Genomic DNA, 72,089 nt, shown 5'->3' with positions numbered 1-72,089 from the left:
CATGGAGCCTGTAGTATTCAATCTCGCCGCAATGTCTATGTTTCATCATCACTGTGAGGCTGCAATTGTTCAAGTAAACGGGTTGTGGTGCAATCGAAAAGAAGCCACCAAAATTCCAGGAGCGATTATATACGTTAGCCTCTCGAGGAGAAATTGGCATGGATCTTCAATCGCGACGCAATTCCTATTTTTCAATGTCGCTGTGAGGCAGCAATTGTTCCCATAAACGGGTTGTTGTGCATCGGGTTCAAGCTAGTATATTACCAGGAGATATTCTATCCGGAGATGGTAGCCACATTAGTCTCTCGGTGAGAAGTCTCCATGCTGCCTGTAGTATACAATCTCGAGGCAATTTTCATGATTAATCGTGACTGTGAGGCTGCAGTTGTTCCAATAAACGGGTTGTTGTTCCAATAAACGGGTTGTGGTGCATGGGAAACAAGCCACCATTATACCAAGAGAGATTCTATCCGGAGACGGTTGCCACATTAGCCTCTCGAGGAGAAATTGGCATGGGGGTTTTAGTATTCAATCTCGACGGAATCTCTACGTTTCATCGACACGGTGAGGATGCAATTGTTCCAGTAAACTGTTTGTGGTGCATCGGAAACATGCCACTAAAATACCGGGGGAGATTCTATAAGGAGGCCGTAGCCATATTAGTCTCTCGATGAGAAGTCGGCATGGAGGCTAAAGAATGGAATCTTAAACAATTTATATGTTTCTTCGTAACTGTGAAACTGCACTTGTTCCAGTAAACGGGATGTGGTGCATCGGAAACAAGGGAAATATTTCCAGGAGAGATTCTATCTGCAGACGGAAGCCACTTTAGTCTCTCAGAGAGAAATCGACGTGGAGCATGTAGTATACAATCTCACGCTATTTTGATGTTTCGCCGTCACTGTGAGGCTGCAATACTTCCAGCAAACAGATGGTGGTGCATCGGAAACAAGCCAGTATTATAACAGGAGAGATTCAATCCGGAGATGGTAGCCACGTTAGTCTCTAGGAGAGAAGTCGCCATGGAGCCTGTAGTAATCAGTCTCGAAGCAATTTCTATTTATCATCGTCACTGTGAGGCTGCAATTGTTCCAGTAAATGGATTGTGGTGCTACGGGAACTAGCCACTATAATACCAGGAGAGATTTTACGCGGGGACTGTAGTCACACAAGTCTCTCGGACGGATGTCAGCACGGAGCTTGTAATAATCAATCTCGAAGCAACGTATATTTTTCATCGTCACTGTGAAGCTGCAATAGTCCCAGTCAACGGGTTGAGGTGAATCAGAAACAATCCACAATAAGACCAGGAGAGATTCTATCCGTAGACGGTAGCCACGTTAGGCTCTCGGAGAGAAGTCGGCGTGGAGCCAGTAGTGTTCAACCTCGACGCAATTCCTATGTTCCATCGCCACTGTGAGTCTGCAATTGTTCCTGTAAACTGGTAGTGATGCATGGGAAACAAGCCACTATTGTACCAGGAGGTTTCTATCCGGAAACGGTAGCCACGTTAGTCTGTCTCACAGAAGTCGTAATGGAGTCTGCAGTACTCAATCTCGACGCAATTCCTATGTTTCATCGTCACTGTGAGGCTGCAATTGTACCAGTAGACGGGTTCTTCTGCAGCGGAAGCAAACCGCATAATTCCCGGAGAGATTCTATCTGGAGACGGTAGCCAATTCAGCCTCTCGGACAGAAGTCTGTATTGACCCTGTCGTAATCAATCTCGAAGCGATTTCTATTTTTCATCGTCACTGTGAGGCTACAATGTTCCATTTAACGAGTTGTGGTGCATCGGAAACAAGCCAAAATAATAACAGGAGAGATTCTATACGGACGCGGTAGCCACGTTAGCCTCTCGGAGAGAAGTCGGAATGGAGCCTGTAGTGTTCAATCTCGACGCAGTTCCTATATTCCATCGTCACTGTGATTCTGCAATTGTTCCAGTAAATTGGTTGTAATGCTTCGGAAAAAAGCTACTATTGTACCAGGATGATTCCTTCAGAAAACTGTAGCCACGTTAGTCTCTCTGAGAGAAGTCGTCATGTAGTCTGTAGTATTCGATCTCGACGCAATTTCTGTGTTTCGTCGTGATTGTGAGACTGCAATTGTTCCAGTAATCGGATTTTTCTGCATCGGAAACAAGGAAAATAGTTCCAGCTTCTATCTGGAGACGTTAGCCACGTTAGTCTCTCAGAGAGAAATCGGCGTCGAGCCTTTAGTATTGAATCCCGACGTAATTTCTATGTTTCAAAGTCACTGTGAGGCAGCCAAACGTCCAGTAAACTGATGGGTTGAGTAGGAAACAAGATAGTTTTATAACATTAGATATTCAATCCGGAGATGGTAGCCACGTTTGTCTCTCGGAGAGAAGTTGGCATGGACCCTCGAAACGATTTCTACTTTTCACACTCACTGTGAGGCAGCAATTGTTCCAGTTAACGGGTTGTGGTGCATCAGAATCATGCCACAATAATACCAGGAGAGATTCTATACGGAGGCGGTAGCCACGTTTGTCTCTCGGAGAGAGGTTAGCATGGAGCCTGCAGTATTCAATATCGAGGCAATTTCTATCTTTCGTCGTCACAGTGAGGCTCCAGTTGTTCCATTGAACGGGTTGTGGTGCATCAGAAACCAGCCAGTACTATAACAGGAGAGATTCCATCCGGATTTGGTAGCCACATTAGTCTCTTGGAGAGAATTGGCATGGAGCCTGTAGTATTCAATTTCGTCGCAATTTCTATGTTTCGTCGTCACTGTCAGGCTGGAATTGTTCCAGTAAACGGGTTGTGGTGCATCGGAAACAAACCACAGTAGTACCACGGGAGATTCTATCCCGAGACGGTGGCGACGTTAGTCTCTCGGAGAGAAGTCTACATGGAGCCTGTGTTATTCAATCTCGACGCAATTTCTATGTATAATCTTCACTGTGAGTCACAAATTGTTGCAGTAAAAGGGTTGAGGTGCATCGAAAACATCCCACGATTATTGCAGGATAGGTTCTATTCCAAGACCGAAGCCTCATTCGTCTCTCGCAGAGATGTCTTCATGGAGCCTGTAGGATTCTATCTCGACGCAATTTTGGTGCTGCATAGTTACTGTGAAGTTGCAAGGGTCACACTAAATGGGTGGTGGTGTATCGCAGGGGTGTTCCATCCGTCGACCTTAGCCACGTTAACGTCTCGGAGAGAAGACGGCATGTAGGCTTTTGGATTCAATCTCGACGTAAATTTTATGTTTCATAGTCACTGTGAGGCTGCAATTGATCCAGTAAATGGATTGTGGTGCAACTTGAACAAGACACTATAATACCAGGAGGGATTTTACGCGTATACTGTAGCCACATAAGTCTCCCAGACAGAAGTCAGCATGGAGCTAGTAATAATCAACCTCGAAGCAATGTATATTTTTCATCGTCACTGTGAAGCTGCAGTAGTTCCAGTCAACGGGTTGCGTTGAATCAGAAACAATCCACAAAAATACCAGTAGAGATTCTATCCGTAGACGGTAGCCACGTTAGTCTCTTGGAGAGAACTTGCCATGGAGCCTTTATTTCTCAATCTCGACGCAATTTCTATGTTTCATGGTCACGGTAACGCTGCATTTGTTCCAGTAAACTGGTTGAGGTTCCCGGAAACAAGCCACTATTGTACCAGGAAAGATTTTATCCGGGGATGGTAGCCACGTTAGTCTCTCGCAGAGAAGTGTGCATGGAGCCAGAAGAATACAATTTCGACGCAGTTTCTATGTTTCATCGACACTGTGAGACCGCCATACTTTCAGTAAACTGGTTGTGGTGCATCGGATACAAGCCACTATAATTGCAGGCGAGATAGTATCCGGAGACGGTAGCCACGATAGCCTCTCGGGGAGAAGTCGTATTGGAGCCTGTAGTATTTAATCTCGTCGCAATTACTATGTTTCATCGTCACTGTGAGGCAGCAATTGTGCCAGTAAACGGGTTGTGGTGCATCGATAACAACCTACTATAATTGAAGGGGAAGCTCTATTCCGAGACCGAAGCCTCATTCGTCTCTCGGAGAGATGTCTTCATGGAGCCTGTAGGATTCTATTACGACAAATTTCCGTGCTTCGTAGTCAATGTGAAGTTGCAAGGGTCACACTAAATGGATGGTGGTGCATCGGTAACAAGCTACCATAATCCCAGGGGATGTAACAGCTGCCAACCTTAGCCACATTAACCTCCCAGAGAGAAGTCGGCATGGATTCAATATGAACGGCAATCCTATGTTTCATCGTCTCTGTGAGGCGTAAATTGTTCCAGTAAACGGATTGTGCTGCTTCCGCAGCAACCAACAGTAATTGCACGAGAGGCTCTATTCCGAGACCGTAGCCTCATTCCTCCGTCGGGGATATGTCGGCAGGAAGCCTGTAGTATTCTATCTCGACGCATTTTTCTATGATTCATCGTCACTGCGAGACAGCAATTGTTCCAATAAACGGGTTGTGTTTCATCGGGAATAAGCCACTAATATACTCAGAGAGATTCTAACCGGAGACGGTAGCCACGTTAGTTTCTAGGAGAGAAATCTGCATGGAGCCTGTAGTATTCAGTCCAGACACAATATCATTGTTTCATCGGCACCGTGAGGCTGCAATACTTCCAGTAAACTGGTTGTGTTGCATCGCAAACAAGCCACTAATATACACAGAGACATTCTATCCGGACACGGTAGCCACGGTAGTCTCTAGGAGAGAAGTCGCCATGGAGCCTGTAGTAATCAGTCTCGAAGCAATTTCTGTTTATCATCGTCACTGTGAGGCTGCAATTGTTCCAGTAAATGGATTGTCGTGCAACGAGAACTAGCCACTATAATATCAGGAGAGATTCTACGCGGGGACTGTAGTCACATAAGTCTCTCGGAGGGATGTCAGCACGGAGCTTGAAATAATCAATCTCGAAGCAACGTATATTTTTCATCGACTCTGTGAAGCTGCAGTAGTTCCAGTCAACGGGTTGTGTTGAATCGGAAACAATCCACAGTAATACCAGGAGAGATTCTACCCGTAGACGGTAGCCACGTTAGGCTCTCGGAGGGAAGTCGGCGTGGAGCCAGTAGTGTTCAACCTCGACGCAATTCCTATGTTCCACCGTCACTGTGAGTCCGCAATTGTTCCTGTAAACTGGTAGTGATGCACGGGAAACAAGCCACCATTGTACCAGGAGGTTTCTATCCGGAAACGGTAGCCACGTTAGTCTGTCTCACAAAAGTCGTAATGGAGTCTGCAGTACTCAATTTCGACGCAAATTTCTATGTTTCATCGTCACTGTGAGGCTGCAATTCTACCACTAAACGGGTCCTTCTACACCGGAATCAAACCACATACTTACAGGAGAGATTCTATCTGGAGACGGTAGCCAATTCAGCCTCTCGGACAGAAGTCTGCATTGACCCTGTAGTAATCAATCTCGAAGCGATTTCTACTTTTCATCGTCACTGTGAGGCTACAGTGTTCCGTTTAAAGAGTTGTGGTGCATCTGAAACAAGCCAAAATAATACCAGGAGAGATTCTATACGGAAGCGGTAGCCACGTTAGCCTCTCGGAGAGAAGTCGGAATGGAGCCTGTAGTGTTCAATCTCGACGCAGTTCCTATATTCCATCGTCACTGTGATTCTGCGGTTGTTCCAGTAAACTGGTTGTAATGCATGGGAAGAAAGCCACTATTGAACCAGGATGATTCCTTCAGGAAACGATAGCGACGTTAGTCTCTCTGAGAGGAGTCGTCATGTAGTCTGTAGTATTCAATCTCGACGCAATATCTGTGTTTCGTCGTGACTGTGAGGCTGCAATTGTTCCAGTAAACGGGTTGTTCTGCATCGGAAACAAGGGAAATAATTCCAGGAGAGCTACTATCTGGAGACGTAAGCCACGTTATTCTCTCAGAGAGAAATCGGCGTCGAGCCTTTAGTATTCAATCCCGACGTAAGTTCTATGTTTCAAAGTCACTGTGAGGCAGCCAAACGTCCAGTAAACTGATGGGTTGAGTAGGAAACAAGATAGTTTTATAACATTAGTTATTCAATCCGGAGATGGTAGCCACGTTTGTCTCTCGGAGAGAAGTTGACATGGACCCTGTAGTAATCATTCTCGAAACGATTTCTACTTTTGATACTCACTGTGAGGCAGCAATTGTTCCTGTTAACGGGTTGTGGTGCATCGAAATCATGCCACAATTATACCAGGAGAGATTCTATACGGAGGCGGTAGCCACGTTTGTCTCTCGGAGAGAGGATAACATGGAGCCTGCAGTATTCAATCTCGAGGCAATTTCTATCTTTCGTCGTCACAGTGAGGCTCCAGTTGTTCCAGTAAACTGGTTGTCGTGCATCGGAAACCAGCCAGTATTATAACAGGAGAGATTCCATCCGGATTTGGTAGCCACATTAGTCTCTTGGAGAGAAGTTGGCATGGAGCCTTTATTACTCAATCTCGACGGAATTTCTATGTCTCATGGCCACGGTAACGCTGCATTTTTACAGTAAACTGGTTGAGGCTCACCGGAAACAAGCCACTATTGTACCAGGAACGATTCTATCCGGGGATGGTAGCCACGTTAGTCTCTCGCAGAGAAGTGTGCATGGAGCCAGAAAAATACAATTTCGACGCAGTTTCTATGTTTCATCGACACTGTGAGACCGCAATACTTTCAGTAAACTGGTTGTGGTCCATCGGATACAAGCCACTATAATTCCAGGCGAGATTGTATCCGGAGACGGTAGCCACGATGGCCTCTCGGGGAGAAGTCGGATTGGAGCCTGTAGTATTCAATCTCGTCGCAATTTCTATGTTTCATCGTCACTGTGAGGCAGCAATTGTTCCAGTTAACATGTTGTGGGGCATCGATAACAACCTACTATAATTGAAGGTTAAGTTCTATTCCGAGACCGAAGCCTCATTCGTCTCTCGGAGAGATGTCTTCATGGAGCCTGTAGGAATCTTTTACGACGCAATTTCGGTGCTTCGTAGTCAATGTGAAGTTGCAAGGGTCACACTAAATGGATGACGGTGCATCGGTAACAAGCTACCATAATCCCATGGTGTGTAACATCTGTCAACCTTAGCCACATTAACCTCCTAGATAGAAGTCGCCATGGATTCAGTATGAACTACATTCCTATGTTTCATCGTCTCTGTGAGGCATAAATTGTTCCAGTAAACGGACTGTGCTGCTTCGGCAACAACCAACAGTAATTGCACGAGAGGCCCTATTCCGAGACCCTAGCATCGTTCGTCCGTCGGGGATATGTCGGCATGAGGCCTGTAGTATTCTATCTCGACGCATTTTTCTATGATTCATCGTCACTGCGAGGCAGCAATTGTTCCAGTAAACGGGTTGTGTTTCATCGGGAATAAGCCACTAATATACACAGAGAGATTCTATCCGGAGACGGTAGCCACGTTAGTTTCTAGGAGAGAAGTCTGCATGGAGCCTGTAGTATTCTACCTCGACGCAATTTCTATGTGGCATCGTCACTGTGAAGCTGCAATTGTTTCAATAAAAGGGTTGTGGTGGGTCGGAGACTAGCCACTATAATATCAGGAGAGATTCTATCCAGAGACGATGGCCACGTCAGTCTCTCGGAACGAAGTCGACATGGAGCCTGTAGTATTCAAGCGAGACGCAATATCTATGTTTCATCGGCACTGTGGGCTGCAATACTTCCAGTAACCTGTTTGTGGTGCATCGCAAACAAGCCACTATAATACCACGAGAGATTCTATAGGGAGAGTGTAGTCACGTTAGTCTCTCGGAGGTAAGTTGGCATGGAGCCTGTATTATCGTCACAGTGAGGCTGCAATACTTACAGTGAATGGGTAGTGGTGCATCGTAAACTAACCACTATTAATCAGGAGAGATTCCATCCAGAGACTACAGCCACGTCAGTCTCTCGGAACGAAGTCTTGATGGAGCCTGTAGTATTTAATCCAGACGCAATATCTATGTTTCATCGGCACCGTGAGGGTGCAATACTTCCAGTGAACTGGTTGTGTTGCATCGCAAACAAGCCACTAATATACACAGAGACATTCTATCCTGACACGGTAGCCGGCCGAAGTGGCCGTGCGGTTAAAGGCGCTGCAGTCTGGAACCGCAAGACCGCTACGGTCGCAGGTTCGAATCCTGCCTCGGGCATGGATGTTTGTGATGTCCTTAGGTTAGTTAGGTTTAACTAGTTCTAAGTTCTAGGGGACTAATGACCTCAGCAGTTGAGTCCCATAGTGCTCAGAGCCATTTGAACCATTTTTTTTGAACCTGACACGGTAGCCACGTTAGTTTCTAGGAGAGAAGTCGCCATGGAGCCTGTAGTATTCTAGCTCGACGCAATTTTTTATGTTTCATCGTCACTGTGAGGGTACAACTCTTCCAGTAAACCGTTTTTGGTGCATCGGAAACCATCCACTATAATACCAGCAGAGGTTTCGTCTTCAGACCGTAGCCACGTTTCACTTTCGAAGAGAAGTCGTCATTGAGCCTGTAGGAATCATTCTTGAATCGATATCTACTTTTCATACTCACTGTGAGGCAACAATTGTTCCACTTACAGGGTTGTGCTGCATCGGAATCAAGCCACAATAATATCAGGAGGGAATCTATACGGAGGCGGTAGCCACGTTTGTCTCTCCGAGAGAGTTTGGCATGGAGCTTGTAGTTTTCAATCTCGACATTATTTCTATGTTTCATCGTCACAGTGAGGCTGCAATTGTTCCAGTAAACGGGTTGTGGTATATCGGAAACAAGAAAGTATTATAACAGGAGAGATTCAATCCGGAGATGATAGCCACGTTAGTCTCTTGGAGAGAGATTGGAATGGAGCCTGTGGTACTCGATCTCGACGCAATTTCTATGTTTCATCGTGACTGTGAGACTAGAATTGTTCCAGTAAACGGTTGTGGTGCATCGGAAACAAGCCACCATTATACCAGGAGAGATTTTATCTGGATACGGTAGCCACGTTAGTCTCTCGCAGAGAAATCTGCATAGAGCCTGTAGTATGCAATTTCGACGGATTTTCTATGTTTCGTCGTCACTGTGAAGCTGAAATTGTTCTAGTAAACGGTTGTGGTGCTTCGGAAACAAGCCACTATAATTCCAGGAGAGATTCAATCCGGAGACGGTAGCCGCGTTAGTCTCTCGGAGAGATGTCAGCTTGGAGGTTGTATTATTCATTCCCGACGCAACTTTTATGTATTATCGTCACTGTGAGGGTACAATAGTTCCAGTAAACGGTTTTTGGTGCATTGGAAACCTTCCACTATAATACCAGCAGAGGTTTCGTCTTCAGACCGTAGCCACGTTAGTCTCTCGGAGAGAAGTCGTCATGGAGCCTGTAGCATTCAATATGGAAGCAAGTCCCATCTTTCATTGACACAGTGAGGCATAAATTGTTCCACTAAATGGGTTGTGGTGCTTCGGAAACAACCCACTGAAATCGCAGGAGAGATTCTATTCAGAGGCCGTAGCCTCATTTGTCTGTCGTTGAGATGTCGGCATGACGCCTGTAGGATTCACTCTCGACGCACTCTCGGTGCATAGTCACTGAGAGGTTGCAAGGCTTACACTAAATGGGTGGTGGTGCATCGGAAACAAGCAACCACAATCCCAGGGGTGTTCCATCCGTCGACCTTAGCCACGTTAACCTCTCGGAGAGAAGACGGCATGGAGCCTGAAGTGTTCAATCCCGACGCAATCTATGATTCATCGTAACTATGGCTGCAAGTGTTCCTGTAAACTGGTTGTATTGATTCGGAAACAAGCCACTATAATACCAAGAGAGGTTATGTTCGGAGACGGTAGACACGTCAGTCTCTCAGAGAGAAGTGGTCATGTAGCCTGTAGTATTGAATCTCGACGCAGTGTCTATGTTTCATCGTAATTGTTTGGTTGCAATTGTTCCAGTAAACGGGTTGTGGTGAATCGGAAACAGCCTCTATTATGTACCAGGAGAGATTCTATCCGGAGACGGTATCCACGTTAGTCTCTCAGGGAGAAGTCGGCATGAGGCCTGTAGTGTTCAAACTCGAAACAATTTCTATTTTTCATCGTCACTGTGAGGCTGCCATTGATCCTGTGCACGGGTTGTGGTTAAACGGAAACAAGCCCCTATAGTTCCAATAGAGATTCTATGTGGAGACGGTGGCAACGTTAGTTTCTAGCAGAGAAGTCGGCATGGAGCCTGGAATATTCTATCTCGACGCAATTTCTATTTTTCATAGCCACTGTGAGGCTGCAATTGTTCCAGTAAACGGGTTGTGGTGCATCGGAAACAAGCCACCATTATACCAGGAGAGATTCTATCAAGAAACAGTAGCCACGTTAGTCTCTCTGAGAGAAGTTGGTATGGAGCATGTAGTATTAAATCTCGACGCAATTTCTATGTTCCTTCGTCACTGTGAGGCGTAAATTGTTCCAGTAAAAGGGTTGTGATGCATCGGAATCAACCCACTATAATTCCAGGAGAGATTCTATCCGGAGACGGTAGCCACGTTAGTCTCTCGGAGAGATGTCGGGATGGAGGCTGTATTATTCAATCTCGACTCAATTTCTATGTTTCCTCGTCACCGTGAGGCTGCAATACTTCCAGTAAAGGTGTTGTGGTGCATCGGAAACAAGCCAGTATCCCAGGAGAGATTCTATCAAGAGACGGTAGCCACGTTCGTCTCTCTGAGAGAAGTTGGCATGGAGCATGCAGTATTCAATCTCGACGCAATTTATATGTTCCTTCGTCACTGTGATGCGTAAATTGTTCCAGTAAAAGAGTTGTGATGCATCGGAATCAGCCCACTACAATTTCAGGAGAGGTTCTATTCCGAGACAGAAGCCTCATTCGTCTCTCGGAGAGATGTGTCCATGGAGCCTGTAGGATTCAATCTCAACGCTATTTCGGTGCTGCATAGTCACTGAGAAGTTGCAAGTGTTACACTAAATGGTTGGTGGTGCATCGGAAACAAGCTACTATAATCCCAGGGAGGTTCCATCCAGCGACCTTAGCCGCATTAGTCTCTAGGAGAGAAGTCGACATGCAGCCTGTAGGATTCAATCGCGACGCAATTTCGGTGCTTCATAGTCACTGTGATTTTGCAAGGTTTACACTAAATGGGTGGAGGTGCATCTGAAACAAGCTACCATAATCCCAGGGGAGGTTCCATCCGTCATCCTTAGCCACATTCATGTCTCGGAGGGAAGTCGGCATGGAGACTGTAGGATATAATCTCGACACATATTCTATTTTTCATCGTCACTGTGAGGCTCCAATTTTTCCAGTAAATGGATTGTGGTGCATCGGAAACAAGCCATTACAATAACAGGGGAGGTTCCATCCGGTAACAGTAGCCGCATTTGTCTCTCGGAGGCATGGCAGATGGAGCCTGTAGGATTCAATCTCAACGCAATTTCTATGTTTTATTGTCACTGTGAAGCTGCAGCTGTTCCAGTAAACAAGGTTGCATTCAATGAACATAGCAACGTTTCTGTCTCGGAGGAGATTCCTCATTGAGCCTCTAGTATCAAATCGTGACGCAATTTCTGTGTTTTATTGTGCATGTGAGGTTGCAGGTGGTACAGTAAACGCTTTGTGGTGCATCGGAAACAAGCTACTGGAGACTCAGGTGAGGTTCTATGCAGTGACCGTGGCGTCGTTAGTCTCTATAAGAGATATCGGCTACGAGCTTGAAATATTCATTATCGATGCAACTTTTGTTCTGGATTGTTACTGTGAGGCAGAAAGGGTTACAGGGGTTGGTGCATCACAAACCTGCTACTGGACTCCCAGCAGAATTTCGCTGCAGTGGCGGTAGCTACGTTATTTTCTCGGAGTGAAGTCGGCTGCTATCCTGTATTTTTCTATCTCAGTGCAATTTCTGTGTTGCATCCTCACGGTGAGGCTGAAAGGTTTACAGTGAACTGTTTGTGGTGCATTGGAAAAAAGCTACTGGTTTACCACGAGAGGTTCCATCAGGAGACTGTGGCTATGTTACTCTCTCGGAGGGTAGACGGCATGTAGCCTGTGATATTCAATCACAACGCACTTTCTTTGTTGCATCGTCGCTGTCATTGTGGAAGGGTTACAGTAAAATTGTTGTGGTGCTCGGATATAAGCCACTGTACTCCCACAATAGGTTCCATGAAGTGACTGTAAGCACGTTGGTATCTCGGAGAGAACTCGAATGGAGACCGCAATATTCAATCGCTACACAATTTCTCTGTTGGATCGTCATTACGAGAGTGGCTGAGGTGCATCTGAAAAAGCTACTGCACTCTCACGAGAGGTTCCATGCAGTGACCGTAGCCACGTTAGTCTCTCGAAGAGAAGTCGTCTACGAGCCTGTAGTATTCAATCGCGACGCAATTTCTGTGTTTTATCGTATATTTGAGGCTTCAATTGCTACAGTAAACTGATTGTGTTGCATCGGAAATTGTTGTTGTTGTCGTCTTCAGTCCTGAGACTGGTTTGATGCAGCTCTCCATGCTACTCTATCCTGTGCAAGCTTCTTCATCTCCCAGTACCTACTGCAACCTACATCCTTCTGAATCTGCTTAGTGTATTGATCTCTTGGTCTCCCTCTACGATTTTTACCCTCCACGCTGCCCTCCAATGCTAAATTTGTGATCCCTTGATGCCTCAGAACATGTCCTATCAACCGATCCCTTCTTCTAGTCAAGTTGTGCCACAAACTTCTCTTCTCCCCAATCCTATTCAATACCTCCTCATCGGAAATAAGGTGCTCGATTTCGATGATAGGTTTCATCTGGAGACCGTAGCCATGTTAGTCTCTCGGAGAGGAGATCGCATGTAGACTGTAGTATTCAATCACAACGTTATTTCAGTGTTGCATCTCCAGTGCAAGGGTGCAACGGTTACAGTGAATGGGTTGTAAGGTATCGGAAAACAGATCCTGGACTCCCACGAGAGATTCCATCCAGAGACTGTATCCACGTTATTTTATCAGAGGGAAGGTGGCATGGAGCCTGTAGTGTCCAATCGCGACCCGATTTCTGTGTTAAATCGTCGCTGTGAGGCTGCTAGGGTTACAGTAAGTTGGTTTTTTCCATCGGAAACAGCTACTGGAATCCCAGGAGAGTTTCCATGAGTTCCATAGCGACGTTAGTCTCCCAGAGAGAAGTCGTCATGCAACATGCATGATTCAAACGTGACGCAATTTATATGTTGCATCGTCTCTGCGAGGGTACAAGTGTTACAGTAAATGGGGTGTGGTGAACCGGAAAAAATTACTGGTACCCAAGGAGAGGTTCCAAGCAGTGATCGTTACCACGTTGGTCTCTCAAAGAGAAGTCTTCTGCGAACCTCTAATATTCAATCGCGACGCCATTTCTGTGTCGCATCGTCAATGTGAGGCTGCAAGTGTTACAGTAAACTGGTAGTGGTGCATCGGAAACAAGCTACTGGACTCCCACGAGGGGTTTTATCTGGAGACCGTACCCACGTCAGTCTCCCGGAGTTAAGGTGACATGGAGCCTGTAGGATTCAATCACGATGCAATTTCGGTATTGCATCGTCAGTATGAAACTGCAAGGGTTACATTAAACTGGTAGTGGTGCACCGGAATCAAGCAACTGGACTCCAACGAGAGGTTCTATTCAGAGACCGTAGCCACGTTAGTCCCTCTGAGAGAAGACAGCATGGAGCCTCTAGTATTCAGTCTAGATGCAATTTCTGTGTTGCAGTGTCACTGTGGTCCTGCAAGTGTTACAGTAAAAGGGATGTGACGCATCGGAAACGACTTACTGGAATCGCAGGAAAGATTCCATCTGGGGATGGTAGTCACAGTAGTCTCTCGAGTATAAGACGGCATGCAGCATACTGGATTCAGTCGCGAGTCAAGTTATGTGTTGCATTGTCATTGCAAGGGTTCAAGCGTTACAGTGAACGTGTTGTGGTGCATCGGAAACGAGCAACTGTTCTTGCACAATAAGTTCCATCTGGAGACCGTAGCCCCGATAGTCTTTCGAAGAGAAGTCGGCATAGAGACTGTAGTATTCAATCTCGACGCAAATTCTGTGTTGCATTATCACTGTGAGGCTGCAGGGGTTACAGTAAGCTGGTTGTTATCCATCGGAAACATTACTGGAATATCAGGACAGGTTCCATGCAATGACCATAGCGATGTTAGTCTCTTGGAGACAAGTCGGTTACGAGCCTGCAATATTCAATTTCCATGCAATTTCTGTGTTATTTCGTAACTGCGAGGGGGCAAGGATTACACTAAACGTGTTGTGGTGCATCGGAAACAAGCCACATCTCTCCCACAAGAGGTTCCATAGTGATCAGAGCCATGTTAGACTCTCGGAGAGAAGAAGGCTACGACACTGTATTATTCACTCACGAAGCAATTTATGTGTTGTATCGTCATTGCGAGGCTGCAAGAGCTACAGGAAACGGGTTGTTGTGCATCGGAAACATGCTACTGGATTCCCATGAGAGGTTTCATCTGGAGACCACAGCCATGTTGGACTCTAGCAGAGAAGTCGGAAACGAGTCTGGAGTATTCAATCGTGACGCAAATTCTTTGTTGCATCGTCACTCTGAGGCTGCAAGGTTTACAGGAAACGAGTTGTATTGAATCGGAGAAAAGCTATCGGAACCCCAGGAGAGGTTCCAAGCAGTGAGCGTAGCAAGGTTTGTGTCTAGGAGAGAAGTCAGCATGGAGTCTGTAGTATTCAATCACGATGCAGTTTCTTTGTTGCATCATCACTGCCACTGTTTAAGAGTTACAGTAAACGGGTTTTGGTGCATCGGAAACAAGAGGTTCCATGCAGTGACCACAGCAATGTTAAATTCTCGGAGAGAAGAAGTCTATGACGCAGTAGTATTCACTCGCGACGCAATTTCTGTGTTGCATCGTCACTGTGAGGCTGTAACGCTTACAGAAAACGGGTTGTTGTGCATCGGAAACAAGCTACTGGCTTCTCACGAGATATTCCATCTGGAAACCGTAGCTACGTTAGTCTCTCAGAGAGAAGTCGGTATGGCGCCTATAGAATCCTTTTGCGAAGCGATTTCTTTGTTGCATCGTCACTGTGAGGCTCCAAGGGTTACAGTAAATGGGTTGTGGTGCATCGGAAAAAATCTGCTGGACTCCCAGAAGAGGTTTAGTGAGGTTACCGTAGCCACGTTAGTCTCTCGGAGAATTCAGCGTGTAGCCTTTAGTATTCAATCATATGTAAATTTCTATGTTGGATCGTGACAGTGAGGGTGCAAGGGTTACAGAAAACGGGTTGTGATACATCTAAGACAAGCTACCGGATTCTCAGGAGAGGTTCCATGCTGTGCCATAGCCACGTTAGTCTCTCGGAGAGAACTCGGCATGGAGCCTGCAGAATTCAAGCACTATGCATTTCATGTCTCGCATCGTCAATGTGAATGCGCAAGGGTTACCTTAAACTAACAGTGGTGCATCGGATTCAACGTAATGGACTGCCAGGATAGGTTGTATGAGGTGACTATAGCGGCGATCGTAACTTTGAGAGAAGTCTGTATGAAGCCTGTAGCTTTCAATCGCGAAGCCATTTCTGTGTCGCATCGTCGAGGTAAGGGTGCGATAGTTACAGAATACTGGCAGTGGTACACTGGATTCATGCTACTGGACTCTCAGGAATGGTTCCATGCAGTGATTGTAGCTGCGTTCGTTTCTTGGAGACCAGTCGGCATTGAGTCTATAGTTTGCCATAGCGATTCTATTTCTGTATCTCATCATCAATGTGTGTTAACGAGTGTTACAGCGAAAGGGCAGTGGTGAATCAGATACAAGGCGCTGGGCGCCCAGGAGAGGTTCCATACAGTGAACGTAGTGGCGTTACTCTCCTGGAGAGAAAACGGCATGGATCCTGTAATATTCAGTCGTGACGTACTATCTGTGCCGCTTCGTCAATGTGAGGATGCCAGGGCTACAGTAAACGACCAATGGTGCATTGGATAAAAGCCACTCGACTCCTACTACAGCATCCATGCAGTGACCGTAATGGCGTTAGTCGATTGAAATAAGACGACATGGATCCTGTAGTACTCAATCGCGACGCAATTTCTGTGCTGCATCGTCAACCTAATGGTGCGAGATTTACAGAAAACGGGCAGTGCTGCATCGGATACAAGCTACGGGATTCACAGGCGAGATTCTATGCGGTCACCGTAGCGGGGTTACTCTCCTGGGGAGAAGTCGGCATGGATCCTGTACTTTTGAATCGCGATACAATTCCTGTGCCGCAACGTGAATGTGAGGGTGCGAAGGGTACAGCAGTCGGGCAGTGGTACATCGGATACAAGCTACTGGACTCTCAGGAATGGTTCCATGCAGTAATCGGAGCCCCGTTAGTTTGTGGGAGAAAAGCCAGCATGGACCCCGTAGAATTGAACCGCGTTGCAGTTTCTGTGTAGCATCGTCAGTGTGATTGTGCAAGGGATAGAGTAAACGGGCACTGTTACAACTCATACAAGCTACGGAGCTCCCTAAAGAGGTTCGATGGTGTGACCATAGCCATGTTAATCTCTTATAGAGAATTCGGCATCGAGCCTGTAGTTTTGAATGGCGATGCAATTTCTATGTCGCATCGTCGATGTAAGCGTGCGATTGTTACAGAAAACGAGCAGTGGTACATTGGATAGAAGCTAATGGACACCCCTGATAGCTTCCATGCGGTGACCATAGCGTCGTTAGTCCCTTGGACATCAGTGTTCATGAAGCCTGCAGCTTTCACTCGCTATGCAATTCCTGTGTCGCTACGTCAATGTGAAGGTGAAGGGCTACAGCAAACGGGCACAGTTACATCGGATACAAGCTACTTGGCTCCTTAAAGAAGTTCCATGGTGTGACCATAGCCGTGTTGGAGAGAAGTCAGCATGGACCCTGTAGTTTTGATTCGCGATACAATTCCTGTGTCGCAACGTCAATGTGAGGGTGCGAAGGCTACAGTAAACGGGCAGTGGTGCAGCGGATGAAATCCACTGGACCTCCATCCACTAGAGCAGGCTGTTCCAACCGAGCTCCAGGGAGCCGGAGCGCTCCGGAGCGCTCACTGCGGCAGCTCGGAGCCCACGTGGAGAGGGAAAGCGAACTCACTGCCCCCAGGCCGCATGTAGCCGCAACTGACGCAATAATCCGTGTGCAATGACAGCTATGACTAGCCGCGTGAGCCCTGTACCTCTATTGGAGGATACCTTTCTATTCATTGAGAGGGATGGTCGTCCGCAGTGTCTTGTATGTCATAAAGTATTTAATTCTGCGAAGAGGTACAATATACAACGACATTATGCACCTCTTCACGCAGCGCACTACGATCAGGTAGAAGGCGTTGCACGCAGAGAACTGGTAGCCAAGCTTAAAAACGACATACCAGGAGACGTAAATTTAAAACGGTTTCGTAATACGGAGGATATCAAAACATGCAACATAGTTCTGTAATGCGTTTATAATTTTCAGGTGAATGAGAGCGGAGAAAACACTACTGAATCTGCATTTCGAGCAAGCTACAGGGTCGCTCACATCATTGCGACGAGTGACAAGCCGTTTTCGGTGGGACCACCAGTAAAATCGTGCATGGTAGCAGTTGCAGACTGTTTGTTTCCAAGGGAGGTGCAGGCAATTGAAGGGGTTTGTCTGTCGAAGGAAACAATGTCTCGTCGAATCCTGGACATGGCAGCGGATTTAGAGACACAACTCAGAAAAAAGGCGGAGAGCTTTGTTGCATTTTCGCTAGCGCTTGACGAAAGCACCGACATTTCGGATTGCGCTCAGCTTGTAGTCTTTGTGCGTGGTGTCGACATGGAGCTGCAAGTAACTGAAGACCTCTTGGATGTTGTACCACTCGATTACACCGCAACAGGATGTGACATTTTGTAAACTATTAGTGAATGTTGTAAGACGCAGCTGGCATATCGAAACGCTTGCCTTGCCGCCTGCCTCAGAACGCCGTGCCACATGCCGGCATGCCGGCCCACTTGAATGGTCACAGCGAGCAACACGGCTCCCTGGAGCAGGGAGCGCTCCGCGGCTCACAACGGAGCTGACGAGCTGGAACAGCCTGCACTAGAGGGTCCATGCAGTGACCGTAACGGCGTTAGTCCCTACGAAAGAAGACATCATGGAGCCTGTAGTAACCAATCGCGACGCAATATCTGTGCCGCATCGTCAATCTAATGGTGCGTGATTTACAGAAAACGAGCAGTGGTGCATCGGATACAAGCTACTGGACTTACAGGAGAGGTTCCATGCAATGATCGAAGCCTCTCTCTTGGAGAGAAGTAGGCATGGAGCATGTACTATGAAAGCGCGATGCAAATTGTGTGTCACATCGTTAGTATGAGTGTGCAAGGGTTACAGTAAACGGGCACTGTTACATCGGATGCAAGCTACTGGGCTGCATGAAGAGGTTCCATGGTGACCGTAGCTGCGTTACTCTCCTGGAGAGAGGTCAACATGGGTACTGTAGTATTCAGTCGCGACACAATTTCTGTGTCTCACAGTCAATGTGAGAGTGCAAGGATAACAGTAAGCAGGCAGTGGTGGTTCGGTGATAAGATACTTGACTGCCAGGAGAGGTTCCATGCGCTGACAATAGCAGCCTTACACCCTTGGAGAGAAGTCGGCATTGACCCTGTGGTACTGAATGTGATGTAATTTCTGTGTCGCGTCATCAGTGTGAGGATCCCCTTGTTACGGTAAATGGGCAGTGGGGCATCGGATACCAGCTACTGGACTCCATGGATAGATTGTATGCAGTAATCGTAGCCACGTTGGTCTCTTGGAGGGAAATCGTAATGGAGCTTGTAGCTTTCAATCGCGATCCAACTTCTGTGTTGCTTCTTCAATGTGAGGGTGCGAGGGTAACAGTAAACGAGCATTACTGCATCGGGTAGAAGCTAGGAAAGGAGAGGGTCCATCTGGTGGCTGTAACCGCGTTAGTCTCTAGCAGAAAAGTCTGCAAGGAGTGTGTAGTTTTCAATCGCGATGTATTTTCTGAGTCGCATCTTCTATGTGAGGGTGCGAGGATTACAGAAAACGGGCAGTGATGCATCGCATTCAAGCTACTGGACTCCGGGGAAAGGTTCCATGTGATGACTGTAGCCTCGTTAGTGTATAGTAGAGAAGTCGGCATGGAGACTGTACCTTTCAATCACGGTACAATTTCTGTGTTCATCGTCAGTGGGAGGGTACAAGGTTTATAGTAAACAGGAAGCGGTGCATCGGATATGTGCTACTGGACTCCCAGGATAGGTTACATGCTCTTATCGAACCCGCGTAGTATTTGGAGAGAAGTTGGCATGAAACCTGTAGTTTTCTATCGCAATACCATTTCTGTGTAGCGTCGTTAATATGACGGAACGAGGGTTACAGTAAAATGGCAGAGGTGCATCAGATACAAGGTACTGTTTTAACAGGAGATGTTCCAAGTGGTGTCCGTAACCGCGTTAGTCCCTTTGAGAGAAATCGGCATGGAAACTGTAGTTTCCTATTGCGATGATGCAATTTTGTGTGTTTCACAGTCAGTGTGGGATCTAGTGGGTTACAGTAATTGGACAGTGTTGCATCGGATACAAGCTACTGGGTACCCAGGAGAGATTCAATGCAGTGACCACAGCCGTGTTAGTTTCTTGGAGAGAAGTCGGCATATAGCCTGTACTAATAAATGGCGATGCTATTTCAGTGTTGCATTGTCAATGTGATGGTGTAAGGATTACAGTAAAGGGTAAGTGGTGCATAGGATACGAGCTACTGGACCTCCAGTGGAGTTTCCATGTGGCGACCATAGCCGCGATAGCCTCTTGGAGAGAAATCAGCATGCAGCCTTTCTTTTTCAATCCCGATGGAACTTCTGTGTCGCATAATTAATGTGATTGTGCGAGGGATACAGTAAATGGGCAGTAGTGCGTTCCGTATAAGCTACTGGACTCCCAGGAGTGAATCTATAAGGGGGCTGTAGGTGCATTAGTCTCGTGATGAGAAAGTCGTCATGGAGCCTGTAATTATCAATCGCTATGAAATTTCCATGTCGCATCGTCAATGTGAGCCTGTGAAGTTTACAGTAAACAGGCAGTGGCACTTCGAATACATGATACTTGACTCCCAGGAGACGTTCCATGTGTTGACCGTAGTGGTGTAAGTCTCTAGGAGACAAATCAGCATGGAGCCTGTATTTTTCAAATCGCGATACAATTTTCTGTGTCACATCACCAATTTTAGGTAGCGAGGGTTAAAGTAAACGAGAACTGTGGCATCTGATACAAGTTACGGGGTTCCCAGGAGAGGTTCTATGCAGTGACCCTAGCCTCGCAAGTCTCTTTGTGAGAAATCGGCATAGAGAATGTAGTACTCAATCGCGACGCAGGAGAGGTTCCATGCGGTGACAGTATCCGCGTTGGTTTCTTGGAGATAAATCGTCATGGATCCTGTAGTTTCCAATCGCGATGCAGATTCTGTGTCGTATCGTCAATGTGAGGGAACTAGGGTTATAGTAAACGGCAGTGGTGTATCGCTTACAACCTACTGGATTCCCAGGAGAGGTTTCAAGCGGTGACCGTAGCCGCATTACTCTCCTGGAGAGAATTCGTCATTGTTGATGTTGTATTAAAAGTATTCCATCGTCAATGAGATGGTGCGAGGGTATCACTAAACAGGCAGTGGTGCATCTGATGTAAGGTACTGGACTACCAGGAGAGGTTCCATGAAATGACCGTAGTGGTGTTACTCTCCTGGGGAGAAGTCGACATGGAGCCTGTATTTTTCAATCGCGATCCAATTTCTGTGTCGCATCGAGAAAGTGTGGGACGAGGCCTACAAAAAACAGGCAGTGCTGCATCGGATACTTGATACTGGACCCCCAGGAGAGGTTCCATGCGATGGCTGTAGCCACGTTAGTCTCTTGGAGAGAAGTCAGCATGGAACCTGTAGTTTTCAGTTGCAATTCAATTACTGTGTCGTATCATCAGTGTGAGGGTCGAGGGTTACAGTAAACGGCAGTAGTGCAGCGAATATAAGCATCTCGACTCCCAAGATTTGTGCCATGCTGTTATGGTAGCTGTGAAAATATCGAAGATATACACTTGCCTAGTGACTCTGACAATGTACTCGACGCATGTGCCATAGCCCCCCAACCCCCAAATGGTGAAAGATCACCTGAGGGCCACATGAGTCTCTTGGAGAGAAGTCTGCATGGAGCTTGGGAGCTTGTAGTTTGTCTAATCTTCAATGTGAGTGTGCGTGAGGTATGATAAACAGACAGTGCTGCATTGGATATAAAAATGGTTCAAATGGCTCTGAGCACTATGGGACTTAACTGCTGAGGTCATCAGTCCCCTAGAACTTAGAACTACTTAAACCTAACTAACCTAAGGACATCACACACATCCATGCCCGCGGCAGGATTCGAACCTGCGACCGTAGCGGTCGCGCGGTTCCAGACTGTAGCGCCTAGAACCGCTCGACCACTCCGCCCGGCCATTGGATATAAGAAACTGGACACCCAGGAGAGATTCCATGCGGATACCGTATCCGCATTAATCTTTTCCAGAGAAGTCGGCAGTTAGCCTATAGTATTCAATCACGACGCAATTTCAGTGTCTATTCGTATATGTGAAGATGCGAGAGCTACAGTACAAGGGCAGTGTTGCATTGGATACAAGCTACTGGACTCCTAGGAGCGGTTACATGTGGTGACCACTGCTGCATTAGTCTCTTAGAGAGAAGTCGCCATGGACCCTGTAATTTTCAATCGCGATGGAATTTCTGTGTAGCATGGTCAGTGTGAAGGAACGAGACTTACCGTATACAGGCAGTGGTGTTTTCGATACAAGCAACAGGGCACCCAGGAGAGGTTCAATGGGGTGGCTGTAGCCGTGTTAGTTTCTTGGAGAGGAGTCGGCATGGATCCTGTAGTTTTCAGTTGTGATGGAATTTCGATATAGCATCGTTAGTGTGAGGCAATGAGGGTTACAGCAAATGGGCAGTGGTGCATCGGATACAAGGAAGTGAAGTCCCAGAAGAGGTTCCATGTAGTGACTGTAGTCGCATTAGTCTCTTGGAGACAAAACGGCATGCAGCTTGTGGTTTCCAATCGCGATGCAATTTCTTTGTTGCGTCGCCAATGTGAGGCACTGAGGGTTATAGTAAACGAACAGTGGTGCATCAGGTGTAATTTACTGTACTCGTACTAGAGATTCCATGCGGCTCCATGCAATTTCCGGGTCGAATTGAAAATTGGGGGGGGGGGGGGGTTGTCGAACTAATATTACCGTAAATAGGGAGTGGTGCATCAGATAAGAGCTACAGTACACCCAGGAGAAGTTCCATGTGGTGACCATAGCCGCAGCAATATCATAGATGTACACTGGCAGAATGACTCCCACAATGTGCTTAAAGCTTATTCAACAGGCCATCACCTACCTAATGGAAGGACAAGTCGTAAGGCGGGCATTAGTCTCTTGGAGAGAAGTTGGCACTGTCTGTAGTATTAAATCGTGATCCAAATTCTGTGTCATATCGTCAGCGTGAGGGTGTGAGGGTTACAGTAAACGGGCAGTGTTGCTCGGATACTAGCTACAGGTCTCCCATTGGAGGTTCCATGCGGGGGCCGTGCGGGATTAGCCGTGCGGTCTAAGGCGCTGCAGTCACGGACTGTGCGGCTGGTCTCGGCGGAGGTTCGAGTCCTCCCTCGGGAATGGGCGTGTGTGTTTGTCCTTAGGATGATATAGATTAAGTAGTGTGTAAGCTTAGGGACTGATGACCTTAGCAGTTAAGTCCCATAAGATTTCACACACGTTTGAACATTTTTTTTCCATTTGGGACTGTAGATGTGTTAATCTCTTGGCGGGATGTCGGCATGGACCCTGTAGTATTCAATCACCTTCAGCATCACATCATCAATATGAGAGTGCGAGGGTTACAGGAAACAAGCAGTTCTGCATTTGGAAATGCTACTGGATTCCTAGGAGTGATTCCATGCAGTGGCCGTAGCCACGTTAGTTTCTTAGAGCGGAATCGGCATGGAGCCAGCAGTTTTCAATTGTGATATAATTTCGATGTAGCGAGGGAATGAGGGTTATAGTAAATGGGAAGTGGTGCACCGGTTCAAGTAACTGGGCTCCCAGGGGAGGTTCCATGCGGTGACCATAGCCGCGTTAGTCTCTTAGAAACTGGCATGTAGCCTGTAGTTTTAAATCACGGTGCGGTTTCTGTGTTGCATCGTTAATGTGAGGGTGTGAGGGTTACAGTAAACTGGCAGTGGTGCATTACATGCAAGCTGCTGGACTCCCAGGAGAGGTTGCATGGAGTGACCGTAGCCACTTAAGTTTCATGGAGAGAACTTGGATGTAGCCTGTAGTGTTCAATTGTGGTGCAATTTCTGTGTCATATCGTAAATGTGATGGTGCGAGGGTTACAGTAAATGAACAGTGGGGCATCCGATATAAGCTACTGGTCACCTAGGAGAGGTTCCATGAGCTGACCGTAGCCACATAGTCTCTTGCAGAGATGGCCGCATGTGTAGGTTTCAATCGCGATATAATTTCTGTGGAGCATTATCAGTGTGAAGGTGAGAGGGTTACAGTGAATGGGCAGTGGTGCATTGAGTACTAGCTATTGGACGCACAGGAGGCAAGTCGGCATGGTGCCTGTGGTATTCAATCACGACGCAATGTCTTTGTCGCATCAGCAATGTCAGGGTGCAAGGATAACTGTAAATGGGCAGTGGTGCATTGGTTATTACCTACTGGACTCAACGAGCTAGGTGGCGCAGTGGTTAGCACACTGGACTCGCATTCGGGAGGACGCCGGTTCAATTCCGCGTCCGGTGATCCTGATTTAGGTTTTCTGTGATTTCCCTGAATCACTCCAGGCAAATGCCGGGATGGTTCCTTTGAAGGGGCACGGCCAACTTCCTTCCCCGTCCTTCCCTGATCCGATGAGACCGATTACCTCGCTGTCTGGTCTCCTTCCTCAAAAACAACCCAACAACAAGAGCAACAACAACAACAACCTACTGGACTCCCAAGCGGTGACCATAGCCACGCAAGTATCCTAGATGTACGCTAGCAGAATGACAGCGACCCCAACACCCGTCGAACGCCGTGAACACCTGCGCACGGCATTTGTCTCTTGGAGAGAAGTCAGAATGGAGCCTGTAGAATTAAATAACGATACAATTTCTGTGTCTCATCGTCAGGGTGGGGTTCGAGCGTTGCAGTAAATGGGCAGTGGTACATCGAGTATAAGCTACTGGACCCGCTGGAGAGGATCAATTTGGTCACCATACCCTCACCAGTATTGTAAATGTACACTGGCGGAATGATTCCAACAATTCCTCGACGCTTATTCAATAGCTTAATGTCAAGACAACTCGTGAAGGCTGCATTAGTCTCTTGGAGAGAAGTCGACATGCAGCTTGTAGTAGTAAATTACGGATTGGGGTTGGTTTATTTTAGAGTGTCGGGATACTGAATAACCACTCTTGCACTATGAATGTGTTATTAATTCATAGTGCATAGTCACCATAATGGTGGCGCCTCGCTCCCTGTGTCGATGTGTTACATTTACTTTGGTTTCTACAAGTGCATCTCTGTGTGGCATCTGTTATTCCCACAATTAGTTTCATGTGAACGATCAACATTATTTCGTTCAAATGAATACTCTCAGGCGTAGGTTGTTATTGTTTCATGTGATTCATCGCCAATAATGTAACCGAATTTTAATGAGTCTTTGTGGTGACTGTAAAAATGTGATTAAGAGAGATGAGGAAAGAAGTCCGTTATACGTTGGAAAGATTATGAGATTCATGTAATATGTGGCGCTTTCTTATGACGTGTTTCGCTCTACTCCTGGACATCTTGGGAACATAGTAATTGCCGGCCGAAGTGGCCGTGCGGTTAAAGGCGCTGCAGTCTGGAACCGCAAGACCGCTAGGGTCGCAGGTTCGAATCCTGCCTCGGGCATGGATGTGGTGATGTCCTTAGGTTAGTTAGGTTTAACTAGTTCTAAGTTCTATGGGACTAATGACCTCAGCAGTTGAGTCCCATAGTGCTCAGAGCCATTTGAACCATTTTTGAACATAGTAATTGTAGAGCAACCAGTTGTTGATAGGTGCTGTGTACAGTATCCATGGGTAACACACCATTAATTAATAAATTTAACAAACATACTGTTACTACCAAGATCATCTTCATCATAATCTTCTGTTTCGTCCACAGACATCTTTTCTTTCGGATTTATGACGCTCTTCTCTCCAGAGAGGTCGGCATTGTTGTTTGGGTTTGGGAGATGTCATGACAGGTGACGACAGGATGCTGTTCCTGCCGCCATCACTTCCACCGCCTTCCCCCACACCCCTCCCTACGAGGACGGATTCTGTCTGCGCAAACTGTCTGAATCTATGGTTATCTCATGTTCAACTGCGAGAACGTATTTGCGTAGTGAGTACCTGAGGCGGGATGTAGTGACCAACCCGGCGTGAGAAACCGAATAAAAATCAGGCCTAGGCTGGCAGCTCTCATCTTTTATCTGTGAGGCAGGCGTGGCTACCCGAACCCTAGATACGGCGCATTAACTCGCTCCGCGGGGACGCGGAACGTCCTATATGTTAAATGTGAGGAATATTTTCTTATGAACTATTAACACCAGAATGATGAAACTTTTACAGTATAATATTACATATATTTAATAACATGTACCATATGGATTTTAATTTATTTGTGTTTTTTGGGAAGTTATTAATTATTTTGTTACTGAAAATAATTGACACAATTTTGGCATAGTATCTTTGAAATAAAATCTGTTGTCAGTTATGTATCACAAAAAGGCTATGATGCAAAGTATATGTCGGCACTGTTTACATTCCTTGAAAATTTTAAGTCTTTAATAGCTTAGCAGAAAATGTTCCTTATATTGCAAAAAAGTGTACTTGTGGAAAACGAGTTTCAAAGTTTCACTAACATTTTAGTGGAGTCCAGCACCATAAAAGGGGTTTTCACTGTCACTAGACATCTACCCATCTAGCCTTCTTTTCACACCTTTCATTCTTTGTATGGCTTGCCTCTCACACTCCTTTTCTTTCCTTTCAGCATCCCGTTTCCTCTCATTGTCTATCGACATCACTGCACTCACCACGTACTTTCCGGGCATCACATCCAACTTCTGCAGCACATTGCACTTTATAATGTTACCTTTGTTGTACGTAGCAATGGCATCATATACTCCAAAATGAAGAGTATGAATTTCACAAACACATTTTTTGGGATTCTGGTCCAAATTACATTATTCACACTCTCATTTTGATTTTGTGTACGTCCATGGAGACATTTCTTCAAAAGTTCAGTTGCAGAAAGATCTATGAAAATTGGTTTTATAGCCTTCATGCTAGTCTGTGATGATGCTTGTATACACGTTCAGATCCCTGATATTTGTTGTACTTGCACCAGGAATTGGGTCCCTGTGGGCATAGTCCATGTAGTGGTTCCTCTCAGTCGATAAGGTGTGGTAGCAAAGTGCCATTACAGCCTTTTCCATTGCATCAACACTGTGAGTATTTTGTCTTATTGCCAGTCCATAGTCTCTCTGCAATCTGTTGATTACCTCGTCTGTCAATCTTTCAGCTCCACCCAAAGGTTTTTCATCCCCGTGTAATTGGCCTTTCATTGTGGTCTTCAGTCGACGCAGCCTTGTACCCATACGTTTCTGAACGTGACCTATGCATTCCTGTTTAGAAATGGTAACATAATTTCCGTAAGGTTTCAGCTCAGATACAGCAGCGGAAGACTTCGAATCAAAAAATGGTTCAAATGGCTCTGAGCACTATGGGACTTAACAGCTGAGGTCATCAGTCCCCTCGAACTTATAACTAATTAAACCTAACTAACCTAAGGACATCACACATATCCATGCCCGAGGCAGGATTCGAACCTGCGACCGTAGCAGTCGCGCGGTTCCGGACTGAAGCGCCTAGAACCGCTCGGCCACCGCGGCCGGCGACTTCGATTCGCCATCACCCAGGAACTGTAGGTATCTGACCTTGTACCACAGAAGAGAGCGACTGAAAATGTCTTTCACACCGGAAACTTCCATGGCCCCACTAGACCCACTGTAATTCCTTCGACAGTTTTCTGCAAGCTCATCCTTCACTCTTTTAGGACACCTACAGTGCTTGGATTTAATTACATCTATAACTTTGTAGCTTCTGCCACGTACCATCTAGTGCGACAGTCAGGTCCCGAGGATTCTGAACATCTTGAATTTCTTCATTCACCGCCACAGCCTCCTCCGCTGCTTCTTTCATGGATTCTTGGGCAATATCTTCAACACTGGATCCAACAACCGAGTTATATTATGAGAATTTCGTTGGTGGTGGTGGTAGATTCATTACACCACAAAACATTTGACCAGCAGAGTATCCCTTACCGATTGACCTTAGAGCATAAACACATCTAATATTTACACCATAGTACTTGCTTTTCTCACTATCAGTTTCACCTTGGTCTATTTCGACATATTCTGGGTTCCAAAATGAAACACTATAATGACAACTAGTACAATGGAGACAGATTTCTGCTGCAAGTCCTATGTGTCGCTTGACATTTACTGACAAACTCAATATGCAACATTCCTTACACAGTACTGAACTCTAAATCACCTTTGAGAGCAATGAAATGTTAATTATTTCGTTCACATAATCCTCACTACACTTCTCCAATAAACTGCAGTATTTTCCAGTTGATCCAAGCAACTTCTTGCTTGTGCCAGAGACAGGAGTAGATTTCACTTCATGAATAACCCCACTATTTTCAGAATGATTTCCAAAGGTCGGAGAAATTGTCACAGTTCCACTAGTGTACCTCGGAGAAGGCTTCTTCCTCTTGTAAACTCTGTTACTAAATCGAGGCATATTTCATATGTTCCAGTTACGCAATAGAAATACAACATAAATCGTGCAATAACCACCAAATGCTCAATGTAAACAACAGTATCAAAGACTACAATACGCAGACAAAACAATTGCCTGTCAAATCGTGTTCCCAACATAATATAAAGTCTTTGGAAAGACCGGAAGTTTTGAAAAAGGATGTTTTCAATGAACATGTATCCATGGAAATTCAATGTCGCGACATGCCCTCTACAGCACATTATTGAAAATAATATTTTCAATACTTGGAGTTGAGCTACAGGTAAGATTAATATGTCATTTTAAAGAGGAAGATCTGTAGTATTTTATGTCACAATAAACTGAAAACCCTAATTTCATAATTTTTAGGTTCCGGGTTCCCTTAACTGTAATAATTCTCTTTGTTAATGGAAGAAATTACCTGACGTGACTCTTTCGTTTGATGGGGCAACTTCTTTTATTATAATTTTTGTTTAAATTACTTCCTTTTCATGTGTAAATTAAACGGTAATGAAACTTGATCATTTCGTGGATCGGAAAAAAAGCACGTCTCTTTTGATAATTATATACACCTTCACTATTTCACAATAAATCCTCCTTCTCTTACAATCGTTTATGTGTCTATTTGACTTCCAGTAAGAAACTGGAGGAATTTGAGTTCTGTTCGCGCTTTAGGGATTTCGTACAAATTCAGTTATGTACATGCCAAATTTAAATCTTTTGCAGAAGCTCGAAATTTGTCTCGGACTTCAATGCAAGATGCTTAATATTAATTTCTACAACGAAACTTTTTTGTCTAAGCCTAGCAAAACTCCAAAGAGACTCCGGTCGTATGTAAAGTTTGCTAGAGGCAAGACACAATGCGCGATAGCAATGGAAATACTATGGAAGACGGTACTGCTAAAGCAGAGTTACTAAACACAGCCATCCGAAATTCATTTGCCAAAAGAGGTGAAGTAAATATTCCAGAACAAGAACAGCTGTCAACATAAATAACATGGAAGTGGCCACCCTCGGAGTAGTGAAGCAACTTAAATAATAAAAGTAAGTTTTCTGGTCCACTCTGTGTACCAATTACGCTCCTTTCAGAGAATGCTGATGCAATAGCTCCATACTTTACAATCATATGCAACCGCTCGCTCGACGAATGATCCGTACGAAAAGACGAAAATTTCACGTGTTACACCAATATTCAAGAGGAATAATCCGTATCATAACGTCGATATGCAGCAGGATTTTGGAACATGTGTTGTGTACCAACATTATGAATTGCTTCGAAGAGGAAAGCCTATTGACACCTAGTCAACTCGGATGTAGAATGCGCCATTCTTGTGAAACACTACCAGCTCTTCACTCGCACGAAGTGTTGAGTGCTATCGAAAAGGAATTTCAAATTGATTCCGTATTTCTGAGAGGGTTTTTATGCCGCAGCTCACGAGCGTCTTCTAATCAAATTGCGTTTGTGGAACATCGTCTCAGTTATGCAAGTGAATTCATGATTTTCTGTCAGAGAGGTCACAGTTCTTAGTAACTGATGGAAGGTCAACGAGTAAAACAGAAATGATTTCTGCCGTCTCCCAAGTTAGTGTTACAGGCCTTCTGTTGTTCCTTATCTATATAAACGATTCAGGAGATAATCTGTGAAGCAGTCTTAGGTTTTCTGCAGATGATGCTGTCATTCATCCTCTAATAAAGCTATCCGACGATCAAAACTAAGTGTAAAATGATTTACATAAGATGTCTGTATGGTACAAAAATTGGCAATTGACCCTAAATAATGAAACGAGTGACGTCATGCACGTGAGGGCTTAAAGGAATCCTTTAAACTGCGCTTACACGATAAATCAATCAAACCTAATGGCCGATAATTCAACTAATACCTATGAATTACAATTATGAACCACTTAAGTTGGAAACAACACACAGGAAATGTTGTGAGGAAGTAGAACAGAAGACTGCGTTTTACTGGTGGAACACTTTGAAGATGCAAAAGATCATGCAAGCTTCTGTCTTTCAGTTGCAATCATGACTTTAATAAAATGGCAAAGGTAATGTCAATCAGAACACTGGGAGGAGTTGTGGTGAAAATAACAATTGATTTATTAATTCTTAACATCACATGACAAAAGATGGCTAAAGAAACGGCACACAAACATTTTTTATTTGACACACGATTTCAATGATATGCCGTCTATGGTGAAAAAAGTGATCAGCTGGCCATCAACACACGACCGGAACCAGAACTAATCGCTTTACCTGACTTTATAATGTGAAGCCTTGGTATGACCCAAAAACTACGCTACTAACAAGAATCTATGCTCTACTATTCCATAAAGGAAAATATGGTTCCAAAGAACAGGAGTCTGAGAAGCATGGAGGGCTATTACAAATGATTGAAGCGATTTCATAAATTCACTGTAGCTCCATTCATTGACATATGGTCACGAAACACTACAGATACGCAGAAAAACTCATAAAAGTTTTGTTCGGCTGAAGCCGCACTTCAGGTTTCTGCCGCCAGAGGGCTCGAGCGCGCAGTGAGACAAAATGGCGACAGGAGCCGAGAAAGCGTATGTCGTGCTTGAAATGCACTCACATCAGTCAGTCATAACAGTGCAACGACAGTTCAGGACGAAGTTCAACAAAGATCAACCAACTGCTAACTCCATTCGGCGATGGTATGCGCAGTTTAAAGCCTGTGTATGCCTCTGTAAGGGGAAATAAACGGGTCGGCCTGCAGTGAGCGAAGAAACGGTTGAATGCGTGCGGGTAAGTTTCACGCGTAGCCCGCGGAAGTCAACGAATAAAGGAAGCAGGGAGCTAAACGTACCACAGCCGACGGTTTGGAAAATCTTACGGAAAAGGCTAAAGCAGAAGCCTTACCGTTTACAATTGCTACAAGCCCTGACACCCGATGACAAAGTCAAACGCTTTGAATTTTCGGCGCGGTTGCAACAGCTCATGGAAGAGGATGCGTTCAGTGCGAAACTTGTTTTCAGTGATGAAGCAACATTTTTTCTTAATGGTGAAGTGAACAGACACAATGTGCGAATCTGGGCGGTAGAGAATCCTCACGCATTCGTGCAGCAAATTCGCAATTCGCCAAAAGTTAACGTGTTTTGTGCAATCTCACGGTTAAAGTTTACGGCTCCTTTTTCTTCTGCGAAAAAAAACGTTACAGGACACGTGTATCTGGACATGCTGGAAAATTGGCTCATGCCACAACTGGAGACCGACAGCGCCGACTTCATCTTTCAACAGGATGGTGCTCCACCGCACTTCCATCATGATGTTCGGCATTTCTTAAACAGGAGATTCGAAAACCGATGGATCGGTCGTGGTGGAGATCATGATCATCAATTCATGTCATGGACTCCACGCTCTCCTGAATTAACCCCATGCGATTTCTTTCTGTAGGGTTATGTGAAAGATTCAGTGTTTAGACCTCCTCTACCAAGAAACGTGCCAGAGCTGCGAGCTCGCATCAACGATGCTTTCGAACTCATTGATGGGGACATGCTGCGCCGAGCGTGGGAGGAACTTGATTATCGGCTTGATGTCTGCCGAATCACTAAAGGGCCACATATCGAACATTTGTGAATGCTTAAAAAAACTTTTTGAATTTTTGTATGTGTGTGCAAAGCATTGTGAAAATATCTCAAATAATAAAGTTATTGGAGAGCTGTGAAATCGCTTTAATCATTTGTAATAACCCTGTATATTGGAGCCCTACGACATAGCAGTGAATACATGACCTTTCTGCTGGTCAGGGAGGCAAACCACGATGCGCTCAGGGACTGCAGTCATGGACGGCATCATTCTGTTATTAAAGGCGCGCGCCCGAAAAAATGCAAGTATACTGTCTCGCGCTCGGCTGATTCGGAACGCAAATATTTCCCTGTGAGCTTCTGGTGGATTCCAGCGCGCAGGTGGACCCGTTTTCTGGTCTCCCAAACCAATTTGACTCCGTGACACGACTATGCATGACGGAATATGTCAAATGTTTAGACGGCGTACTCAAAACAAGTAAGAACACACACGCATCACTAGATGTTTGATGATGCAAGAAGCAGTCCCTCTGACGGTTCCGATGGTGACTGGCACAGGCTCTAAGTGGCACACTAGCAAAGGACGCAAGTCTCATCATGTAGGTAAAGACCTGCCATTCATTACTAGTAAAGCACCAGTAAATGAGTGTGTGTTCTCTTGCTCTCGGCTTTCCTCGCCAGCTCAGTAACACAGCCGATTTACATGCTTAGACCACTCCCACTTTAGCACAATCCTATCACGAGTTGGAGCACGGCATTCGAACCTGGGAGACCGCCACCTGCTCTGCATACACAGATTTGACCAACCAGCGACTTTAAAACTTAATTGGGAGTAAAGGAAAAAAGACACAACTTCGCGGTGTCTTTCCCCCGCATTTGCACTGTGCTTTGTTAAAAGCATGACCTGGATGGAACCACAGTCCTCCATAAAGATCGTTATCTCCCCTGTTGTTATTCTTGGGGAGTGTCATACTGTAAATGGTTTGTGTGACATGGAACAGAATAAATTGTTCCACTTTAGTTGGGTAATTATCAAAGAAATAAACATGAATCAATCTTTGTTCACCACAAACACCAGCACAATGTTATACTCTGTCTTTAACACATTTAACCAGGGGTCATACATACACTCTCTTCTGCATGCCTCCAAAATTAAAGTGAGAAATAAAAATGTGATCGGTGAACCATTGGGTTATATTCTTGTAGACCCAGACTTTAATGACAGTTACTAAATCTTTACAGGGTCATGCAGACATTTATCTACTCTTTCTTCCTGAAACTGGGGCCAGAGAATGTTATTTCCCTAACCAGAATATAATATTATTTTCTTAAGGATTCACTGCTCCATGGAAAATTACTACCCCTGCTCAATTATACACATGGGTGCATTCATTCCTTGACAGAACATCGATCACAGACGTTCTTGGATTCACTCAATATTAAAGATTCCTAGTGTTCATGTGGCATGTGGCTGTTCAACTTATTTCTTGAAGATGTGTCAGTCACTTCCTTTAGTACAAAGATGTAAGTTTCAACACAACTAAAAACATATAACTGACATAAAACAAGAGAATCTTTACACAAAACGAAACATAGTACATGAGTTCATTACGAGAAAATAAAAGTTTGTAAGAAAACACAGAAAATACATGTGATCTCGTAAAGATGAAAACAGCAAGGCATATATAAAACAAATTAATGAAAATAACGTATGCATCATACAGCTTCCTTTTCAAATCTATCTAGGGAGTCCAGATTTAAATTTACAATTGTCACACGAATAAACACAGCACTACACCTGTCATCTAACAGGTTAGATGTGGCAGCTACGTGGGATTAGTTTGCCGAGATGGGTTACGCCTTTTACTCGGTATGTACAGTACAAGCAGCACCCTCGGTAAGGACAGCAATCACTGGCGTCTAGATTACTGGCTGTCTTGGATGATGTGGTAGTCGGCAATGCATTGCTGTTGTCGATGACGTTGATGGGATGACTGAGGGAGCATATGGACACAGGTTTGAGGTGAATCACCTCCTGTCGTCGCCGTCTGCGTTCACCCGTGTATCCAGAGTCATAAGCACATCCATTCAGCACTCCACAGCTTCGTCCCTGTGGCTCACGCTCGCCCTTCCGTTCAGCAGTAGGTCCCTTGGGACCTTGGAAGCCGGAAGCAGCCGCGAAAGTGCTCGAATGCCACCAGGCCACCAGCCCTCTGTTGACAGCTCATGCCGCCATTCACGTAGCCCAATGACGTCACGTCAACCAGCTGCCTTGCAGTTGCTACGTGGGTCACCGCCGACTGCAGAGAGCTGCGCCCCCTACGTCTCACAGGACTGGTGGGCGACCTCGACTGCCCCGTCTGCCAAGCTGCTATGACTACTCCGTTGTCAGCGACCTCTCCAACTGCCTGATACGTCGCCATCCACTCAGCTCCCGTAGTCTGCACCAGTCTTACATGTGGGCTTAGTGCCATGTTTTTACGAATATGTTTGCAGCATAAACACTTATAGAATTATAACGAAATTGTAAAGGATTGCTTTACGTGAATACTCCAAGAATAACAAAAATAAAATGTTTTACTGAGCTCTTTTGGCAAAAATAAAAATCTTATTCTATTCTACAATTATTCTTTGCTTGGATTATAGCAAGAATTTTTAATGATTAAGTTTCTTTGTCTAAATCTTTATAATCTTAAGTAGTGGTGAGTTGCTGTAATGTATGATAGTCTAGTGTAAATTTCCCATAATCTTTCATGCAACTCAAAGTACCAAGCCGGCTTAGACTACACATTCACTTCAGTCACTCTAACACCATCTAAGTCTATTACTTATTCATGAAACACAACTGCTATAAAAAAAAATATACGAACTACTGAAGGTACTGGACTTCCCCATTACTTAGTCGTTGTGGTGGCACTAACGCTGGTGTATGGCGTAAATCTCGATGAGTGCCAACATCACCAATCTGTTCTCTTTGCTATGTGGCAAAACAACTGCTCCGAAATTCTCTTTTTTTTTTGCTGAAACTGGCACAAATTTTTCACTGCAGCTGCTGAAACAAACATAAAAAACTCACAATATATTAGCGACATTTCACTGATATACTGTGTTTCTACCGTTCTTCTCTTTCTCACAAATTGGTGATGTCCCTCGCTCACTCTGCAAAAACATACGAAAGTGCCTCGCACATTCCGTGCTCACGCCACATAGTACAAACTATAGCCCAAGATCTACCACTTAGGCGCTCTCAAACCACTCGCAAACCACCCCCCCCCCCCACGAATATCATCGCACAATAGTGCGGAAAACCACATGCGAAAACCACAAGCGAATAACCACAATGAACAACAATTGCATAAGACGTAATAGTTACTCTGTGTAACCACACTCGAATAAAATATCCCATGCGCAAAAAACATAAAACCCAAGGCGACATCCACAGACGAAAAACACACCACAAATACATCGCACAACTGGGGTGACAATAATCAGCCCACAGCGAAGGCACACTGCACTGGCAGTAGTCCCAAACCACGGCGAAACACACAAGAAAGTCAACACGCCTCTCGCGTGGACAATACACGACCATCCTGCAAAATACCTCCATGAGTCTAGCAAAACAATTTCAACGATGGCCCTCTCACACACTATAGTACGAATTATATACCGGATTGTACATGGGCGTTTACTGCGATGCACACACAATAAACAGAAGAAATTTGATCATAGCTGAACTCCAAGATGTTACGAGAAGAATTCCCTCCCCAATACTCGCGCACTAGTTTCGGACTCGAAGACATAGAATTCCATCATTGTTGTGACTCCTGATTCTGTCGTTCCGTGCCAACTGTTAAACTGTTTTGAGAACATATTAACTCGCGCGGAATAGGATTCAAATAAACATTGAAGTTTCCGTCGTGAAATCGGCAGATTTCTACTCTCAACAACTGTAATTAGTCAGCTCTAGGATGACCATCTGTACATTCATAAACTTGATACATGTTACGAAGAAATACTTGTACAATGAAATTCTAACAGTGCTAAGCAGTAATGGGAGAAGTTCCTATGCTAATTACCATGGTGGAATTAAAAAAAAAACTAAAGGAATGATTGTTGACTTTAACACTATTGTAACTAAACAAAACTTATGCTACCATGCTTATGTTCATCTGTTACCGAACATTAAACTACCTGTGGCTTGTTCAGAATAGGTAATTTCTCCCAGATCGTAGTATCTACGCGTAATACCATTCGTGTGGTTAGGTCTGAGTTCTGTTGCAAATGCGTTTTGAGCCTTTTCTGCATATACAACTAGTCACTGACGTTGCTTGTCATTTCCTCGCGCCCCTCCACCTGGGTTCGGTCCCCGAATCTCAATTTCTTCAGCCTGACCTCAATTTCCGTTTCGTCTGTTGTTCATCCGCTCCCATCTTCTATTGTCATTGAAGGCGGATCCATGGTTTCACCATCCGTTGTGGTCCGTAGCCTTCATTCCTCCTTCCATTTCAGCCTGTTGCGTAGTACATAATATTGCGTTTCTCATTCCAATCTATTCGTTGTTCTGCTTCATTACTCCCGAAATTTCCCTACAGTGAATGGTTTCCGTAAGGCGTTCCATTTCGTACATTTCCATTCCTATTATTGTAATGGTTAGGTTATGGACGCAACATAGGACCTGCGACGTATCTGTCATAAATTCTTCTGTGTTCTCTGACATTCTCTGCTTGGAATGCGCACTCTAATTTGTAAGGAGTGTTACGGAAAGTACTGGGGTCCACATTACACCGGCCAACTAATACTTGTTGATATGCTGACGAAGTTTGGTGTAACAGTGACGCATGATTTTACCGGTAGACCAAGGTACGTCAAGATACTGGTTCATGTCAATCATTGCATCAAGGAACTTGACTGGGCTTTTGTAGTCTCAACTCTTGAAATCTTTGCGAACTATCAGCTCGTGCTTTATGGTCTCTTGCGTCTCCTTGGACCTGTAGACATTTACGAAACTGCCCTTGAATTCCTGGTAACTTCTACACGTCGCTGATATTCCGCGCATTGTCTCCGCAACTGACCCTTGCAAATATCCGAAAATAAAGTCTGATCTATATTTTGAAGGCCAATTTGGAGGAAAAGAGAGGTCAAATTGTGATATCCACGTGCGTGGGTGAGTAAAGTCACCCTCATCTTGGAAATTTTCGAATTTTCGGCCTTCTAAGAAGTGTTGAAAAACAAATGGCGTTTCGTCGACAACTTATGTCCTACGGAAAATATCAGTCCTTTGGATGTGCTCGTTCGACGTCCCGTGATTTGTGCTGCCTCCAGGGCTTCGAGAAAATGCGACGTTCCTCTCACCATTTCCTCTGCTCCCTGCCAACGATATACAGTTATCCGTCCCTTCCGAATTTGTTTCTGGTCCTGTTACGTTCGCGCTTGGCCGCATTTGAAATTGTTTCTGTAGCGCCTCCTCCAATTTTTTCTCCATACGCGTGTCGATAGCTTCCTGTTGAGATTTGAACGGAAGAAGAGTCCCAACCTTTTCACTCTCGCTCACTGGAGTTGCAGTTGACAGACTCTAATTTTCCCGTGGATGTCGTATGAAGATCGATGGCTTCAGGTAATGCCGTGTCGATGCGCTGCTCCGCGTCATTTTGCCGCTTTTCTACGCTTTCGAACTTCTTGTTCAAATTGATCACTGCCTCTCGTCCTTGGAGTTCTGTGCGTTCACTCGTTTTCAATGCTTCAGCTGCTACTCGTTTTGCGAAAGTGGCTACTGTCTTGGCGCTCTCTGCAGTCTTCTTAGCCACATGTGCAATCTTTAGACCTTTGATTGCTTTGGTGTATACTTTTCGTAGGTTTCCTGGAGTTTATTTACCCATGACTTGTGTTCCACTCGCATGTGACTTACCTGAGTACCGATATTTTTTATGTCCTTCCTCGTCTAATTAGTTTTCTTCTCCAGTTTCTTCTCCACACCCATTGAAAATGCCACCAAACTGAAGTCCTCTTCCTTTTCCTCAGTATCGTGATCGACCGAAGTCATACTTGAATTTTGAGGTGCTGTTTCCGCATCATTGCTTTCTGATACCTCCCTGTCTTCTCTGTCCGGATTACTAATAATCACCTCTACTTCGATATGTTGTGGTACGCTCATCACGCGATCTAACACTGTCCGTTCCCTCAAGATAAACCATTTCGCTTTCGTCTCCCTGATTGCCTTGCTGCGAGACATCTTGTTGCTAACACTGTTCAACAGGAACGCCTCCCTACGTTTTATTTTTCCGTTCCCAGTCTGCTTATCTCCATGCCCTACTTCTCGTTATGGTTCAAATTCTCTATCAACCACAAACTTTAATTATCCGTACAGCACGTGGACAACCGCATTGTCTATCACACAAGATATACGCAGTACAATACACTGACGCCAAAAAAGATTAGCAAACTAGTTTGTAGTCCGAGACTACGACAATAGTACACGAGATTCAGAATCAAAAACAACGAAATACAAAAAAATACAATAGTAAACACCACAAAAATAATATGACAACGCCGTTAGCAACGATGGGAAAACGGTCGACAAATGACACAGAAGTCACTGACACAAATACATTGTAAATAAAAGAAATAAACACATAAACAACAAAATCAGAGAACTAAGTGTCTACAACATACTACTGAACTATATTTTTAACTAAAATAATGTGGACCTGTTTGGCAAGGTCGCTAAATGACATCACAACAGAAGTGCCAAGAACCTAGATCCTGACAGCGCCAACTGCAAGCTTCCCTCTTTCAGTTGCAATCAAGAGTAATAAAATGGCAAAGGTAATGTTAATCAGAACACTGGGAGGAGTTGTGCTCTAAATAGCATTCAAAGCTGGGAGACCGCCCCCTGCTCTGCAGACACAGATTTGCCCAACCAGCGACTTTAAAAATTAATTCGGAGAAAAGGAAAAAAAGATTCAGCTTCATGGCCTCTTTCCCATGTGATTAAGCCATGTCTTTGCTAAAAAGCATGACCTGGATGGAACCACAGTCCTCCCCTGTTGCATCCATTTCGAATTTTCTAAAGAGCAGCTATAAACTCGCTAAAAGCTTCATGCGCTGACAAATATATTTTGTAGCAGTGTCTGGACCCCTGGGCGCCACTGACGTGCCCCACGGAAATTCGCAGAAACTCATAGCTGCCTCATCGTCTTCCTACCTAACAAGGGCCCATCCTCTGCTTCATTGCCGGCCATTAATGCTCAGCTCGTAGTTCCAGCAACTCCTCAGCGCTAGTCAGCCTACCTGGATGTGGCGAAGACCGACCAGCGCCACCCAACGTGTCGGCACAATGAGACCGGAGGACTTGACGGTCCACAAACGTTTTCACCTAGGTTCTGCAGAAAAAGTGCTCTCCTCTGTCCTCAGTCACCGTACACTTTTACTGCAGTCAATTAACTTGGCAACCTCTTCCTTTGAACAAGGGTAAATCTTACCGCTATTCCTTCAGTAGACCACACAAGCAAGGGCGTTAACTACTGCAATCCATTTCATCATATATATGAAGTCAGATCGTATCCAGTATGACAACCAAGCAATAAAGATCATCTTCCCTAAGAACATTAAGCAAACATGACACTGTATCAGAAGTGACACTGCCCTGCAATCTCTCAATGTATTAAAGAGACTGTCTACACTACGCTTATCCGTCCTCTTCTGCAGTACCGCTGATAAGTGTGAGATCCTTATCAGATAGGACTAACGGAGTACATCGAGAAAATTGAAAGAAGGGCAGCACCTTTTGTACTATCGAGAAATAGGGGAGAGAGTGTCATGGACATGATACAGTATTTGGGGTGGACATCATTGAAACAAAGGCGTTTCTCATTGTGACAGGGCCTTTTCACGAAACTTTAATCACCAACTTATTCCTCTCAATGCGAAAATATTTTGTTGAGTCTGACCTACATAGGGAGAAATGATCGTCACAATAAGAGAAATCAGATCTCGCACGAAAAAATATGGCTGTAATTTTTTTCGTGTTCCTTTCGAGAGTGGAATAGTAGAGAATTATTGTGATGGTGCTTCGATGAACCCTCTGCTAGATATTTAAGTACGATTTGCAGGGTAGCCATGTAGACATAGGTGTACATAGAAAATAATAATGAAAATTTCATGTGGGTCAATGGGCCGGTGGAGCCAAGTCGGGAACCTGCGTGTCCCTAACGTATCCTACCTACTCCACTTGTGGATAGGAACCTACAGCTTGACGTGGGATCCGAACCAAGTGTATGGCGACTCCTCACACCGTTGAGAAGTGAAGAATGGGTTAGAACAAATACTTAAGAATCCGTAGTCTGGCCGAGATTGTATCGCGTGGATTCTCTGTTTCTGGACACGTCCTTCAGCGCTAGCCCACCAGCCCAGGCAAGTATAAAAATAATTGGTCTAAAATTTTTTTATGGATGAGTTTGCATCAAAATGTGTTACGTAACGTCGTCTATTTTGATGTAATTGACTTAGAAGCTTCAGTTATCGCCAAGGAACTGATGACCCTGGTTGTTGTTGTTGTGGTCTTCAGTCCTGAGACTGGTTTGATGCAGCTCTCCATGCTACGACTTCCTGACACTTAAATCTATACTCGATGTTAACAAACTTTTCTTCTTCAGAAACGCTTTCCTTGCCATTGCCAGTCTACATTTTATATCCACTCTACTTCGACCATCATCAGTTATTTTTCTCCCCAAATAGCAAAACTCCTTTACTACTTTAAGCCTCTCATTTCCTAATCTAATTCCCGCAGCATCACCCGATTTAATTCGACTACATTCCATTAACCTCGTTTTGCTTCTGTTAATGTTCATCTTATATCCTCCTTTCAAGACACTGTCCATTCCGTTCAGCTGATATTACAGGTCCCCTGCTGTCTCTGACAGAATTACAATGTCATCGGCGAACCTCAAGGTTTTTATTTCTTCTCCATGGATTTTAATTCCTACTCCGAATTTTACTTTTGTTTCCTTTACTGCTTGCTCAATATACAGATTGAATAACATAGGGGAGAGGTTACAACCCTGTCTCACTCCCTTCCCAACCACTGCTTCCCTTTCATGCCCCCCGACTCTTATAACTGCCATCTGGTTTCTGCACAATTTGTAAATAGCCTTTCGCTCCCTGTATTTTACCCCTGACACCTTTAGAATTTGAAAGAGAGTATTCCAGTCAACATTGTCAAAAGCTTTCTCCAAGTCTACAAATGCTAGAAACGTAGGTTTGCCTTTCCTTAATCTATTTTCTAAGATAAGTCGTAAGGTCAGTATTGCCTAACGTGTTCCAACATTTCTGCGGAATCCAAACTGTTCTTACCCGAGGTCTGCTTCTGCCAGTTTGCCCATTCGTCTGTAAAGAATTCGTGTTAGTATTTGGCAGCCGTGGCTTATTGAACTGATAGTTCGGTAATTTTCACATCTGTCAACACCTGCTTTCTTTGGGATTGGAATTATTATATTCTTCTTGAAGTCTGAGGGTATTTCGCCTATCTGATACATCTTGCTCCCTAGATGGTAGAGTTTTGTCAGACCTGGCTCTCCCAAGGCTGTCATTAGTTCCAATGGGATGTTGTCTACTCCCGGGGCCTTGTTTCGTCTTAGGTCTTTCCATGCTTTGTCAAACTCTTCACGCAGTATCATATCTCCTATTTCATCTTTATCTACATTCCCTTCCATTTCTATAATATTGTCCTCAAGAACATCGGCCTCGTATAGACCCTCTATAAACTCCTTCCACCTTTCTGCTTTCCCTTCTTTGCTTATTACTGGATTTCCATCTGAGCTCTTGATATTCATGCAAGCCGTTCTCTTTTCTTTAAAGATCTCTTTAATTTTCCTGTAGGCTGTATCTATCTTACCCCTAGTAATATGTGTCTCTACATCCTTAAATTCTCTAGCCATCACTGCTTAGCCATTTTGCACTCCTGTCGATCTCATTTTTGAGACGTTTGCATTCTTTTTTGCCTGCTTCATTTACTGCATTTTTGTATTTTCTCCTTTCATCAATTAAATTCAATATCTCTTCTGTCACCCAAGGTTCTCTATTAGCCCTTGTCTTTTACCTACCTGATCCTCTGCTACCTTCACTATTTCGTCTCTGAAAGCTAGCCATCCTTCTTCTACTGTATTTCTTTCCCCCATTCTTGTCAATCGTTCCCTAATGCTCTCCCTGAAGCTCTCTACAACCTCTGGTTCTTTCAGTTTATCCAGGTCCCATCTCCTCACTTTACCACCTTTTTGCAGTTTCTTCAGTTTTAATCTACAGTTCATAACCAATAGGTTGTCGTCAGAGTCCACATCTGCCGCTGGAAATGTCTTACTATTTAAAACCTGGTTCCTGAATCTCTGTCTTACCATTATATAATCTATCTGATGCCTTCCAGTATCTCAAGGCTTCTTCCATGTATACGACCTTCTTTAATGATTCTTGAACCAAGTGTTAGCTATGATTAAGTTATGCTCTGTGCAGAATTCTACCAGGTGGCTTCCTCTTTCAATCCTTACCCCCAATCCATATTCACCTACTACGTTTCCTTCTCTTCCTTTTCCTACTGTCGAGTTCCAGTCACCCATGACTATTACATTTTCATCTCCCTTCACTATCTGAATAATTTCTTTTATCTCATCATAAATTTCATCAATCTCTTCGTCATCTCCGGAGCTAGTTCGCATATAAACTTGTACTAATGTTGTAGGCGTGAGCTTCGTATCTATCTTGGCCACAATAATGCGCTCACCATGCTGTTCGTAGTAGCTTACTCGTAGTCTTATCATTTTTTATTCATAATTAAACCTACTCATGCATTACCCCTATTTGATTTTGTATTTATAACCCTGCATTCACCTGACCAAAAGTCTTGTTCCGCCTGCCACCGAACTTCACTAATTCCCACTATATCTAACTTTAACCTATCCATTTCCCTTTTTAAGTTTTCTAACCTACGTGCCCGATTAAGGGATCTGAGATTCCACGCTCGGATCTGTAGAACGCCAGTTTTCTTTCTCCTGATAACAACGTCCTCCTGAGTAGTCTCTGCCCTGAGATCCGAATGGGGGACTATTTTACCCAAGAGGACGCCATCATCATTTATCAATACAGCATAGCTGCATAGTATCTGACATAAATTTCAGTTTCATATTTTCTATCCATTATTGAGTAAGAGGGGCCTTAACAGACTGACAGGCAGGAAGACGAAAAAAAAGGAAAAAATATTTTTTGTGTCATCACAAATTAAGACTTTTCGGGATTTTTCCTTTATCTTTACTTAAATATCTTGCTTGTAGTAAATTTTCATCAGTCTAGGTCAACGGGTTGGTTTTGGTGAGTGACCTTGCGACTATCGAAGTGTGTGACATACCTGTAAATGACCGTATCTTTTGATTCCATTGACTTACAAGCTTAAATTTTTCTCACCGCCATGGGATCCTAAACGTTAGTATGTGACACAGATTTTAACTTGATACCTCTACCCGTTTCAGTGAAAAACAGTCAACAAACTGATCTTATAAGATTTACGTTTTATGATTCTCTGTAAATTGGGAGACTCTGGCATTTTGATGAAATCTAATCATCTCAAAATCTAGGGAAACTGAAGTTCTTGTTTCCTGTTAAGAAAAGAAAAGATTCATTTCCTCCATTATCACATTTCTCCTTTTTACCGCCCTTACCCACTTAGAAAGAATAAGTTCCACTTAAAATACAATAAAACGCTATGGGTATAAACATTAATCTCAAACATAAATAAATAAATAACAAAACGTAGAGGGCCCAACAAGAGTGATAGATTTTGGCCGGTATGCTCCGGGTATTTCTGAAGAAAAAAAGGAAAGAAACAGAAGCGAAGGTTTTGAGAAGTGGCGCGATAGATTTTTTGAGAAACAGATTTTAAGTCGCATACACATAACACACTATTCCACAAAATAGCTTCTGCTGACAACACCGTCAAGGCAGATCCAGTGTCATCTAGTGAATGTGGATCCCATAATTACTGACGGCAGAACTTCTCTGTTAACGAAAACTGATTCTTGACTATTTCTTCTGAAGCTGAATAGCCAACACTGACTCGTTGTAACCCTCCAAAGTACATGTAATCTAGGCTGCTACGTGGAATGCAGATCGCTATGGAAACAACGGTAAGGAATGTGATAGAGGACATACAACAAAAACTTTTCAAAGCTTTGGACTGTTATATATACTTATGTTAAGACATTTAAGTGTCTCTCCCTTGTTCAGTACCTTATAATTCATATTTACTTGTGTTCACCATACTGTAATTTTTTTTGTAACAAATTGTAAACTGAGATGTAATATTTAACATAATTACCAAACCATGTAATGAAACGCTTTTGGTCTACAAGGGTGTTTAGTTTTCGAGCACTAAAACTGTAGTATGCACACTGTTGTAATACTCAAAAAAGAGTTAAAACAAAGTTTTAGGACGTTTAAATTTCAAAAGTACACCATGAAAGGTCTCAAAACAAGAACTTATTACTTTTTTTCTCCGCTGCAAGTGTTTGTTGCGTTCATTCCCAGATTTCGCGTGGGTGGTGACATGTGAACCCGTGTTTAAATGTATCCTCTACATTGCGCTTTCGCAGTTGGGCGAATCCGCTAGGGGAATGAAGTATAGCTTTTGCGTACTGTGACCATTTCCTTTACAGCTTTATAGCACGTTGTCCAAACACCTGCTGTAAGTTGGTTGTTGTGAATGATTCCACACGTCAGGCCAATTGACACGAGGGTGTCTAGACTCCACTGTCAGAACCTGAACATCTATTAATATAGTGGTACCACTTCTTTGCGTAGCATACTTTGTCTCCATGGATTGCATAGGTGTTTGAGGCTATGGCGGGACTGAGAAAGCTTAGTTTTAATTTTATTTTACGGGTGATACTTGGCTTCATGCATTAGAGACTCTGCATGGGGGCTTAATTATATATAATGAAAATAATTTTTATTTTTCGTAGCTGTAAGTCCGATTACGCAGTATCGTAAACGGTTGGCCCTGACTAGTTTTTCTACGCAATCTGACTGCATAGAATAACAACAAACAATGAAAGAAAATTTCCGTTAACACAATTAATTAATTAAGTCCCCAGCAACTATAAAACCTACGAAACCAAAGCACAAGTATAACTGTTCTGTGTGTGGAAGTGTGATTCAACGTACGCATCTGGCACGGTTCTTCTTCAATAACACAAAAAATTTTAAATATCATTTATACTGAAGTAATTAAAGAAAATAGAAATACTATAATTACGCAAGAAAACCAGAATTACACTCTAATCCAAGAACACAAGCCAGATGCTTTGTTGACTGAACCTGTAATGACGCATTATTCAAGACACTGAAATAATGAGAAAAAAAGCGAGTTTTGTTACCTTCATATATATTGACGAAAAGCACTCTAATCATTACAATATCTCCATTGGAACAACATCTGCTATCTAGCCCATCAAACAACTGCATAAAACATGGAATAAGCACTCACTACTACAACATCTCCACACCGACTCGCTACTACCACCTCTCGACAAGACTGCCCACCGCAATAGTCACTGCCAGTGGAGGCGGCGGAACAATACTCTCTAGCGCGATCTCTGGCGCTGAGGCTCAGTGTAGCCACCTTTCATATGCCCTTCCTCCACGGGCTAGAATTTGATGGTATTTTTGGCAGCATTGGTGGTGAAAATACCACCAAATTCGTAAAAAAAAAATACAGACAAAAATAAAACATAATATTAATACGTAAATATCACATAACTAGATAAAATTTTGGCTTTGCACTGACCTTTCAATAACCTAATATATAAAATACAGTACGGAATACAAATCCTTTCATACATGTGACTTTACATAATAGTTTACACAAGTATTATGTGGTTAAACAATTCAATCAACAGCGTCAGCAATGACGAATATGTGCAGGTAAGAGTCTCATAACATTTCACAAACAGTAATACACAAAGAATCAGTTTATACAAATATTCACATAAATGATTTCCATAGTTCAAGAAACAAGTAGTTGACAGTTCCAGCAGTAGCACCCAGCAATGGTCAACAGGCGCAAATACCAACAAGTGACATCATTTTAGTAGAAGCATGTCCCATCAGTGGCACCCAGCAATGTTGAACAGGTGCTACAGCAACAAGTGACACCATTTCAGTAGAAGCAGTCCATCAGTGGCACCCAGCAATGTTAAACAAGTGCAGACACCAAGAAGTGACTTCATTTCAGTAGAAGCAGTTCCATCAGTGGCACCCAGCAATGTTGAGCAGGTGCAGACAGCAACAAGTGACATCATCTCAGTAGAATCAGTTCCATCAGTTGCACCCAGCAATGTTGAACAGGTGCAGACACCAACAAGTGACATCATTCAGTAGAATCAGTTCCATCAGTTGCACCCAGCAATGTTGAACAAGTGCAGACATCAACAGGTGACATCCTTTCAGTAGAAGCAGTCCATCAGTGGCACCCAGCAATGTTGAGCAGGTGCAGACAGCAACAAGTGACATCATCTCAGTAGAATCAGTTCCATCAGTTGCACCCAGCAATGTTGAACAGGTGCTACAGCAACAAGTGACACCATTTCAGTAGAAGCAGTCCATCAGTGGCACCCAGCAATGTTGAGCAGGTGCAGACTGCAACAAGTGACATCATTCAGCAGAAACAGTTCCATTAGTGGCATCCAGCAATGTTGAGTAGGTGCAGACACCAGTCCATAATATTCAATATCACTAGCCACACAGTTCATCAGCAGTAATTAAACATTTCTTAGTGTTACCCATTAATGTTGAGCAAGTGCAGATAACAGTCCATAATATTCACTATCACTAATCAGTCAGTTAATCATGAACAATAGTTTGAATGCACACACAATTGCTTTAACAAAATTATTATCAATGCTCTTACACTAAACGTACAAATCATAATAAACACACAAATGATATCAGATAATTGTCCTATTAACTATTACAATACACGAATAACAGTAAACCTATAATGTTTATGGGTGTCAGTGCAAGCCACAACAAACAAGTAAAATAATATTTAGGAGATAGGTCGGTACCAATTTGGGATTGGGAAAGGAAAACACATAAAACACACTCACTCATCTTTCGTCCACATTAGTGCTACTGTGTAATTGAATAGTGTTAACTGTGTAAATGCAATTCTGTCAAAATTTGATGTTCATCATGTGTATCAAGTAGTAGTGGCAGCAATGTATAACAGTCAATAATAGTTAGTCAACGTCATAGTCATTATGTCAAGACCAATGTTTGCCAAGCCAATTCAAATGTACGGTTGCTGAACAACTGTCAGTGTGCCAAGATATGCAATTACTTCCTCTCTCCAAAAAAAAGTATATATTGCTTAGTGATTTAACAAAGTGTGTGTGTAGACTATCTTCCTTCTACTTGAGTGTTCTAGTCTGCCAACTTCATCTTCCTTGTTCCATATAAACCAACAAAAAAATATGCTCCTCACTTACTTTACCTCTTATCCACCAAAACTCCAATAATCATCAGCATCACATAATCTCAATACCTCAATAATACCTCTTCAATACGTCGATACATATAAACCTTATCATCAATATCATTTACCTTACCTCTTGTCCACGAAAACTCCAATAATCATCAACTTCACATAATCTCAATACCTCAATAATACCTCTTCAATACGTCGACACATACAAACCTTATTACCAATATCATTTCACTTCCATAACAACTCTTTCCTCTAGTCAGTCTCCTCGAACAAGTACAGATAAAATCCTAGTGCAAACTTCAATTCATCATCCCATACAATCCGAAGACACAATGTCCACACACAACCTCTGTATAATCCATCTGACCCAAATCTTCTGCTCATTATGAATTATAAGATACGTTTTGGTTACCTTGTCCATCATTAAACAAAAGAAATGCATACATGACCTCTAACAGCCTTTAGTTCGAAGAACTTTCAATAAGTAAGTACGATTACGAAGTGTGAATAATCGTGATATTTCACTGTGTACACCACTTCAAGAATTATGGCAAAACAGAAGCAAACATGTGGAGTATTTCTTGTGTCAAGTGTCACTTGCTATTTCAATTGCTCACGAAGAATGCAGTGTAATAACTGTCAACGGTCTAAACCTAGTGTTGGTATGTCATGTCGTTAGCTTCCTTCCTATTACATTTATACAGGTTTCATAAAACCTCCAGCTCATGTGACTTCTATGAAGTTTCTTGTACTAATGTCGTTCGTCGAATTATAGCAGTTCATTTTCTTATCTTAAAAATATAAGGCACTGAGCGTAAGCAAAACATGCAATAGCGAGTAAATATACCAGTGGAGAACAGAATGTCAACGAGTGGATGCAGCACAATCCCTACAACGAGGCTCTGCCAAGCGAACAGTAATTAATACCATAGTGTAACCCAAACTCTATGTTCGTACACTGTACATCAGCATTTATATATACCAAATTAAAGAGTAGTTATGACAACAAAACAGAAATGTGTAAATACGGAATCCATACGCAAAGCAGCAAATATGTATCTTACATAATAAATAGATCATTATCATCATATCAGCATAAGCAAATAAATGTTCATATGTAATCTTAATAAGTAAACATGAAGGCGCAAGCAGATAAATCACAAAGTATAGCCTACATACATAACCATATCAGCACAATTAATTAGGTGACAATTATAATTTAAATAAATAAGCACAGCAGGAACATAATTAAAAAATATGACATCAGTGAAAAAGCATAGCAGCCAAGCGATGCATAACATACACAGGTAACAACCCTGTTCATTAATCAATCATTGTCAAAATCAGTTAATGTACGCAAGCACGTCGCTTCACAAGTAAATTCATAGAACATGAAATCTAGCACAAAGTATGAATCACGTAATCGCGAGCAGCAAATTACGTCTAAAGTACGTACCTAAGTGGAAATATGTTTCCTGAAAAATAAACTCAATTAATAGTTACCTTTTTGGTTTATTAGTTTCTTCTTCGAAATTACATTCTTCCTGAAATTTTCTCGATAGCAAGCCCTCTTAACGTGGAACACACACAGAATTTACCTGAAGGTCTTAAATATTTTATACAACCATATCCTGAAAAATACTGAACGTTAATAACATAATTTTTTAAGTCACTATAGCTTTATACTGAATTTAATCCGAGAAATTAGACTGTGTATTTGTTTACGGCTGTCAGTGCATTCACACTGAGCGCTTGATCAGCTGTAGGAACGCGTGACGTAGGAAGTAATTGTTTGCGGTCAATGACTGCCTTGTGCGGCGCGCAGACTTCTCTGTTGCTTTGAGTATCTGCCGCCGCCGGAACACGGCGCGGTATCCTTGCATTCTCCGTGTGTTTACGTACAACTGTTAGTTTCTCGAAAGAATGTCATTCCACAAAAATTTTAACGTTAGATATATGATGTATTTCCTTAGAGCGCCGAGATTTAAGAGTTTCTACTTCGACAGTGTTATCATGAATAATTTTGCGAATCCTATATGGACCGTTATAAAGCAGAAAAAATTTGCGACACAAGCCTTTTCCTTTGTGATACAAACGGTGAGACTTAATTAATACCTTTTGACCAACTGACAAAGTTTTTAAACGACCAGGACGTTTAGCTGATTTCTCTCTTCTAGCAGCCGCAGATGCAATATTTTGCAGAGCCAGATTGACAACTTCAGAATGCCGCAGTTTTTGTGAAGGCGGAAAAGGAACGATTTCAGAAATACGATTTGTCGGTGCTTTGTTTTTTAATATCAGTATAGGCGGTAAAGAAGTTGAGTCATTAGGAAGTTCATTCAGAATGTTTTGAAAAATATGAAGATACTGATCCCACGTTCTATGATTCTGATGACAATAAAGTCGACACAATTTATTGATTTCCTTCATCCATCTCTCTGAAGCATTAGATTGAGGGTGAAAAAGTGAAATGAAAATTGGTTTAATCTCACGACGCCGTAGAGTACGAAGCCAAATTGTAGAGCGAAACTGTGATCCATTATCTGATATAACCTTATCAACATGACCCACTTCTTTAAGAAAATGTTTGATGAAAGCGTTAGATACTGAACGAGCTGTTGCTTTGCGTAAAGGTGTAAAACACACATATTTTGATGTCAGTTCCACTGCTACGAAAATGTACGCAAAACCATTAGTAGAACGAACGACTGGACCGAACAAATCGACTGCAGCCATCTCCTTTAATTTCGCTGGAATGATAGGAAACAACGGTGCTCTGTGAGAAATAGTTGGCGGCTTAGCCTTTTGACATAGTTTGCATTTGGCAAGAACAAATCGAATACGTTTTTCCATATTACTGAAGTAACAATTTTCTCGCAATTTATGAAAGCATTTTCTGGGACCAAAGTGTGCATAACTGAAATGTGTGTACCAAATCAATTTATTGACCCACTCATCAGGAATACAAACTAACCAAACAGAGTTGTCGACCGATTTTCGTTTAAAAAGAATATCATTGCGAACTAGATAATGCTGTCTAATCGCTACGCTTTCCTTTCTCCTCCATTTCTCCTTAATGTCCTTCCAGATTGGATCCTTATTTTGCTCCTTAGCGATGTCCTGGAGCGAAGACGAAATAAAATTCTCAAACGCAACACCTTGAATGTACATCAAACAATAATGGTTTTCTTTGCAGTCCTCTTCAGCACTTTGTTTCAAACCCATAGGTGCACGTGATAAAGCATCAGCAACAATATTTGAAGAACCCTGTATGTAAACAATACTAAAATCAAATTCCTGTAGATACAGCGCCCATCGTGACAATCTTCCATGTGTTAATTTTGTTGACATAAGAAATTCCAGAGCTCGATGATCGGTGTAAACCTTAGTATGTCTGCCAAACAAAAATGTCCGAAATTTTGTGAAAGCCCATACAACAGCCAAAGCTTCAAGTTCCGTAATCGAATAATTCTTTTCTGATTTAGAGAGAACACAACTTCCAAATGCAATAGTTTTCTGTACTACAACGCCGTTTTCTTCTATCTCTTGAAATAAATGTGCACCTAGGCCTTTGTATGATGAGTCCGTCGCCAAACAAAAATCTTTAGATAAATCCGGATGTGAAAGAAGTGGAGCAGCAACTAAAGCATCACGAAGTTGTTCAAATTCTGACTGAGCTTCCTCATCCCAACACCAATTAGAGTTCTTTCCAGATAGTTCACATAAACGAGTTGTGGCCAAATTGTCCAATCTAACAAAGCGTCTAAGAAAATTACAGACACCAAGGAAACTACGAACATCACGTTTTGTGGTAGGAACAGCATAATTACGAATTGCGTCTAGCTTCTCTCGATCAGCGAGAATACCTTCTGTAGAAATAATGTGACCGAGAAATTTCACCTGTGAACGACCAAATTCAGATTTTTCCAAGTTCACTGTAATGCCAACTCTTGCAAAAATACGTAATAATGAATCCAAAATTTTGTTGTGCTCACTGCAAGAACGTTTAGCAATAAGAATATCGTCAACATATGAAGTAATATTGTCACGAAGATAAACAGGTAAAATTTCGTTTAAACTACGAATGAATGCTGCTGAAGATACAGTAAGTCAAAACGGTAATTTCCGAAACTGGTAACAATTACCAAAGGCTAAAAAGACAGTGTATTTTCTACAATCAGGGTGGAGTTCTATTTGCCAAAAACTTGCGCGCATATCAATCGTGGATAAAACTTTAATTCCATGGAAATGTTGAAGAAGTTCATCTAAATTTTGTGGACGGTCAGTTTCAGGAATGATGATATTATTTATCTGTCTGGAATCCAGAACCAAACGAATTGACCCATCCTTTTTAAGAACAACGTGTAATGGGCTGGTATAAGGACTGACTGCTGGCTCAATAATGCCTTGATCTATCATGTATTGAAGTTCACTCTTAACCTTGTCTCTGTAAGCCAAAGGAATAGCGTACGTTTTCCCGCGAAATGGTGTGTGTTCTTTTACTTTAAATAAATATTGTAGGCCTTGTATAGTTCCTGTGTGATGACTAAACACTGTAGCATGTGAAGTCAAAATGTGGTGTAGCTCTTCTCTTGCAACGTCATCTGGCGCTTCAGCTTCCTTAACCTTTTAATTAATTAATTCTTCGCTATTAATTATATCCTCCATCGCGTCTCTGTATCTATTGTCATTGTCATGAATAAACACACTGTCGTCATAATGCTCAACGAAAACATCAGAAGTAAGAAACCTTAAACATTTTGTATCTGATTCAGATCTTGCTAAACACTCGAAAAATTTCAAACATTTCGGCATTCCGGCAACAGTCAAATTCACACTTCCTTCTTTAAAGTTCAAAATTGCCTTATGTGCGTTAAGAAACTCCATACCTAATATTATTTGTGTACTGAGTAGTGGAACAATAATAAAATTAGCAGAAAATTCGTATCCTTGACAAATTAAATTTAGGTTGGTCTGTTGTTTAACTTCCACACTTTTTCCAGAAATCGCTCCTCGAATTGTAGTTTTAGAAATAGGTAACACAGGACAGGCAATAGTTCTTTCACATATACGAAAAACTGATTCACTAATGAAGTTCAATGGGCTCCCAGAATCTAAAACTGCAGTGAACTTATTCTTACCCACACATACTTCAATAACAGGATGTAAAAATGCGTCTACATTATTTCCCTTTTCGTCTAGCAAAATGTCTCTCATGTCTTCCAGGCGTACGTAGTGTAAAGTCGTAGTGTCATTACTTTCTGAACCGTCTATATTGCTGCCAGAAGCCGAAGCTGCAAGTCATTGTCGATTGTTTGCGTCACGTCTTTGATTATTCCCGTCATTTCGCGGATCAATTTCTACTATTTGCACTTGTCTCTCTGAAGTTCTGTCACGTGGAGGATGCCAATTAGGTCCCTCCTGTCTGTTACTTGTAAATTCTTGATTGTGTCTGTTCTTAAAATTTCTATTTTCCTGTCTGTCTGCATGACTGCTTCTTGTGTAATTTCGACTGTCACTTCTGAAATTACTGTTAGATCTACTACCATGGTTATTTCTGTAGTAAGAATTTCTATTATTGTATGAATAATTTCTGTCTTGATGATACCGATTACTGTTTCCGTATGATTGATCATTCCGGTAGGAATTACCGTTATTATAATTGTCTGTGTAATTTCTGTTAGAACGTCTGTTATTGTCATAAGGCTGGTATCTATTGTCCTGTCTGTTACGTCTGTCATTCTCAAAGTTACCCATATAACGCCCGTTCCGATCACTATCCCTTTTCTCTGAAAATCTATTGTAATTACTGTTACCGAAAAAATTACAAGAAGTCCCGTCGTCGTTGTCATACTCAAGTTCTTGTAACAAAGTCTTAAAAGTCTCAATGTTGTCTTTACATCTTCCGGCTAAAGCAATGTGTCTTATGGATTGTGGCAGCTTAGTTAAACAAATGCGAATTAATTCAGTCGGGCTATAAGGGTTGGACAGGAACTGATTCTTTCGAATCATGTCTTCAAAGTATTCTGCCGGCGTGCGGAACTCAGACTGTTTAAATTTACGCTGCATAATAAGACTGTGTTTGACTCTGTCTTGCGTGTTTTCGGACCAATATGCCGATAGAAATGCATGATAAAAATCATTTAGATTATTACAATCTCTAATGAGTGCGCGCATCCGCGTCGCCGGTTCGTTTTCTAAATATCCACACATAAATTCCAGTTTGTGACTTAGTGGCCAATTTGGTGGGAGTGCGTACATAAATTGATCAAGCCATGAACATGGATGTATGTCATTCTTAGAATTACGAAAGATCTTAAATTTACGAACAGTCAAAAAGTGTTTATAGTCAAAGTTTTCGCCTCGTGGTGACAAAGACCTACCGCGTCTGTCCCAGTCCCAATGTTGATTATTGTCAAGTTCGCGCGCCTGGCGCTCTCTTGTTGCATCCCGTAAATGAAACAAATTATTTTCTTCAAACCCCTCTGCTATCTGTGATTCTAAATTTCTTCTACTGTCTTTTCCTACGATTTCGCTTTTGTAATGCCTCAACTTCCCTTTTAACGCGTTCATAAAATTTTCCCTGATTTTCAACATGTTTATTTATGTTCTGGTACTCTTCAGTTTCCGCAAATGGCAATGGAGCTGTATCATCCGAATCTCTGTCCCCATGTAAACTAAGATTTGTCAATTTATCTGAAATCTCCTCAACTCTTTCCGATAAGTCACCTATTTTTTCTTTCTGTTTATTTACGTCTTCCGTAAGTGTCGCGACTCGGGATTCAGTGTTGACACATTTGGTAGTTAACTGTTCATATTGTTGTGTTAAGTTATTTAATCTGTCATTTGGTACGGATTCCTCGATTCTCTCAAATATTTCTTCCTTATCGTGTGCACGTTGTAAATTTAACTCTGAAAATTTTTGTACTATCACGCGATCTCTTTCTTCCTGTTCTCTATCCTATTCCTTTTGTCTAATCTCTACTGCAATTAATCTATTATTGTGAGAATTCAAAATCGGTTGTACTTTTTCTCTAATTTCTTTCTTTAATTCATCTTTCATGTTTTTGAAACATGTCCCTATTCGTGAGTCTAACCGTGTTTCCATTGTTCCCATATCAGTTTCTAACCGTGTTGCCAAAGTTCCCATCTCTGTTTTTAATTCAGATCCTAACTGCGATCCCAGTGAGTCTAACCGTGTTTCCATTGTTCCCATCTCAATTCTAATTATTCCTATCTCTGTTTTAATTGTTCCTATTTGTGATCCCAGTGAGTCTAACCGTGTTTCCATCGTTCCCATATCAGTTTTTAATTCAGATCGTAACTGTGATCCCAGTGAGTCCAACCGTGATCCCAAATTTAATATTGCACCCATCAACTGCTCCGTATGAACTAGCTCAAAATTCCTTTCGCCCCTACCATTTCCCACAAAACCAGCTTCCTTCGTCATAGCTGTAAGGCTATCTGTGTTCGATACTATTACAGAATCTTCTGTCGTTAATCTCGTATTCTGAAAATTTTTTGATTGTGAAAAATTTTGAACTGGTTCTGGACTATTTTCCCTGCTTATTAAATTGTTTTCTACTTCATTATTCATGATACTGTTTTCGTCTGTTGGCGAGTTCGCCATGTTAACAATTTCGTCATTCTCACTATCCATCATTTTTGCCTTTTTCATCGATCGCGTAATCATTTACAAAACGTACAAAACTCGTCACTATATGAAAGTTACACACAATGACACCATATCTCCAACAATATCATTCACGCGAAATGCTTGCCTCAACCACGATTAACGAACAATTGAAATCTTCTTAACTGCACGAAATTGTCAAACCCGTATACAACATAACAAACTTAAATTCTGCAAAAAAAAAAAAATACCATTAGAAGAATAACAATTACCAAATCTACACATGCAATACAGACTACAATTACTAAACTACAAATTACTACAACAATACTACTGTCTACTATTTTTACAATCAGAAGAATTCCAAGGGACGATCCGAAGCAGCGTTCGCCACGTGCATGGGGGCTTAATTATATATAATGAAAATAATTTTTATTTTTCGTAGCTGTAAGTCCGATTACGCAGTATCGTAAACGGTTGGCCCTGACTAGTTTTTGTACGCAATCTGACTGCATAGAATAACAACAAACAATGAAAGAAAATTTCCGTTAACACAATTAATTAATTAAGTCCCCAGCAACTATAAAACCTACGAAACCAAAGCACAAGTATAACTGTTCTGTGTGTGGAAGTGTGATTCAACGTACTCATCTGGCACGGTTCTTCTTCAATAACACAAAAAATTTTAAATATCATTTATACTGAAGTAATTAAAGAAAATAGAAATACTATAATTACGCAAGAAAACCAGAATTACACTCTAATCCAAGAACACAAGCCAGATGCTTTGTTGACTGAACTTGTAATGACGCATTATTCAAGACACTGAAATAATGAGAAAAAAAGCGAGTTCTGTTACCTTCATATATATTGACGAAAAGCACTCTAATCATTACAATATCTCCATTGGAACAACATCTGCTATCTAGCCCATCAAACAACTGCATAAAACATGGAATAAGCACTCACTACTACAACATCTCCACACCGACTCGCTACTACCACCTCTCGACAAGACTGCCCACCGCAATAGTCACTGCCAGTGGAGGCGGCGGAACAATACTCTCTAGCGCGATCTCTGGCGCTGAGGCTCAGTGTAGCCACCTTTCAACTCGTCAGGCTGGAAGACGAAAATTTTCTACTCCTTCGGCGTTATTTAGAAGTAAGGTGTTTTTCATAAAGTCCTTCAAACTTGCGCCTACTGCTCGAGCTAGTAATCCGACGTCAGTTACCGGCCTAAGGGGCTCAATGTATGTCGGTTGGTATTTCTGGAGCACCAACAATATGACATCCACACGCTATCTTCTAAAAGACTGTAGATCATTTCATTGGTCGTTGAGTATATTAAATTGCTCTTATTTCAAAATTACACGGTAACTGAGGTAAAAGGAAGCCTGATTATCATCTACTCCTGACTTCACAGCAACGTATCACACATGTCTTCTTCTGTAAATTCTTCACTGGGCTTCTGCCTGCACGCCGTCGGTGTCATTCAGAAAAACAAATTCGAAGCCGTCGTCTACTTTTAGTGCAGAAAACAACTCACGCATGTCTTTCAGCACTCGGCTTTTGATATGAGACTAGTAGATACATTTTGGGGCTTATGGCTCACTGGCTCCCTGGCTTCTGGCTCACCCCGAGGGTCCCATCGGGATTCGCCAGAATCTGAGCCAGTTACCCAAAAACCCCAAAATATATCTACTTTAACGCAATGTCTTCAGCTCGAATTTCTCTCAACATTTCTCAGGTTAACGCAAGCACTCACCTTCGTTCACCAGCGTTCACATATTTATTTCCTTACGTTCACCAAATAAATTGAGAGGAACGAATGCTAGTCTCTTCAGCAGGTACCAGATTTTTTATAAAACTTGAGAGTCACCACACTGCTTTAGCTGTTTGGAAGTAGACGACAAAATTCATACGGAAAAAAATTTTCACAGTGTGAACTTTATATCATGAAATTCATTCATAATTTTTTCTAGTTTCTTCAGCCCCTTGTACTTGAGTTTCAACTGTCCAGCTTCAAAAAATTGAAAACCCCTTTCAGTAATCAACTTCGATTACCTGTCTCGCAAAATGAGTTAAAATCATTATTGAGCTCGATTGAAATTTTTTCACCATATCCGGTGTTCAAATACTTACACCCAGTAACGTTTTATAAAACATTTACCTCCACCTCACTCATTTTTGTAATCTCTTTCGAGGCACTTACCTTGTTGAGCTTCGTGAGTAGAGTCTCCATTTACATAGGGAAAAAAGTAAGCGAAAATAAAATCGTTCTCAAAAAGTGCGAAACATTCCCTATTGAACATCTTCCACTCGGTGATCACACAGCTTCAGACCTCTGCCTTCTGTATGTCTACTCAGCACGGAGTCCCATCTCTGAATTAACAGTGTCGCTCTATTATTCGGGTTGAGACACGCCCTTGGATGGCGATAAGTCGTACAGAAGCGAGGATACAAAATGTTCTGTCAAACCACTGACGCTGGATGAATTCATGAGATAATGGCCACAATCATTCTGTTCAGTACTTTTCGGTTAAGAGGTTTGACACAGTAACGGCGCGCGAAGATTGTATATAGAGTTGGTATTGAGTAATGAAGTACTTTAAAGAGCGAAAATGGGGCATCTAGCGACTGAAGTTGAAATTTAATTGGTTCATACTAAAGCTCATAGATGTCTTTACTAAGCTTCGTACAGTTCGATATATGTAAAACACATCCAGCGTGTACGGTTTGATAAATATAATTTGCATCAGGTCAAAATTTGAGTCTAAAAGTCGCTAAATTCAGTTGCTGTAACAGGTGCAGAATACGCGAGGAGGTAAACTTCTGACGATGTGCGAACAGTGTAGATGTAGGAGTGAGACAGCAAAGCAAGATATGCAAATATTTCCTCGTGCCGCTCGGCAAGGCGCTTGTGTTGAAATGGTCAGTTATCTTTATCAGCGGCAGCTAAAGCAGTATTGGACTGCGTCAGCGACCGGGGGTCAAGAAGGAAGAGTGCCCACACTGACCAGATAACTTGAGGCCGCTCCATGGAGAAGGAGCTGTTATGCAGCTGACAATACTAAATAGATAGATTTTTAAAAATTCTCAGCAAGTATTCTGAATTGCGAATCGTATATCAGATTCTTCTTGCCATACATAATGACGTATGCGGCTCTATCGTTTGGAACATTTTCGTTGAAGACTGCGCAAAACTTCATCGTATTTTTTGAGTGCTTAGGACATTCATTATCTTGCACATATTGATCGCATAGATCGGGTAATTTTGAAGGAAGTTGAGGGGATTCACGTTCACGTAGTTGCTTAAGTGCGTTATTCTCTTAAAATCTCTGAATGCATCGTAAACCTTCAAGAACATATTTGGTGGCTCAAGATTCCACCATCCTTGAGGAAAAACTTCGTTTCTTCCATTTTTGACATGATCGAACAACAAAGAATCAAGCAGCTGGTGGTTCTTTCGGTAGGTTTGGAAAACAATGAAGATAGTGTATGGCATGTCGAATTCAGTAGAATTATGGTAGTTTGTGATATCCAGCTCAAAATTTCGTTTTCCCTGTAGTCCAGCAAATTCAATTGTTTCGGGTTCAAAGAAGGAGATTGGAATTTTCGGTGTTTAAGCCTTTCTTGTTCTAATTCAAGCGAATACTCTGGCTCATATCTAACAACAGGAACACGAATTTCCATATTTTGAACTACAATTTTTCCTTAAAGAGGTAGCGTATCTATTATTTCGACTCCAGCGTCATTGTAAGCAGACCATCTAAGAAGCACATCTCCAGCAGTTGAACTCCAAGTAGAAATTATTCTTATGTCTCATTCCCACATAATTTCTTTGTAAACTTTAAAAAATCCTCCAAGTATCAATAGATGCAGTACTTCTTGTTCCTTTCTCCATACTTTTTTAGTATGTGTCCTTCCATACATCTTTCATCAGCAAGAGATGAAGTCAAATTTAACAGAACTGATGAGGAAACAAAAGGATGTTCGATTCTAGACAAAATATTATTTCCCTTCTTTATGGTCATGACATCGAACAGTTTTGCCACATAACTGCCGATCGACTTTTTATTGGATTTCCCATCGTATGTTGGATAGTCTGACCCATCAACTTTAACAACCTCAAAGTTCGTGTATAATTGTGCATAATTTGGATGCACCCAACCATCACCAATATTGATGTTAATCTCAGTCTCCTAGTTGGAGAGATTCCAGTTAGTTTTGGTCCTCTCATTCACGGGGAATGAGTAGGATTGGTAGCTCTCGATGTGATTCATGATGTGGTCTACAACCACGTTAACTGGCGATGATTTATTTACGAAAAAATTTCAGGGAAAAATTTTTAAAATTATGGAGACACGGGCACCAGTGAAGCCGATAAAACGGTCATTTTCGTCGGTTACAGTGACTTCTTAGTCTTCAACGATGTCAAAAATTGGAACATTTACGGGATAAGGTGGCTCATGAATAATTGGCCCTTCAGATTCTGCATTTGGCTTAAATGAGTAAACGATGTTGGTTTCTCTATGAAAATGATCTGTATGCTTGGCAAACATCCCATCAACAAGATTTAAATTTACATTGATCAGTTCCAGTGGAATAATTTTGGGGACATCGTTACCAACAGTCTTTTTGTTGGCTTCAACAGTTTGTTCACTAAATCGAAGCACACTCCCAATACTATCTGCTCTATATATGTATAATTTTACATCAGTCTCAATACTGAACTTTGTTTAAAATTTCATCTGCTTTGATGTGGATGTTAGGCTTCTTTGAGCGAATGAATCTATCTAAATTTTTCAAATTGTATTGACTTAGAGGAATTTCTATTGTCTCTCCGTGGCAGTAAAGTTTATTGTTTTTCGACGTGATGTTTGATGTCAAAAACGTTGAGTAGAATCCGACCAACGAGGGACTTTTTAAATTTCGTATTGGGACTGCCAATCGCTTCTTCAGAACAGACGAGGTACCACTCAGTAGAAACAGACGACTGACAACACTATCTTTAGACTGTGACAAGTTACCTATTTAAGTGGATAAAAATTGTAATTAAATGAGTCGTAGACAAGATGACATTGACAATCACACAGATTGGGAGCCAAAGTGAGGATTCCAGAAAAGAAGTCAAAGAACAAACACGGTAAACTTTTGCCAAGTTCAATCCGATGTGCGATAATTGTACCGAGTGGATATGGAAAATGATTGACAACTATATTTTGGACCCCGGTTGGTTGAACTGGAAGAAGATCAACCTCTTGTATGTGTACTCCAAAAGTTTCGACCAGCCAAAGTACCGTGAATTTATAAAAAGGTACAGAAAAATAGAAGACTAGCGACAGCTAAAGCAGCGCCAGCTAAAGCAGGCTTTGGACTGCGTCCAGTCTAAGGACTGCGTCCAGCACAATGAGGAGATTGCCACATTTATCGAAAACTGACGAAATTATTCCATTGGATGCATTGTTCTCGAAAATAAAGAAACAGTCAGAGAATATTTTACGAGAGGAAGACATAAGGGGATAGATTGTTCTTATTTGATCACACATACTCAAAAATGCCTAAATAGCAAGTGCCAGACATCCTAAATTTTTTGAACATTTTCAGGCAGGACGACACGAATTTGAGACATATCTATCAGGCATTTGTTGGTGGTGATTTGAAGTTTGACGACTTTAAGGAGCTGTGCATTAGATGTTAGAATAGAGACAGATTCGGCTTCGTCACAATTGTCATGTCAAGAAAGTCGAATGAGGGCAAATATAGAGAAAAAAATTAAGGATTTTTTGAACGCTGAACGTAACTGTTGAACGATGAACGTAAACGTTGAACCTTGAACGATGAACGCAGACGTTGAACGTTGATGGTGAACGCAAACGTTGAACATTGATGATGAACGTAAACGTTGAACGATAAGCGATGAATTTAAACGTTGAATTTTTATCTTAATAAATGTTCGCAAAATACGATCGCTCTAAAGGGACGAGCATGTTGAAAGCATACGATCACCCTAAAGGACAAATTACACTTTCAGTGTACAATCCTGAAGTCGTCAAAAAAGCCAGGCAGAATAGGAGAGTTCAAATGGTTCAAATGGCTCTGAGCACTATGGGACTTAACATCTGAGGGCATCAGTCCCCTAGAACTTAGAACTACTTAAACCTAACTAACCTAAGGACATCACACACATCCATGCCCGAGGCAGGATTCGAACCTGCGACCGTAGCGGTCGTGCGGTTCCAGACTGAAGCGCCTAGAAACGCTAGGCCACACCGGCCGGCTAATAGGAGAGTGAAGGTATAACTAAAGGAGGAGTTTAAAAAGTGGAAGAAGCAGCCAAGGACAGAGTACGAAAAATTTAAGAAAGAGGACCAACCAGTCATTGACACAATTGAAAAAGTTAAGTAGGGAATCGAAGGCTTGGGTGATAAAGTATTGAAGGCCATCGAAGAAAATATGGAAGTGGAAAAACAGATGGTCCCCTACAATCAACACTATTTGGACGAATTCAACAATAATCCAACAATCCTGTTCTCTGAGGGTGAAGAGAGAGATTACACACAAAGCGAATCAGAAATAGCGAATTTGCCAGAGAAATACGATGATGAACGAAGCAAACTGAAGAGCAAAGACGTCAAAAATATCTGCTTAAGCGAAAGAATGCTAGATTTTATCAACTGTAGTGAAGACCACGTCTTTGGATTAAGGAGAGTTGGCACCTTCAAGTATGTTGGAAAATTTCCGATACGGTTCGATGGTGATAAATTAAAAATTTGTGAAAAGACATATGAAGGAACAGATGAATTAATGACTCTTTTAAATGAAAAACAGGTCAGTATGAATGATATGGGTAGTAAGTTGATGGTGCAGATTTATCAAATTATGCTGATATATTATACAATTCAGGAGCATTGAATTCAGTTAATAATCAAAATAAAATAAAATCGAGTAGGGGTAATAAATATAAATATTTGGTAAAATATATTGTTGATGACTATTTTCCAAAATTAAGAAGACCGACTATAGTTACTTCAGATTTTAGTTCACCTGAAAAGAGAGGTGAAGATTAAGTTAAAAAATACACAACGAGACCAGTCGAGTATGTTGGGATGAATGGTGTTAGAGATTTAATCTATACATTAGCAGTTATTCATGGTGAAGGGCAAGCGGGGAATAAAAATTTTCGCAACAAAAAAATTTTGCACAACGCAGATGCTGACGAACAATTTTAGCGAAGTCATCATCAACAATCCTAAGGGGATTCCATAATTGGTCAGATTACTGAACAATATTCCACACACGTTCTGGACAAGCGGAAAACATGGGAAGGGCCTAGTAAACACTCTGATCAACAAATTGCAGTTCGAAATGCATCTTCCAGGCTACTCGTACTGTGACCCGTGAATTAAATGGGATGAGCGACTAGCGCGTGGTGACGCAGGAATTAATCCACTAGACGAAGATTGTAAAAAACATGATATTGCTTATCGCGATCATATAGATATCGAATCTAGGCACCAATCTGATAAAGAACTTCAGCTAACTGCAAAAGAGAGAGTGCATGCAAGAGATGCTTCATTAAGAGAAAAAGTTGCAGCAACTGCAGTTCGAGGAGTAATGTATGGCAAACGAAAATGAGGCATGGGCATAGGCGCTGCGCGAGGCTTATGTCTACAGTTTGACAAAAATGGCTGGGGCTTATAAGAGATTTTTTCATCGCTATTTTACCTACATAAATGGGTAGCTCTTCAGTTGATTATACACTGCTTCCGAGCGGTAAGACCAGACCAAAGACAATGAAATTGAGGTTGAAAAATGAGCACGTACATGCGATTGAGCCATTTTTGACTGATGCTCAGAAGAGGATGAATGAGAAAGCGACAGCTAAAGTTATCTCAGGACAGCGTAAAAAAACAGGTGGAAGTTTGTGTGTTACTCTGTCCATCGCCGTTGTGAAAAGAATCATTAGGTACCTAACAAAACAAAAGCATTAGGCCGGCTTTCTTCCACTACTTTTGGCAGCGTTACCATATCTTACAACAACTGGCTCACTTGCTGGTGGATCTGCAGCAACCACAAACGCAGACATAAACAAGAAGAAAGGTGATAAAGAGCCACAATTTGGAAATGGAGAAGACAGCTGTGCCAACGGCAGATGAAGCAGCGCCAGCTAAAGCAGGCTTTGGACTGCGTCCTGTCTCAGGAGCTCCAGCTGGAGCCGGACTGATGAAAGCAAAAAAAAAATTCGAACAGATGATCAAAACATTTTATGACCCACTGTCTAATTTTGACACAGAAGCACTGGCTAAACAGATAAAAACTGATCATTTTCGAGATGTTTTTATGATTGATGAACTGCCCGATGAGGTGAAAAATTTTGAATGTGGCATAGTGAACTTGACACTTCTAAGCTGTTGGCACACACTCGATATGCTATGTAAAAACAACGATATAAAGTACGTTTTTGACTCCTTTGGTAGAATTATTCCTAAACAGCTCGTTATGTACTTGGGTGAAGATGAGCTGTACTACAACAGCGAGAGGACACAAAATTTTGATGAATTTATTTGTGGTCATCTGTGTTTGTTTGTCTTTAAACTCTTATGCATGAATTATGGGTTCAACGACATTTTAATCATGTTAAATGGACATTTTTGGAGACAAACTCGTTACGAATTTTGAGTCTAACACCGATGGAAACTCAATTGAAGATTTTCGATCAAAAATCTAAGATATTTTTGCGTCAATAGACCCAAAGATAGACAATCTAACCAGGCGGTTTCGGAAAGGGATGAACAACATTTTTAAGGTGACAAGAGGGTCTGTCGACTTTAAGGGCAGACAACTTGCGAATTTAATCGATCCAGTAAATGGGTTACGATGCTGTTACTAAAGAATACTTAGAGAAAGAGCGTGATACAAAAACTGAAGACACGAGTATTCGAACACAATTTACAATGTCACTAAAAAACGCCTTGATGAACGAATAATGCAGATTAATAAAGATGTTTCTAACACAATAACTACTGTTGATCAACGTATGAAAAGCATGAATACAGATCTTAGATTTGGTTTAGAAAGGCTCACTATACTAGAAAACATAGTACATGATAGACAAATAATTGAATTTACTTTCATGACTGGGGACGAGCAAAAAACAAACAGAGACTTAAACTTCGATGACTTTGACATCACTATAAGCGCAGCTGATAAGCTGTATGAAGTAAACAATGGCAATGAATCAATCATGGTACACAACATAAATTTTCTAACTGTGAGACTGAATAACACAGTTAAAACCGTTCCGTCAGATGTAAAGTTGATGATATTTGGTGAAATAATTTAAAATTTGATCAATTTTTCGCCTACTTAAATGGAGAATCATCATCATCGTACTTAAGGACGACCATGTTTGCTGTTGGAAGTGCAAAAGGTGCACTGACACACTTCATCCTCATAGACTGACGACCAAAAATGGACGACTGAAAATTGAAGGTCTATGTTCATTATGCAAAACGAAAAAGAGCAAGTTCGTTAAAAAACTTTTGTAAGCATAGTTCTAAGACTGCTTCAGCAGTCGGCGAGGGTCTCAAAGAAGAACTCACTGCTTGGCTGCATAAGCCAATGAGAAAACATTTTGGAAGAAGACATGTAGTCTCTTTTGGAGTTGATGATATATGGCAGGCTGACTTAGTCGAAATGGACGCTGGCCAGTTGAAAGGAATTTCGAAGATAAAAAAAAAAAAAATTAAACGTGTGTGAAATCTTATGGGACTTAATTGCTAAGGTCAACAGTCCCTAAGCTTACACACTACTTAACCTAAATTATCCTAAGGACAAACACACACACACATGCCCGAGGGAGGACTCGAACCTCCACCGGGACCAGCCGTACAGTCCACATGACTGCAGCGCCTTAGACCGCTCGGCTAATCCCACGCGGCTTTTCGAAGATAAACAGAGGATACAAGTATTTACTGACCGTCACCGACGTCTTTTCAAAATTTTCCTGGGCTCTTCCAGTTGAAGATAAAACAGGGAAGAATGTGGCTAATGTTCTCCAAATAATTTTCAGCGCCAGAAGGCCACAAAATTTGCAGACAAATAATGGGAAGGAATTCTATAACAAAGAGGTTCATGAGCTGATGAAGCAGTACGGCATCAACCACTATTCAACCTTCTCAGAGATGAAAGTATCTGTTGTTGAAATATTCCACAGAACACTGGAAGAGAGGATGTGGAAGAACTTCGCTCTTCAAGGAAACTATAGATGGGTTGGCATAGTCTCTAAATTAGTTGATGAGTAAAAAAGCACGAGACATTCGACTATAAAAATGGCTCCAAGAGATGCAGATGAAGAGGCTGAAAAAAATCTTGCTGAAGACCATTTACGCGACATATTAGCAGGATGCTGAGCCCAAATTTGTAATGGATGACAAAGTGAGAATTATTAAACTGAAAGGACTTTTTGAGAAGGGCAACGAAAATTTTTAAAATTTTTCCTGTTGTCCATTCCAACCCAGTCACATTAAATTGAAGACTCTAGATGGCGAAGAAATGAGAGGAAATTTTTATGAACATGAGCTGCAGAAAACAAAATTTCCTGACGTGTATCTCGTTGAGGAAGTTTTGAGAACGAAGGGGGATAGGGCATACGTTAAATGACTAAGCTTCGGTAATTCACACAACAGTTGGGTAGATAGAGGCTCAGTGTTCGAACATGTTTGAAGAGGTAGTGAATTTTTTTATACATAAAGGAAGAAGCAATCGAAACTGTGAAAGTATTGTAACACAAAGAAGTCAATAGATAACTTTACTTCGCACAGATACACGAAGGATGGCTATAGAACGATGTGTAGACAATGTTTTAATGAATACCAGAAAAAAAGTTACAACGAGAGACGAATTTCTTGTGTCTGTGGAAAAAACATCGCTAAATACTACTGTAAGGAGCATTTTCGTCGATTTCCGAGTGAACATCATTCGAAAATACTGCTATCTGCAGCTGCAGTGCTGCCTCCATCTACAAAAAAATGCTGAATTTGTCAAGAAATTAAGCTGTTTCTACGTCAATCCCATAAAGATAAACATGAGTGTAGATGTAAAAAGTGTATTCTAGCACACATGAAAAATAAAAAATTGGCCCTAGCTGAGGTAGATCAATGTCTACGTCTATTGATTTTTACCCCTTATAAATAGAGCGACTCCCAGCTGGAGGACTTTACTGTTGTCCAACTTGGCGACTGCTGAAGTCTACGTCTGTCTGTCCACTATAATTTGAAAAATTTTTTTATTCTTCTTCTATTGAATTTTGTTTCTTTTAAATAGGGCGACCGATATGGAAAAATTCACAGTTTCTCAACTTTGTGATTATGGAAAAGGCCAAATGGAGAGATTCACAGTTGCTCAAATTCACGATTATTGTAAGGGAGAGAATTTAATAGGGTATAGCAAATTATGGAAAGCTGACCTAATTGCATTTATTGTTAGTCATCAGAACAGCTGAACCAGTCTCAGCAACACCTGAAGCATTCTCAGAACTGCGTTCGCAAAACCTAAAATGGGTTCTGCTATCAAGACCGATCTTTGGAAAAGATTTCTTATCATGAAACTGAAAATGATGATGAAATTTTCGAAACTAAGGCGGATAAAGCACTGAAAAGAATATTTCCATTTTCTAACGATTTGCGAAACAGAAAACTGCAGATAAACCATTGAAAAGAATATTTCCATTCTCTACCGATGTGCTTGCAAACCAGAAAAGTGAAGATAAGCCATTGAAACAAATATTTCCATTTTCTACCGATGTGTTAGCAAAATAGAAGACTAGAACCAATAAAGAAGTATTATTTCCCTTTTACGCTGATTTAGTTGAGAAACCAAGAGACAGCCGGTCCATGTGTCCGAGCGGTTCTAGGCGCTTCAGTCTGGAACCGCGCGACCGCTACGGTCGCACGTTCGAATCATGCCTCGGGCATGGATGTGTATGATGTCCTTAGGTTGGTTAGGATTAAGTAGTTCTAAATTGTAGGGGACCGATGACCTCAGCTGTTAAGTCCCATAGTGCTCAGAGCCATTTTTAAAAACCAAGAGACTGGAAAACATAGATTATCTAGTTAATAAAGCATTAGGAAACGGATTACAAACCATAGATATTGAAAACAGTATAGGCACAGTTAAACCTGATCATTTCTTGATTGCAGAAAAGACAAAATTTCTGAAAATTGTGAAAGACAACCTGAGAGTACATCGTCGTCTGATGATAAATGTCAGTTTATTTTGTGAGTACAAATTGCAGACGGATGATACAGGAATTTTGACAACAAACACAAAACTATACCACTACGACAGAGAATGATTTTAGTAAAAAATTCGAGCGTGGGGAGCGAGATATGTTAGCGAAAAAATCTAATTATCAAGCACACAGATCTGGATGGGCATTCAATAGGATTATTGGTTTACGGTTAGCAATTAACAGATACGTTCCACTGAAGGGGTCATCCTACATCGAACTACCTGCAGCTATAAAAACCAAAAAATCTTGCATCAACGTAAAAAACACAGATCAAAAATGTTTTCTGTGGGATGTAAAGTCAGCGCTGTATCCTGTAGATAAAAATTCAGAAAGAGTGGCGAAGTGTAGATATGTCATTCTTGAAATCGGTCAGAAGCTTGAAAATGTACATTTTCCTGTGGTGGTTAATCACATTCCAAAAATCGAGAGTGGAATTAACGTGTCGGTCAACGTCTATTCGTTCGATGAAAACTGTCAATTCTATCCTTTAAAAATCACGAAAAGCAGGAAGGAGAGATATGTAAATCTCCTCTACTTCAAGGACGGGGACAATTCGCACTACTGTTGGATAAAAGATTTATGTAGACTTATTTCGAGTCAAATTACTAAACACAAAGAAGCTAAATTTATTTGTGACATGTGCTTCCTTCACTTCAACAGCAAGCAGAGGTTGGATGATCACACATCCAATTGTTTGGCTAAGAAGCCATTAAAAGTAGAAATGCCCAACGGAAGTATGATATGTACATTTTAAAAATTATCAGCACACGCAGACAGGTCCTTTCGTTATTTATGCTGATTTTGAAAGTTTTCTTCTGAAGATGGACAACTGCCAACCGAATCCAAAAAAGTCGTATACAATGAAATAGAAGCACGAATCGAGTGGATTCTGCTACTACATCAAATACGATAATGGGCACCATAAAGACCCCGTTGTATACAGAGGGCCGAACTGTCATAAACAATTCATAGAATGTATGAAGTAAGAGGTTGAAGAGATTGAAAGAATTTACTCTGAAGAAATGAGGCCATTAACTCCTGATGAACAATCAAGATATAACAAATCCAAAGTTTGTACACTGTGTAAATGTTATTACTCACAGAAAAATAAATAGGTCCGACATCATGATCATTTGACTGGAAAATACAACGCTCTATTGTGCAGTGTTTGCAATCTTAAGGTAAAACATCCAACTTCTGTACCAATTTACTTGCGTAATCTGTCTGGATACGACTCACATCTATTCGTGAAAGAACTTTGCTACAATGACAAGGGGATCAGTTTTGGTAAGAAAACAGAAAATTTGAAAATGAGTTTAATTGACAAGTTCTAATTTATGGCCTCATCACTAGACATACTTTCATCGAATTTCACTAGACATCAGCTGAAAAACATCAGAAAATTCTTCCCAGAAGGACTGTTCAACTTGGTGATCAGAGATGGCGTATATGCAAATAACTTCATGGTCTCTTGGAAGATATTGGAAGACACAATTACCACCAAAAGAAGAATTTTACAACAAATTGAGCGACTGTGAAGTAAGTAATGGAGATTACAAAAATCCAAAAATGGTCTGGGAAAAATTTGGTATGAAGAATGTTGGTGAATATCATGATCTATACCTTAAAACAGACATGTTGCTACTGGCTGATTTCTTCGAGAATTTCAGAAAAACTTGTAAGAAAGCCTATGATTTAGTTCCATCTTGGTATTTTACTGCACCGGGTTTGTCTTGGGATGCGATGCTGAAAATGACTAAGCAGCCATTTGAGTTGGTACATGACTATGGCATGATTTTGGTGGTTGAAAAAGGAATACGAGGAGGATTATCGCAATGTTGCAAGAGATATGTCAAGGCGAACAACAAGTATGTGAGCCATTTTGATGCTAAAAAGACGTTAAACTATCTGGCATATTTGGATGCAAACAGTTTGTATGGTTGCGCTATGAGTCAAGATCTGCCTTATGGCGCATTCGAGTAGGATGATCCGAAAAGGGAAAGGGATCTGCAAAAATAAGTGACATGTCAAACACTTCTCAAGAGGGATACATATTCGCAGTTGGTCTAGAATATCCAAAGGAGCTGCACGATTTACGTAAAGATTTTCCGCTTGCAGCTAAAAATAAGACTGTACCTGGCACTAATGAGAGCAAGTTGTTGACTACGCTGAATGACAAACATAAATATGTATTCCATTATAGAAATCTCAAACACTGATTGGTTGGTTGGTTTTGGGGAAGGAGACCAGACAGCGTGGTCATCGGTCTCATCGGATTAGGGAAGGATGGGGAAGGAAGTCGGCCGTGCCCTTTCAGAGGAACCATCCCGGCATTTGCCTGGAGTGATTTAGGGAAATCACGGAAAACCTAAATCAGGATGGCCGGACGCGGGATTGAACCATCGTCCTCCCGAATGCGAGTCCAGTGTCTAACCACTGCGCCACCTCGCTCGGTCAAACACTGACTCTCTCTTGGGATGAAGCTCACAAAAATATTTAAAATACGACAGTGTGCCATCTTAGGCACATTATAACATTAAAACATTTCGCAATGGCAGTTTAAAGCCGAAATCATGATGGTGTAAAAAACACTGCAATTAAAACAGTCTAATGGCGGTACTGACTTTTAAGTACCCACATTATGAAAAAATTATCTAGCGTACTGCTCGGTATTTCGAGGACCATTTTTGCTAGGCCTTTGTGACCCGTACTTTATTCCATCTACTGTGCACCGTTTTAAATGCAAGGGACTTGAGTTTTGTAAACACTCGTTGCCAGTTTTGTAAACACTCGTCGCTACTGCTGCGGAGTGAGAGTTGCCACTGTTGGTACGGCAGATCGAGTTTGTGAGTTCGTGAAACGACTTCTGGTGCAGTACACTGCGAAGACACTTCCTGCCTGCCATTAACACACAGCTATGCCCCAAGGTGAGGTAAGAGAATTGGAGGCCGAAGGTTCTACAACACTCTAACAAATTAGTAACAAAGTCATACAAATAATTTAAAAAGGTGTGCTCGTCTTTGTGACTTGTTGAATAATGAAGTCTGCAATACTGCTTGTAAAATAACACAAAAGTGTCCCTCAATGGCTAAGTACAAATAATCGTAGGTAAACTTCACAGTACATAACAAATGTAATCTACAACAACTGTCTGTTCACTTCTAAAGGGATCACTAAACGACGTTTCCTGTCTAAGTCAGACTTGGACCATGATCTCTAACCAAGCGAGAGCTGTTCTTTTATCTTCCGAGTAGAATTCTAGGTGGATTGCACTCGGCCAGCAATTGGGCGAGGCGAAGTCGATACCTTCATCCTCAGCGCCGCCCGTACCGCTGATGGAAGTGGCCCAAATGGCGGGCCTGTATGGTACTAGCATCAGCTCGCATCTTTGCACCTGTAGAACTTTTGCCCTGGCTGTCTCTTGTTCCGACCACACCACTACAGTAGATTATGGTAAAAAGAGGGGCAAACTCGAGTGGAAAATCGATGGTTCAATTGGGCCCTGTGTCAAACGAAATAAGTATTAGCATTTGTGATCACGATGCCAAAATATTTGTGCATCTTCAGTTCCGTATTTGATAATATTAATTCAAAGGACCCTAAAAATTCTAATGCTGCATGTGGCCATTATTATTATTACTAGGCGTTACATAATTAAAGTGAAACTAATGTTTATATCAATGTTTCCCGAAATACATCGTTGTATTTCTACGCTAATAGTAATTAACCATCTATCAGTTTTTATTAGATTGTTATTTAAAGCCTGAAGCCCTAAGCATCTGAAAACGAGAATCAACGAAACTGGTAACTTAAACTTTTCTTCTCACTATTATGTTATCTTGATTTTGTACTGCAGTCGGCATTCCTATAATTATTGCATAGTGGATACTACACTGTAAGAGAAAATAACTACGTAAGTCAGTATGATTACATTTTTTTGAACATTACGTTGGTGTACGAGTTCATTCAGAATGAACTAACAAACGTTAGTGAAGACGCCTCAGACCTCATTTTTAACGTACTGGACTAGCTTCATCACTCATCAGCAGTTCAAAATTTTTCTTCGTGCTATGTATATGGTCGCAGCTGATGAAGTATTTTGACGTCACTAACACTATTTTCATGAGCTCGTAAATTAAGCCAACCAGACAGATCGTATCATTACAGAGTTTCTAATGGAAAAACATTCCTAGTCAATCCACGAGCTGCATAGGAATGACCGTGGAGCGAATGTTAACCGTCGTCTGGTCTGGCTTTTAGAGACCAGGCAACTCCTTAGCAGCTCTAGGTGTGGATTCCGCCGATATCGGTCCACTGACCCTCCTAGAGACGGCCATCGAACAGGCTTTCCTCCGTAAGCATCACTGTATTGGAATTTTCTTCGGTGTAAGTAAGGCATACGATACTACTTGGAGACACTGTATGCTCACGCGCTACTGCATCAATGGGTTTTTCGTAGCCACCTCCCCATTTTCATTCGCAGGAGAATGGTGTCCCTCAGGGCAGTGTTTTAAGTGTTACCCTCTTTGTCATAGCCATCAACAGTATCACGTCTACAGTAAGGAGTTCTGTACAGTGCTTCTTATTTGTTGTCGATTTTGCTGTTTTCTGCTCCTCCTCCAGTGTTGCAATGGTGATCCGTCAGTTGCAACTTACAGAGCGGCGGTTAGAGTAGTGGGCTGCGAAGACGCGTTTCGGTTTTCTGCTGTGTGTGTTCATTTTAATTGTTCTCGTCTCTTTTTAATTTGCCTTACTTGAAGATGGGGGACACCATCGGAAATTTTAGAGACACAGTGCGGTTTCTGGACCTGAATTTTTACTTCAAATTGCCATTATTGCCACACCTGCGAGACGTGAAAGCCCGAACCCTGGAGGCGCTGAACATCGTCAAGTGCCTCAGCCACAGATCTAGGGAAGTGGACAAGGCGCGTCTCCTCCAGTTTTATCGGGCTTTTGTGCGTTCGCGGCTGGACTATGGGTTGACAGAGTACGGGTCAGCGAGGCCCTCTTATTTGCGGATTATTGACGCTGTCCAACATGAGGGGATTAGGCTGCCCTCGGGCGCTTATCGGACCAGTCCTATACCCAGCTTCTGTGCCGAGGCTGGGGAACCGCCACTTGCCGTCCGGCGCCAGCTTCTCATGGTGAGCCAAGCATGTAAGTTACTCGCAGCTCCAACTTCACCCGCACAC

Source organism: Schistocerca nitens, chromosome 7 (assembly GCF_023898315.1).
Source record: "Schistocerca nitens isolate TAMUIC-IGC-003100 chromosome 7, iqSchNite1.1, whole genome shotgun sequence".
NCBI lineage: Eukaryota > Metazoa > Arthropoda > Insecta > Orthoptera > Acrididae > Schistocerca > Schistocerca nitens.
Note: the sequence above shows the minus strand (reverse complement) of the source record.